The sequence below is a fragment of the Lampris incognitus genome, chromosome 4 (genome assembly GCF_029633865.1).
Source record: "Lampris incognitus isolate fLamInc1 chromosome 4, fLamInc1.hap2, whole genome shotgun sequence".
In the NCBI taxonomy this organism is placed as follows: Eukaryota; Metazoa; Chordata; class Actinopteri; order Lampriformes; family Lampridae; genus Lampris; species Lampris incognitus.
The window spans coordinates 4806741-4871740 of NC_079214.1; the positions used below are offsets into that span (position 1 = coordinate 4806741).

At 47.5% G+C, this 65000-nt stretch overlaps 1 protein-coding gene across 1 annotated transcript; it reads left to right on the forward strand.

Annotated features, from left to right (window-relative positions):
• The first annotated feature begins 20658 nt into the window (after positions 1 to 20658).
• LOC130111552 (histidine-rich protein PFHRP-II-like) lies at positions 20659 to 23651 on the forward strand. The gene is made up of 2 exons (XM_056278779.1): positions 20659 to 20695; positions 21952 to 23651. Exons 1-2 carry the CDS (start codon positions 20659 to 20661, stop codon positions 23649 to 23651), a joined length of 1737 nt encoding a protein of 578 aa, XP_056134754.1.
• The last annotated feature ends 41349 nt before the right edge of the window (positions 23652 to 65000 follow it).

Here is a 65000-nt window from a genome sequence, read left to right on the forward strand (position 1 = left end):
TTACATGTAGGCTCTTTCAGCAGTGCCCCGCCCTTTAAGTCCCTGCTTTGTCACAACAAGCCCCTCCCCCTCCCCCACTGGTTGTAACGTTTCTGTTGTTGTTTTTCAAAAATGTTCAAATGTTTTCTATCCTCCCATTGGTTGCTGTGCACCGTAACTAGGGGCGTGACGCGGGGCAACGTAGTATTTATTGGTTGTGTTTTTTCTTTGTTGTTTAACCACATGGGCAGCTGATGAGTGTGTGACGCACGAAACAAGCTTGTTCTGCTATCTATTAAAGTTTTTTCCTACATCGATCTTTATATATTTACATATATATATATATAATATAGTGTATAACGTATTAGCAGGTGGCAAAATGAGGACACCTTTTTCAATCTACTTCTAACTCTGATTCACATTCAATCTAAATTATTACACTTAACCAGCGGCCTCCCACACTGTTACCCTGACATTAAGCAAACCAAATCCAGAGCTAAACTTTACCGTCTCCCTCTCTCCCTCTCTCTCTCCCTCTCTCTCTCTCTCTCTCTCTCTCTCTCCTGTACTACCTGATTTCATATCAGTCTTGTGTCTAATCAAGCCAAAACTAATGAATGAAAGAAATGCAACACGGTCCTGAAGAAGAGCAGAACAAACGTAGCCTCTTGATGTACTGGTATCTTACATCATAAACAGATACTAACACGTCTTCATGTATTTCAGTACTACTACTAATTGTACTTATTCAGTACTACTACTAATAGTACGTCATTACTTGGCCAGCCTGAGAGGGTTTTCCAGACTGCTGCAGGTTTGATCTTCATCATACTTAAGTGTTTCTACACGTTCACGTTGTGCGACTGTGTCTACTAGTGCTGCAACTAACGACTCTTGATAGTCGACCAGTCATCGATTATTGAAGCGATTACTCGACTAGTCCGATAATGAATCACACAAAACAATAGCTGGTCACTGGCCATCATGTTTAGCACTGACTGCTTGCTGCGGTGTACACGTCTGCTTCTTGTGCATAAAGCCATCCATGGTGCCTCGACTCTTCTTCGGAGTCGGACGGCATAGTAAAGAGAGACTGACATGCCCTTTCAGAACACTTTTTTTAACATTGGGAGTTTGAATCATAACCGAAAATGGTGTGATTTTATGAATTCAAAGCTATTGGCTACTGTCTTCTGTCAGACGTGCTGTTTTGCCACTAAATTTCTCCGTGGTCACATTCCAACTCAGAACATAACCTAACAATAGGAACATAACCTATTAATAGGAACACAGCCTATCAATAGGAATACAGCCTATCAGTAGGAACACAGCCTATCAATAGGAACACAGCCTATCAGTAGGAACACAGCCTATCAATAGGAACACAGCCTGTCAATAGGAACACAGCCTGTCAACAGGAACACAGCCTGTCAACAGGAACACAGCCTATCAATAGGAACACAGCCTATCAATAGGAACACAGCCTGTCAATAGGAACACAGCCTGTCAACAGGAACACAGCCTATCAATAGGAACACAGCCTATCAGTAGGAACACAGCCTATCAATAGGAACACAGCCTATCAGTAGGAACACAGCCTATCAAGAGGAACACAGCCTATCAATAGGAACACAGCCTATCAATAGGAACACAGCCTATCAATAGGAACACAGCCTATCAGTAGGAACACAGCCTATCAGTAGGAACACAGCCTATCAATAGGAACACAGCCTATCAATAGGAACATAGCCTGTCAATAGGAACACAGCCTGTCAATAGGAACATAGCCTATCAATAGGAACATAGCCTATCAATAGGAACATAGCCTATCAATAGGAATATAGCCTATCAATAGAAACACAGCCTATCAAGAGGAACACAGCCTATCAAGAGGAACACAGCCTATCAGTAGGAACACAGCCTATCAATAGGAACACAGCCTATCAATAGGAACATAGCCTGTCAATAGGAACACAGCCTGTCAATAGGAACATAGCCTATCAATAGGAACATAGCCTATCAATAGAAACACAGCCTATCAAGAGGAACACAGCCTATCAAGAGGAACACAGCCTATCAGTAGGAACACAGCCTATCAATAGGAATACAGCCTATCAAGAGGAACCCAGCCTATCAAGAGGAACACAGCCTATCAATAGGAATGTTCAGATTTTGACATCAATGTCACTTTAAAAAAGACATTTGCCAGGCAAAAGGGGAACACTACTCTTTTAAACTCTTACAATCCTGCACGCGGGTATAGACGGAGTTGTATTGGCTTTATGTTAACGTTAAAAACCAAGACAACTTCGTTTATACATAGCTAGCTAGCTTGTTAGCTAACAAGCTAGCTAGCTTGTTAGCTAGCTAGCTTACCGAGGCGCGTCCGCATCGTCCAGATGTCCAACGTGCCTCCTCTTCACATGTTCGTGCATTACTGAGGCGCCCCCATGACAAGCAAGGTGCACCTTACACATCAGGCAGGCCATCCTGTTCTTTGCCAAGCTGAGGGTGAAATCAGCTGTGCTTGTTTTAAATGTGCTATATAAACAAAGTTGCCTTGACTTGAAACGCTCCAGACTTCCCATGTTTTAGGAAGCGATGGTGTTGCATCGGCCACCGCCATTTTGCTGTTTTGTTGACCTGTCGCTTCCGCTTCCGTTCCCGGTCGCTTTTGCACATGTGCAACTCTCAGCAAGTTAGGAAGGAAGCGAGACGCCTCATTCCAGAGCTACTTCCGGCGCCAGCTCCGGTGAAACGATGTGTAGCTCAGGTCCACAGCGTGGAATACACGCGCAGTGACCGAACCGACGAATTGTTGACAATGAAATTCGTTGGCAACTCATTTTGTCTTCGATTTTTGTCGACTACGTCGATTAATCGTGGCACCCCGAGTGTCTACATGCACAGCAACACAAAGTCAGAAATGTGAATCTGTTGTTCTGATTCTGTGCAAGAGAAATAAAGCTGTCAGTAAGCTCTGGCCACCACTGAGACGCACAACAACGACTGTCTTTTTACTGCAACGTAACGCCAGCAGTCGTTTTCCTTTGTGTGCATTTATTAGGATGTAAATAGGGCTGGCTTTGTTCTGCTCTACTGTCCCCTGTCAGGGGCTTGCTCACCAACATCCATCCATCCATCCATGATCCAAACCGCTTATCTTGCTCTCAGGGTCGCGGGGAAGCTGGAGCCTATCCCAGCAGTCACTGGGCGGCAGGTGGGGAGACACCCTGGACAGACCACCAGGCCATCACACAGAGCACACACACACACATTCGTACCTAGGGACAATGTAGTACGGCCGATTCAACTGACCTACATGTCTTTGGACTGTGGGAGGAAACCCACACAGACATGGGGAGAACATGCAAACGCCACACAGAGGACGACCCGGGACGACCCCCCAAGGTTCAACTACCCCGGGGCTTGAACCCAGGACCTTCTTGCTGCGAGACGACCGTGCTAACCACTGCGCCACCGTGCCGCCTACAATTCTCGCCAACAATGAAAATAAATCCTTTCATAAATGATTCGAAGAAATAAAGCCTCGGCTGTCCTGTGGCACAGGTTGTAAAAACGGCCTGTAATTGTTCCCCCATCTGTGAATAACAGAATCATTATCCTTACTACAAAACTGCAACTTTCATCCCAAAAGCCCCACCGGGAACTGTAATTTGGAAAAATCAGAGATCTCATTTAGTGTATAGCAATACTCATTTGCTATTCACACCGCAGTCATAACATAACCATGGCTCAGCTTAACCAAACCGTGTCAGCGCGCCGGCTGACACCTCGCCACATGAAAAGGCCCGTTTAACACTCTGATTTTCCTCCTTCAGAGACAAAAGAGGAGTAAATAGCCGAGAGATAATGAAGAGCGGAGGGGAAAATGAGCGTCACCGCTCTGCTCGCTTCAATCTTGGGGACAATTGCAGCATTTTGGGTAAAATTGCTGGCAGCCCCCCCCCTCCCACTACCACCCCCTTCAGAGACAGACACACAAACACACACACACACACAAACACACACACATAAACACTCAAATTTTTCCCATCCCATAATCCCCCTGGCAAGGACACGGGGCCCTCTGTGTCCATGCGGACCCCCCGCCCAGAGGGACCATGCCAAGGCAAATTAGACCGGGGGGGGGGGGGGCTTGCTTTTGTTTCGCAGCATTCTGTGAACAGAACAAAAAAAAAAGAAATCCAAATTATTTCTCGAGCTGCAGCAATTTGACATGCTGTGATAACTGCTGTGACAGAAACTTCTTTGACGGCTCTGAAAGAAGATTTTTTTTTCTGCCACAAAACCCGGTCTGCCCTTAAAAGCACACCACAAAAGAGCCACAAACTCATTAAGCTGTTTAATTGTGCCATTCTTCCTCCCTCCCTCTGTCTCTCTCTCATAACAGAGGTGAAGAGACTGGCCTCTTTCAAAGTATTTTAGGTCTCCAGTAGTTTGAACTGTCCGTCTCGCTTCCTTCTTCTGCACCTCGCCCCCTTGCCAGGATGTGGGGTTTCATTTTGCCCTGCCTCCGTTTATACCTGCCTTCATTTTGTGTCTCTGCTCCGAGAACAACCCCACACGTTTACCCCCCCCCATCTCTCACTCCAGCTCCTCCCTTCTTCTTCTTCTTTGTTCTTTTCCTCCGGCCCACTAAGTCGTGCAATTTGTTGGTGCTATTGTGGGTCCATTGTGTGGATGGCCTAGTTGTGTTGTCAGAGATGTGTGACTGCACTTCACTTGCCAACTTTTCCTTTCTTCCAGACAGTTTAGCTGAGGAGCCGAAACCGGACGCTGACGAAGAACAATCACACTCGAAGACAGAAAGAAGACGTCCCGTTTACCTCCAAGACACACTGAACACACACACACACACACACACACACACACACACACACACACGCGCTCTTTCTGCAAATTACCACGTACTGTGTTTGTGTGTGTGTGTATGCATGTGTCTACATATATATATATATACACACAGTGCATCCGGAAAGTATTCACACCCCTTCACTTTCCCCACATGTTGTTATGTTACAGCCTTATTCCAAAATGGATTAAATTCCTTTTTTTTGTCATCAATCTACACACAATACCCCATAATGACAAAGTGAAAAAGGTTTTGTAGAAATTTTTGCAAATTTATTAAAAATAAAAAACTGAAATATTGCATGTACATAAGTATTCACACCCTTTGCTATGACACTCAAGATTGAGCTCAGGTTCATCCTGTTTCCACTGATCATCCTTGACATGTTTCTACATCTTGATTGGAGTCCACTCATAGTAAATTCAATGGAGTGGACATGATTTGGAAAGGCACACACCTGTCTATATAAGGTCCCACTGTTGACAGTGCATGTCAGAGCAGAAACCAAGCCATGAAGTCAAAGGAATTGTCTGTGGACCTCCGAGACAGGATTGTATCGAGGCACAGATCTGGGGGAGGGTACAAAAAAATTTCAACAGCTTTGAAGGTCCCGAAGAGCACAGTGGTCTCCATCATTCGTAAATGGAAGAAGTTTGGATCCACCAGGACTCTTCCTAGAGCTGGCCGCCCAGCCAAACTGAGCAATCGGGGGAGAAGGACCTTGGTCAGGGAGGTGACCAAGAACCCGATGGTCACTCTGACAGAGCTCCAGCGTTCCTCTGTGGAGATGGGAGAACCTTCCAGAAGGAAAACCATCTCTGCAGCACTCCACCAATCAGGCCTTTATGGTAGAGTGGCCAGAGAGAAGCCTCTGCTCAGTAAAAGGCACATGACAGCCCGCTTGGAGTTTGCCAGAAAGCACCTAAAGGACTCTCGGACCATGAGAAACAAGATTCTCTGGTCTGATGAAACCAAGATTGAACTCTTTGGCCTGAATGCCAAACGTCACATCTGGAGGAAACCAGGCACCTCTCATCACCTTGCTAATACCATCCCTACAGTGAAGCATGGTGGTGGCAGCATCATGCTGTGGGGATGTTCTTCAGCGGCAGGAACTGGGAGACTAGTCAGGATCGAGGGAAAGATGAATGGAGCAAAGTACAGAGAGATCCTTGATGAAAACCTCCTCCAGAGCGCTCAGGACCTCAGACTGGGGCGAAGGTTTACCTTTCAACACGACAACGACCCTAAGCACACAGCCAAGCAACGAAGGAGTGGCTTCGGGACAAGTCTGTGAATGTCCTTGAGTGGCCCAGCCAGAGCCCAGACTTGAACCCCATTGAACATCTCTGGAAAGACCTGAAAATAGCCATGCAGCGACACTCCCCATCTAACCTTACAGAGCTGGAGAGGATCTGCAGAGAAGAATGGGAGAAATACCCCAAATATAGGTGTGCCAAGCTTGTAGCTTCATACCCAAGAAGACTTAAGGCTGTAATCGCTGCCAAGGGTGCCTCAACCAAGTACTGAGTAAAGGGTGTGAATACTTACGTACATGCAATATTTCAGTTTTTTATTTTTAATAAATTTGCAAAAATTTCTACGAAACGTTTTCGCTTTGTCATTATGGGGTATTGTGTGTAGATTGATGAGGGGGAAAAAAAGGAATTTAATCCATTTTGGAATAAGGCTGTAACATAACAAAATGTGGGGAAAGTGAAGGGGTGTGAATACTTTCCGGATGCACTGTATATATATATATATGTAGACACATGCACACACACATACACACACACACACACACACATATATATATATATATAGACACATGCATGCACACACATACACAAACACACACACATGCTCTCTCTGCAAATAACTACCACGTACTGTGTTTGTGTGTGTGCATGTGTCTATACATACATATATATGTATGTATAGACACATGCACACACACATACACACATATGTATAGACACAGGCAAACACACACACACACACACACACACACACACACATGCTCTCTGCAAATAACTACTACGTACTGTGTGTGTGTGGTCATACAGGGTTCAGTGATGTAAAGCTCATACCCAGCACAGCACGACACCCTGTTGGCGGTGTTGTGTGAAAACGGGTCGTGAAGCTGACAGATCACTTCCTCCAGAGCTTCATGCCAACAACCCGTCTGTTGTGTCTTCTAACCCATCCTGTCTTTCTTTCTCTCAACAACGTCTATCTGTTGTTCTCGCTGACTTGTTCCCCGAGTGTGTTGTCTTCACTCCGTACCTCCTTGTCGTTTAGCCAGCAGAGCCTCTGAACTGCCCGACTTCCCTTCCAAACCCTTTCAGAACGACTCACTCGGCGTCACACCAGTTCAGTTTAGCGGCACTTCTACACGTCCGAGTAAAGGTCTGTTGTGAAAACGCCACAGCTCCAACAGCACGCTGACAACCTGCGGCGGCTCTGCTCAGTCCTCGGCCTTCCCTCACCGGCCTTCCCTCGCCCACCTGATGTGGCGTACAGGAGGACGACGCCACCACTCTCCTAATGGACGCCAAAGCACATGGACGGACAGCACCGCCCTGCTTCTTCTGCATCCTCCCAGCCACGCCATGGTTGTCTGATGCCCCTTTTCCGCCGCATGGTGCCGGCTCGACTCTACTCTACTCTACTCCACTCCACTCTACTCGACTCGACTCGTTTTTATTTGGTTTTCCATTGGGCAAGAGTTAGGGACAGTACCTGGTACCAGGTACTTCTTTTGGTACCACCTCCGTCGAGGTTCCAAGTGAGCTGAGCCGACACTAAAAGGTGACATGAAAATACCACTATATATACATAAATAAAATAATATCTAAATATAATAAACACAAATGTGTATATTTATTTATACATTTAAAAAAATCTTAAAAATAAAAATATTTAAATTTAAATACCAATAAAATATAACTAAAAACAAGTAAAATGTATAAGTAAAATCTTATAAAATAAATAAAAATGTTTAATTTAAATATAAATAAAACAAATAAAATAAATACATAAAATATAAACAAAAATATAAATAAAACCTATTTATATTTATCTAAATATAAATAAAACCTATTTATATTTATTTAAATATAAATAAAATCTGACCACTGACTGGTCAGAGAGAAATTGAACAGCCGTGTTTGTAACCCGGGAACGCCAAAGGCAGTCTTATGAAACTTGTATTATGTTGATCATCTATGTAAAAAAGTACGTGTTGTCAACGAATCTCTTAGTTACACTAATATTGTTCACGTGACGCACACATTTAGAGTTGGTCTTGTTGAGTTCTTTGAAAATAAAACCCTGGTGCGTGGTGTTGGTAGACAAGGGAGGAAACACTAGTCACCACGCCCACAAATGACCCGCGGGGCGTCGCCGTGAGGGGCTACTGTCAAAAGTGCAAAGCCAAATCCCAAAAGGTAAAGTGAGTAGAGTCGAACAGAGTAGAGTTGAGCCAGTGCCATGCAGTGGGGAAGGGGAGTAAGTCTGCCTGCTTCTTTCTGCCCCCTTGTCCACTGTGGAGGGACGTGTGTCTTTTCAGTCGGCCTGCCATTGCTCTGGTGAGATGATGCCCCGCCTGCGGCCAAACGCCTCCATCCTTAAAAAACAAAAGCACAACCCATCCTTCCTCATTCTGTCAGCATAAACCGGCACGGACTTTTACACATCCGGTTCCCGTCCTCGCCTCGCCTCTCGCCGCACGTTTCCCGATTCCTTCGGGCCTGCGCAGCATTTCCAGGAGAGCTGAAAGGCTCCTGCACCCACACACTGACACACAAACACAATAATGAAAACACTATATCCCAGTAATCCCCTGGGCATCAACGCATTTTGCAAAAGACACCCAATAACCGCACCAAGTGGAGTCCCTCAGTCCGTGTTTCTCAGCTTTGAAGATCAATGCACTTTACATCTCCGTCTGCCAATATCAATAATGTAAGGATATCAATAACAACAGCTCCATCTGCGTCTCCGCCGCTTCAGCAGAGGAATCACTCACAGCCCAACGCCTCGGCTCCTTCTCCTTCACCCGCCGGCGGCAGCAGCAGCGCACCTCCTGTTCAGCCGGCCGCACACAGGATATTAGCTCCTCTCCCAGCAAATTTGCTTTTCACATCCACTTCTTTCTTCTTCTAACCAGTGCTTGGATGGCTTGTTATTGAGCTTAGCGTCCACAAATGCCATTGATCCGAGCAGCGACTGGGATCCATACACGGCCACTTTAACACCCTCTCAGCGTGTTACTAATACTAATCCTGCTCCACCAGCAGGCTTATTGATTTTATAGATTTCCCCCAAAGTTGTGATAATGGTATATCATTGTTAAATTTGGTAGAACAAACTGCTTCGCCGATCTATCGACACGGCACAGGTGCCGATCCTGGACTGGCCCGCGAGTCACCCGCCTCATCTTTAACGCCTCGGATCTACCCGTCACCATTCTGATCTACCCCTTTCTGATCTACCCGTCACCTTTCTGATCTACCCATCAACTTTCTGATCTACCCGTCACCTTTCTGATCTACCTGTCACCTTTCTGATCTACCTGTCACCTTTCTGATCTACCTGTCACCTTTCTGATCTACCCGTCACCTTTCTGATCTACCTGTCACCTTTCTGATCTACCCGTCACCATTCTGATCTACCCGTCACCATTCTGATCTACCCCTTTCTGATCTACCCATCACCTTTCTGATCTACCCCTTTCTGATCCACCTGTCACCTTTCTGATCTACCCCTTTCTGATCCACCTGTCACCTTTCTGATCTACCCATTACCTTTCTGATCTACCCCTTTCTGATCTACCTGTCACCTTTCTGATCTACCCCTTTCTGATCTACCTGTCACCTTTCTGATCTACCTGTCACCTTTCTGATCTACCTGTCACCATTCTGATCTACCCATCACCTTTCTGATCTACCTGTCACCATTCTGATCTACCCATCACCTTTCTGATCTACCCCTTTCTGATCTACCTGTCACCTTTCTGATCTACCCCTTTCTGATCTACCCATCACCTTTCTGATCTACCTGTCACCTTTCTGATCTACCCATCACCTTTCTGATCTACCTGTCATCTTTCTGATCTACCTGTCAGCTTTCTGATCTACCTGTCATCTTTCTGATCTACCCTCACCTTTCTGATCTACCTGTCATCTTTCTGATCTACCTGTCACCTTTCTGATCTACCTGTCATCTTTCTGATCTACCCTCACCTTTCTGATCTACCTGTCATCTTTCTGATCTACCCTCACCTTTCTGATCTACCTGTCATCTTTCTGATCTACCCGTCACCTTTCTGATCTACCCTTTTCTGATCTACCTGTCACCTTTCTGATCTACCTGTCATCTTTCTGATCTACCCTCACCTTTCTGATCTACCTGTCACCTTTCTGATCTACCTGTCACCTTTCTGATCTACCCCTTTCTGATCTACCTGTCACCTTTCTGATCTACCCCTTTCTGATCTACCTGTCACCTTTCTGATCTACCCCTTTCTGATCTACCCGTCACCTTTCTGATCTACCTGTCACCTTTCTGATCTACCCCTTTCTGATCCACCCGTCACCTTTCTGATCTACCCCTTTCTGATCTACCCGTCACCTTTCTGATCTAGCTGTCATCTTTCTGATCTACCTGTCATCTTTCTGATCTACCCTCATCTTTCTGATCTACCCATCACCTTTCTAATCCACCCGTCACCATTCTGATCTACCCATCAACATTCTGATCTACCCGTCACCTTTCTGATCCACCCGTCACCTTTCTGATCCACCTGTCACCTTTCTGATCCACCTGTCACCTTTCTGATCCACCTGTCACCTTTCTGATCTACCCCTTTCTGATCTACCCGTCACCTTTCTGATCTACCCCTTTCTGATCTACCCATCACCTTTCTGATCTACCCATCACCTTTCTGATCTACCCATCACCTTTCTGATCCACCTGTCACCTTTCTGATCTACCTGTCACCTTTCTGATCTACCCCTTTCTGATCTACCCATCACCTTTCTGATCTACCCATCACCTTTCTGATCTACCCCTTTCTGATCTACCCATCACCTTTCTGATCTACCCATCACCTTTCTGATCTACCCATCACCTTTCTGATCCACCCGTCACCTTTCTGATCTATCCTTCACCTTTCTGATCTACCTCTTTCTGATCTACCCGTCACCTTTCTGATCTACCTGTCACCTTTCTGATCTACCTCTTTCTGATCTACCCATCACCTTTCTGATCCACCCGTCACCTTTCTGATCTATCCTTCACCTTTCTGATCTACCCATCACCTTTCTGATCTATCCTTCACCTTTCTGATCTACCCATCACCTTTCTGATCCACCCGTCACCTTTCTGATCTATCCTTCACCTTTCTGATCTACCCATCACCTTTCTGATCCACCCGTCACCTTTCTGATCTACCTCTTTCTGATCTACCCATCACCTTTCTGATCTACCTGTCACCTTTCTGATCCACCCGTCACCATTCTGATCTACCCATCAACATTCTGATCTACCCGTCACCTTTCTGATCTACCCGTCACCTTTCTGATCTACCTGTCACCTTTCTGATCTACCCCTTTCTGATCTACCCGTCACCTTTCTGATCTACCCGTCACCTTTCTGATCTACCCCTTTCTGATCTACCTGTCACCTTTCTGATCTACCTGTCACCTTTCTGATCTACCTGTCACCTTTCTGATCTACCCCTTTCTGATCTACCCGTCACCTTTCTGATCTACCCGTCACCTTTCTGATCTACCCCTTTCTGATCTACCTGTCACCTTTCTGATCTACCCGTCACCTTTCTGATCTACCCGTCACCTTTCTGATCTACCCGTCACCTTTCTGATCTACCCGTCACCTTTCTGATCTATCCATCACCTTTCTGATCTACCCATCACCTTTCTGATCTATCCTTCACCTTTCTGATCTATCCTTCACCATTCTGATCTACCCATCACCTTTCTGATCTACCTGTCACCTTTCTGATTTACCCGTCACCTTTCTGATCTACCCCTCACCTTTCTGATCTACCCATCACCTTTGTGATCTACCCATCACCTTTCTGATCTACCCCTCACCTTTCTGATCTACCCATCACCTTTGTGATCTACCCCTCACCTTTCTGATCTACCCATCACCTTTCTGATCTACCCATCACCTTTGTGATCTACCCCTCACCTTTCTGATCTACCCATCACCTTTGTGATCTACCCATCACCTTTCTGATCTACCTGCCACGTTTGTGATCTACCCGTCACCATTCTGATCTACCCATTTACCCGTCATCTTTCTGATCTACCCATCACCATTCGGATCTACCCATCTACCTGTCACCATTCGGATCTACCCATCTACCCGTCACCATTCCGATCTACCTGTCACCTTTCTGAGTGATGGGTGTGACGTGTGCTAATACATACACACACACATACATGCATGCATATATGCATACACAAAACACACACACACGTCAATAAGCATACACACACATACACAAACACATACACCTTGCAGACTGCTACCTAAAACACAGAGTCTCTCTCTCTCTCTCTCTCTCACACACAGACACAAGGACACAGACACAGACACAGACACAGACACACACACACACACACACACACACACAGAGTCTCAAATCAGGGCCACAGGGAGGCCTGCTGTGGCGGGCAGGTAGTGATGGGTGAGACGCGTCCTACACAAACTCCAAAACACACAAATAACCTGGACAGGCCCGGGCCTGTGGAGGACGGAGAGAAGAATGAGATGGAAAATATTTACTGTGAAAGCACGACCACATTAGCTCTGATGAAACACCGAGGAGAGGAGGAGAGAAGCAGCGTAAGGGGGAGAGAGGTGAGAGGAGGCTGCAGCGGGGTGGGGGTGGGGGGTGTTTGGGAGGTGTTGAAGTCAGGGTGGGGAGGATGGTGGAGGGATAAGCAGTGGGAATAGTGAGGCCTGGAGGGAGAACTAATGGGCTACACAGCAACAGTTCAAACAGGAGGCGCAGCGAGGCAGCGGTGGCCTGACACAGCTGAAGGCCTCGGAGGAGCGCCAGCCGTATCAGAGCCAGATAAGGGCCTGTTTGGAGAAAGCATCCTCTCAGTGGTGCGCTAGCTCGGCAGCAGTGCCAGCCAAGGCATCAATTAAAGAGAGAAAATATGACATGGAAGCAGGAGCACATTAAATAAATAAATAAATAAACACAACAACAAACTGGCAGGGCTGCCACCCCCCACCCCCCCGGACAGATCGGGAAACAGAAGTGAGGGAGCACCTGTGTTGAAATATGGTCGATTTAGTCTCCACAGCATGGTGGAGGAGGAGGAGGAGGAGGTGGACGGGAGGGGGTTATGATGAGGTGCAATGTGAAGGGTAGAGAAGAAATGAGTCTAGATGCCTCCTGGACACAGAGTTGTACGCAGGAGGAAGATGAGAGAGACGGGGCTCACCCAAAAAAAAACTCAAAACGCAATCTCAACAAGGGGGCAAAAAAAAGATGGCGTTTCAGTGGACGACGGCTGCGATGGCTAATTTAGCTTTAATTCCTTCCCTGTGAGCCTAAAGCAGGATGGCACGTACCAGGCGGCTGTGGCCTAGATTCCTCTCTGTGCATTCAGAGACCTCTGACAGGCTCTGATCTGTCTTCTGTCTGTCCACGTGTTGGCCACGTCTCTCATGTATCTCGCCAACATCACAGTATTCCCATACTGGCATCAAGAGCAGAGGTGACGAAACGCTGCCTGACAAGTTTGGAAGCCCGTTCTTGACTCCAGAACTACACTACGGCCTAAAATAACTGCTACAAACCACTTGTGTGTGGGCAGCATGCGGTGTGCCCCGGAGCTGCCGCTAAGTGTGGGCAAATTAAGCCAGTCTGTGTCCGCCAACACTGCCGCCAGCGAGCCGAGATGAACATTTAACTCCCCGCCGACGACGGTGGAGAAACTGAAAATGAGCCGGACCGGACTCACCTCGGACCGACTCGCAGCAACCCCATAAACCACCAAAACAAAACACTGAATCAAATGTTCAATAAACAGGTCAATATTCTTCTACAACACCCGTTCAAAGAACATCCGACATGGTGAAGGGGGATATACACAGCTTGAGGGGAAAATAATAATCTACTAGTACTTTGGGCTGCCCCCTTTAGGGGGCGCCACCGCGGATCATCCGTCTCCATCTCTTCCTGTCCTCTGCACCTTCCTCTGTCACACCAGCCACCTGCATGTCCTCCCTCACCACAACCATAAACCTCCTCTTTGGCCTTCCTCTTCTCCTCTTCCCTGGCAGCTCCATATTCAGCGGAGGGGGAAACAATAACAGTAACAATTAATCTAGAAGACAAGGCTTGCGAAGTGAAATTAAAGGCACAGTTCAGGTTTTTGCCAAGTCAATCCCTATTTCGTATTTGCCACCGTGGCACAGCAAAGCAAAGACTAGATGGGAATTAATTCAATGTTTCGTTCATTAGATGAATGAAACACAGGCACACCGTCTCCTCCAGCTTCACCACCGACTACAAACCATGACGCCTGTTCTGTTTTGTTTTTTGTAGCAATCTATATTCTAGCAGAGCGTAATTGTATAAAATTGGATTATGTGACACTGCTAAAATGTTAGCTTCCTGCATGTTGGACTCTGCCTAGCGACCGGCCCGTCAGAGGTCAACACAGCTTTACATTCAAATCCAGGTTAAAACGTTCATGCTCGCCACTGCATCTCACTAAATAGCACTTTAACCTCCGTTTATTACATTCGGTAACACTTTAGTATGGGGAACATATTCTAAGTAACAAAAACTTAATTACTAGTGAATTAGTAATGATCAAGATGTCACTTTAGTATGGGGAACATGTTCTAAGTAACAAAAACTTAATTACTAGTGAATTAGTAATGATCAAGATGTCACTTTAGTATGGGGAACATATTCTAAGTAACAACAACTTAATTACTAGTGAATTAGTAATGATCAAGATGCCACTTTAGTATGGGGAACATATTCTAAGTAACAACAACTTAATTACTAGTGAATTAGTAATGATCAAGAGGCCACTTTAGTATGGGGAACATATTCTAAGTAACAAAAACTTAATGTACAGTAATGTAACACTATGAACACTTGTAGTTTTGTGTGTTGTTATGTAAGAACAGAGCATATTCATTAAGTGTTAGTAAGGGAGAATAACTCTTCTTGTGGTACTACCACCTTATAAAGGCCATACTAAGCAAAGCATATTGAGATGGTACTACTAATAAGCAATACTTCTGAGGTTATAGAGGGAAAACTCATAGTTAATGGCTTACTGGTTGTATAATAAGGCCATGCAGAATAAGGCATTAATGAGTACGTAATAATGACCAATTAAGAGCCAATATGTTGCTAATTTGCATGCTAATAAGCACCTAATTAATGGTGACTATGTTCCCCATACTAAAGTGTTACCTTACATTTTTATTACCTATTATAATTACTCCATTTAATGCTGATCCTTTAATAGCTTTCTTCACATTTTTTATCTTATTCTTTTAATATTTGTCTTTTCGAATCTTTTCATTTTGCTGTGCATCTTTTTTTTTGACACCCCCCCCCCCCCCCCACTTTTTCTCTCCAATTGTATTTGGCCAGTTACCCCACTCTTCTGAGCCGTCCCGGTCTCTGCTCCACCCCCTCTGCCGATCCGGGGAGGGCTGCAGACTACCACATGCTTCCTCCCATACATGTGGAGTCACCAGCCGCTTCTTTTCACCTGACAGTGAGGAGTTTCACCAGGGGGGCGTAGCACATGGGAGGATCACGCTATTTCCCCCAGTTCCTCCTCCCCCCTGAACAGGCACCCCAACCAACCAGAGGAGGCACTAGTGCAGTGACCAGGGACACATACCCACATCCGACTTCCCACCTGCAGACACGGCCAGTTGTGTCTGTAGGGACGCCCGACTAAGCCGGAGGTAACAAGGGGATTCGAACTGGCGATCCCGTGTTGGCAGGCAACGGGCTAGACCGCCACATTGTTTAAAGTCTTCTTATGCTCTATGTATACGAAATATGCAATATGAATCAAGTTGCCATGACTACTTGTCGGCAGACAAGTCAAAAGACGAGAGTGAAAACTGAAAGAAGAGAACAAACCCGCGTCAGTCATGCGCGAAGACATCCCCGTAAGCTAACGCTAGCTAGCGAGCTGAAACACCATGCTAGCGGGCTAACGCCGGTGAGCTAACACGCTAGCGCTAGCTAGCGAGCTAAAATACCATGCTAGCGGGCTAACGCCGGTGAGCTAACGCGCTAACGCTAGCGCCACTGTGCCAACGGCAAACAAACACAGACTTCAGCGTTCTGGAAAACCAACGTTGTTAAAACAATGTCAGGCACACAAAAGCCCAACTTATCCTAGAGGATAACTTACAGCAGCGGCAAACACACCTTCCGGCTTCGGCGTGGCTCGGAGGAGACGAGAGCGACGCCGACTTTCTATTTCCCGTTACATCACAGGTCAAAGTTCAGTGTGGCAAAACGAACGTACTGTAGCGAAGTTGCTACCTCGTTGTCTCCCGCGGTGCGGGCGATACGGGTTCGCGTCCCGGCCGCGGCAGCTCCTGTGGTTGCGTCGTCCCCCTAACTCGCTACACTGGTGTCAGAAGTGGGATGGGGCGACCGTAAGGCCATCGGATGCGCATGCGCCCTGAGGCGTGAAGGAGCTGGTATGCTTAAGCGCGGGGACGCGCTTCCCGAAGGAGGGGGGGTAGTGTCACGTGCATGGATAAGAAGACACGCGGGCCGCTCGCTGGCGGGTCTGACCCTTTAGTCTAGCGGTTAGCGATGACTCCCGCGGTGCGGGCGATGCGGGTTCGCGTCCCGACCGCGGCACTTCCTGTGGTTGCGCTGTCCCCGAATTCGCTACAGTCCTATATGTAAGGTGGCAAGCCTTAACTTCCTTGAACAACATAAGACGGCCCTGAGAACCTGCAGGAGCCGGAACATCAAGCCTTAGCACGGTAGTGAGTTTATAAAAGCACGTAAACCATCCGGCCTCCTACATGAAATCATGTTTGTTCACTGGTTGGAAGAGTTTGGGTCGAGCCGAACTGTCACCTACGGGTCTGTCCACATCTTTAGCCGGCTCGGTCCTCAAACGCCAGCTGTGTCCTGGCCTCTGGACGGAGGTGTGGGTGGCAGATGGCCCTGAGAACCTGCAGGAGCCGGAACATCAAGCCTTAGCATGGTAGTGAGTTTATAAAAGCACGTAAACCATCCGGCCTCCAACATGAAATCCTGTTTGTTCACTGGTTGGAGAGTTTGGGTCGAGCCGAACCGTTACCTACGGGTCTGTCCACATCTTCAGCTACGGCTCGGTCCTCAGACGCCAGCTGTCTCCTGGCCTCTGGACGGCGGTGTGGGTGGCAGACGGCCCTGAGAACCTGCAGGAGCCGGAACATCAAGCCTTAGCACGGTAGTGAGTGTATGAGAGAACGTAAACCATCCGGCCTCCTGCATGAAATCCTGTTTGTTCACTGGTTGGAGAGTTTGGGTCGAGCCGAACCGTCACCTACGGGTCTGTCCACATCTTCAGCTACGGCTCGGTCCTCAGACGCCAGCTGTTTCCTGGCCTCTGGACGGCGGTGTGGGTGGCAGACGGCCTTTATGGCCACGGCGGTAAACAACGATGAGCCAAACCGACACGTACCGCTGATGAGCGGCAAGAGAACAGCTCAGACCCCCTTGTTTTTGTTTGGTGCGAATGTAAGAGCGTGTAGGGTCTGGGCTTCTCGTTCGGGGTGGGTTAATGTGATTTCCGTTCCGCCTGTCGGTTCCAGAGAAGCGGCTTTGTGAGTCGTGGTCAGGTGAAGCCTGTCTCAGCCCCCCTATGGCCATTAGTGTGCACAGAAGACAACCCAATAAAGGGAAAGCGGCTTGACATGTACAGGTCACTGCACAACCAGCAGTCAAAGACCAAAATCTCACCCTGGAGATTGTTAAGGGGAACAACACCGAGCGGGGATCCGAACGCTCTAATTACTGGTCGCACTCGCTCAGGAGACATAACGCAGATTTGGGGTGATGCCACGCGAGCTGACGACGAGGACCCCCAAAAACGGCCTGGTTTGAACGGAGGTTTGCGTGTTATAACATCTCCTGACTACTCTGGGAAGAAAGTTGTGAGCGGATGAGGGGAGGTGGTGGTGGTGGTGGGGGGGCTCTGCTATCATCTTGTCATCTGTTGTTTTGTGTTTATCAACCTCGCCACGTCGCTGCGGCCTTCCTTGGCGTGCGGTCTGGCTTTTAAGGAGGCCCCGCGAGTGGAGCCCGGCGGTGAATCTTTAAGGATTAGACTTGCAAAAAGCACCTCATCTATTGTTGATGAGAAAAAGCAGAGAGAGGTCTCCCTCCCTTCACCTGCCCCATGGCAGGCTAGTTTACTTTATTGACTTATTTTTAGACTGTCCCCGGTCGGGGCGAGGCGTTCCTGTCTGGCGGGGTACATCTGCCCAGACGAAGACACGCTGCGTCCTCGTCCGATCGTCTCCTCGGCAGTCAAAGCGGTTTTTATTCAGGTAGACGGTTCCAGGGCGACGTCTTCAACTGAGTCAAAGCGGCATTTTTTTCCTCCCCCTCGAGAAAGAACGGAAAATGTGGTAAGATGAAAACACAGAATTTGCAAGCGTAACGTTGCAGCATTCACACACACACACACACACACACACAACCCCCCCCCAAAAAAAGGAAAAGACTTTTAAAAAAGGATGTGCCGCCACGTGTCAACACGTTCCACCCCTGCAGAAACGTCCTTTTGTTAAGATCACACGAACGAAGAGACGAGCGCAGCAAAATTACCTCCTCCCATAATTGTCATCCTGATCAAGGACAGCCGCGGCAGCAGAACAATGCGATCTTTAATTTATCAGGATTTATCACGAGCTGCTGCTACACAGCACCCAGATATTAGAACAAATGGTGACAGGGCGCGAGGGGGGCAAACACGCCGCCGCCGCCGCTGCACGGGACGCTGTTTGTTGACTGTTTGACTCGGGAGGGTGACAAAGGAACCAACCCTGTGTGTGTGTGTGTGTGTGTGTGTGTGAGATGGGGTGGGGTGGGGTGGGGTTGGGGGTGGGGTGTATGTAATAAAACACCTGATCATCGTTCATCCTAATCAGAACCCTGACAGGTATACATGACATTCAGCGGCGCCGCATTTGAATATGTATGGATGTGCGCTGCCTTTGTCTGCGGTTGGGAAGGTGGAGCGAAGGGGAGGCAGAGCCAAGTGAGCCATCAGCAGGGTGTAGGCCTGGGGACTCGGTGCTCTCCATACTTAAACACATGGATCCCCGAAGGGACGGGGGCGGGGTGGGGGTAAGGGGCTCCGCTCCTGCGTCCTCAGCAGATAATAGACACCTCCCGGCTGAGTCGTCCGCCTCCCTGTTTGGATGGATGGAGTGGAGCGACGGGAGGAAGCTTCCTCGACTGTATTATTTATTTGACCCGCGGTGGCTCCGTGAGCATCAGCACCACACCTACAGCACCACCGGCCAGAGCAGCACCGCCATCTAGCTAGCTCTCTGTGGGGGGTGGAGTGTACTTCCGTTTCCCCACATTTGTGGGGACAGCAAGTCTCTACCAGTCGTGTCCTTGGTGCTAAATAGGGACACTCTGCAAGAGTCCATTTTAGTATTGGGACTGGGTTTTGGGACTTAACTCCTACCTAAAACCATCGTGGCTGCCGGTTTCAAACTCTATATTGTGTCAAGATAAACACCCAACTGAGATATTAATGCAGTACATATGTTAGTGTGTCTGTTAGGAAACTAGCTGACACCAAAATGAACATGTTAACGACTCTAATACTGTTTTTAATCAATTTAAACTTCAGAGAGGCGTGGTGAAACTTGAATAGCATAATAGAAAAAGTGAAACTATTACCTGAAAAACAACACGGCAAACACACATGTAGCTAATCTAACAAACACAACAAGGCCTGTAACACGTGACATGTAAAAACAGAGCTGAATATAAATATTGAGACAGTCCCGAACAACGACCCAACTTAACGACTACTAGGACGACCGTGGGCGGTCAAAATGACCTCCGCGGGTTTTAAACTCTACACTGTGTCAGGATAAATACCCAGCTGAGATGTTAACGCATTACACATGTTAGTGTGTCTGTTAGGAAACTAACTGGCAACACAATCAACATTTTAACCACTTTAATACTGTTTTCCAAGCAAAGGAAATAACGCGACCAACACGCGTCATAATTACTGACGTGACGATCACGCACAAATTACCAACGGTCATTTTGACCGCTCACGGTCGTTTTAGGGAGATCTTACCATTTTTTTTTGTGCAATGACCTAAAACTGATTTTACTGTAAATAAATGCCGTTTCAGGAGCATTCGGGGAGCGGCAGATCTGTACCCCCCCCCCCCATTTGTTAAACTTTGAAAATCCAAAAGGGTCAAACTGACCGCCTTGGTCGTTGTAGTTTCAGGTTAACGCCAGGATTAAGTTAGGGGTGTGGTCCTGAATCGTCTTGTCTTGTGTGTGAGTTTTCGCATGTTAGACAGACCAGATCTGGTCTTTCCCGGCCCTTCGGGGCCTCGCGGTTCGCTTGGCTGTTTCCTGGCGTTCATTGGAAATGTGTTGGACCTGCCGTAAAACCAAGACATGTGGACGAGCTCGCGATAGGCACTAGAATCAAACGCCAACAGCATCTAACGTTTAATTAGGTTTAATTAAAGGTTTGAATTGGGTCGATATGTTGTTCAACATCACCGTGTCACGTGATACTGCTGGTCAGTCTTTCTACAAATTACCGACGCTGCTTCCGGATTATGCGTTACTGCGCAGCCAAGCAAACCACGCCGGGCTGCACCAAAACCCGAGACCGTCTGGAAACAAACAGAACACCGGGTTAAGGGTAGGGCTGGGGAATGAATGGACTCCATGAGGGTCCTCACAAGTCCACCAAAACGTGCGTGTGTGTTCTCCTGGCTCTCCACCTGGCCGTGGTGAAGAAGACTGTGTGTACTACTGAGCCCAAGAGCTATGCCGACCGGAACTTGGCTCCTGGTAGGGTCACCCAAGATGGACCGGTCAAGGGGGAGGTTCCAGACAAAGGGCGATCCAACAAAGACCTCAATGGCGGAACTGGTGGAAGATGTGTCCAGGTCACAACGGCAATGAAGGCGGCTGAAGGCTGCAACAGAGGGTGGTCCCCAACCGTCTTGGTCCTCCACGCCACTGGACCCTGGCCACCCCCTGCCAGGGACCGTGTGGTGGCTGCAGGCGCATCAGCCTCTCCAAGTAAACAGCTGTCACACGCAGGCGTCCTCCCATTATGCGGCTCCAGGATTGGCCTCTACGCCCACCTGAGGACTCAGAGGGACCCAGAGGGAGGACGGTCATACTCGACCCCGAGGGACCGCCGATGATGATGACGATGATGCGTCCAGCATTGATGATGATGATAATGAGGGTGTGTAGGTGCCCAGATGCAGGTGGTGCTGCTTGTTTTGGTTTGGTCATGTTTAGTTCACGGGTCCCCAAATTTCTTCATGTCGTGACCCGCCTGCTGAGATACCTTTTCATGCCCAGGACCCACCAAATCTTCCATGCAGTAAAATAATCAATAAATTGTCATTACCTGCCATAAACAGACAATCAATAGTCCTCTTCATATCGTTCATCAATGCAGTTTTCCCCTTTTCAGTGTTTAATAACGTCAAGACGAGGCATGTTAACCTCTCAGTTATGCCCGCACAGTTTGCACTGACTCAGATGAACGAAGATTAATGCTTTCTGTTTTCATTTAAATACAAAAAAATGTTTTGACCACAAAGAAGAAAATAAATATGCCTTTTTTTCTCTGCCTCAAAACGAAATGAGTTTTTTTTGTGCCATGCTGTGACCCACCCGGCCCCCTGCCGCGACCCCTTACTGCTCCCGACTGATACTTTGGAAACCGCTGAAGCCTCCGTCCAAACCTGTTTTCTAGGAATGGACGTCACCTGAGGGCCCTGTTCAAAGTCATGCACTCCCTCTCATCCAGCAAGCCTCCTCAGACAAGCTTCCTGCCCCTCCAGCCTCCAATCTGCTGACCTCCACTCTGCTGACCTCCATTCTGCAAACCTCCACACTGCAAACCTCCACTCTGCTGACCTCCATTCTGCTAACCTCCACTCTTCTGACCTCAATTCTGCAAACCTCCACTCTGCTGACCTCCATTCTGCAAACCTCCACACTGCAAACCTCCACTCTGCTGACCTCCATTCTGCTAACCTCCACTCTTCTGACCTCAATTCTGCAAACCTCCACTCTGCTGACCTCCATTCTGCAAACCTCCACTCTGTAATAATTAATTCTGCTAACGTCCACTCTGCTGACCTCCATTCTGCTAACGTCCACTCTGCTGACCTCCATTCTGCTAACCCTCACTCTGCTGACCTCCATTCTGCTAACCTCCACTCTGCTGACCTCCATTCTGCTAACATCCACTCTGCTGACCTCCATTCTGCTAACCTCCACTCTGCTGACCTCCATTCTGCTAACCTCCACTCTGCTGACCTCCATTCTGCAAACCTCCACTCTGCTGACCTCCATTCTGCAAACCTCCACACTGCAAACCTCCACTCTGCTGACCTCCACTCTTCTGACCTCAATTCTGCTAACCTCCACTCTTCTTACCGCCATTCTGCTGACCTAAATTCTGCTAACCTCCACTCTGCTAATCTTAATTCTGCTAACCTCCACTATGCTGACCTCCATTCTGCTGACCACCATTCTGCTAACCTCCACTCTTCTGACCTCATTTCTGCTAACCTTAATTCTGCTAATCTCCACTCTTCTGACCTCCATTCTGCTGACCTTAGTTCTGCTAACCTCCATTCTGCTAACTTCCACTCTTCTTACCACCATTCTGCTAACCTCCACTCTTCTTATCTACATTCTGCTAACCTTAATTCTGTTAACCTCCACTATGCTGACCTCCATTCTGCTGACCACCATTCTGCTAACTTCCACTCTTCTTACCACCATTCTGCTAACCTCAATTCTGCTAACCTCCACTCTTCTTATCTACATTCTGCAAATCTTAATTCTGCTAACCTCCACTCTGCTGACCTCCATTCTGCTAACCTCTACTCTTCTGACCTCCATTCTGCTGACCTTAGTTCTGCTAACCTTAATTCTGCTAACCTCCACTCTTCTGACCTCAATTCTGCTAACCTTAATTCTGCTAATCTCCACTCTGCTGACCTCCATTCTTCTAATTCTGCTAACCTTAATTCTGCTAACATCCACTCTGCTGACCTCCATTCTACTGACCTCAATTCTGCTAACCTCAATTATGCTAACCTCAATTCTGCTAACCTCCACTCTGCTGACCTCCATTCTGCTAAACTCAATTCTGCTAACCTTCACTCTGCTGACCTCCATTTTGCTAACCTCCACTCTGCTGACCTCCATTCTGCTAACCTCCACTCTTCTGACCTCCATTCTGCTAATTCTGCTAACCTTAGTTCTGCTAACCTTAATTCTGATAACCTCCCCTCTGCTGACCTCCATTCTACTGACCTCCATTCTGCTAGCCTCAATTCTGCTAACCTCGATTCTGCTAACCTCCACTCTGCTGACCTCCATTCTGCTAATTCTGCTAACCTTAGTTCTGCTAACCTTAATTCTGCTAACCTCAATTCTGCTAACCTCCACTCTGCTGACCTCCATTCTAATCCAATACTTCATCTAAAATGAATTAGTACTTCTTTTACTTATACATCAGAATACAATTAAATCATTGCACAATTTGCATTGATACAGATGTATGAAAATCAATGTGGCATTAAGGGGCGGCATGGCTCAGGAGGTAGAGCTGGTCGTCTAGTAATCGGAGGGTCGCTGGTTCGATCCCCGGCTCCTGCGGAGAGTGTGTCGAAGTGTCCATGAGCAAGACACTAAACCCTTCACTGCTTCTGATGATCAGGTTGGCCCCTTGCATGGCAGCCTCCACCATCAGTGTGTGAATGTGTGTGTGAGTGGGTGAATGTGAGGCGCACACTGTGAGGAGCTCTGAGTGGACGGTAGACTAGAAGAGTGCTGTATAAATGTATAGATGCACACACAGGGTTGGGCAATCGTGTCCAGAGAGGGCCGGTGTGGGTGCAGGTCTTTGTTCCAACCACACGGTTACACACCTGTGTCCCCTAATCAAGTTCCTCCGCAAAGACTCTGCTGGTTGATTAGTGGGATCAGGTGTGTAACTGCTTGGATACGATTGCGCCCCCCCCCCAATCTCTGAGTATTTACAATCTGAATTCAGAGTAATCCAAATAGTACTGTGACGTGCATGGATAAGTAGACACCTTAGCCCCTGGCTAACGGGTCGGACCCTTTAGTCGACTGTTAATGTTGTCGCCCGCGGTGCGGGAGATATGGGTTCCTACGGCTGCCCCCCGAATTAGCTGCAGTACTGTCATAATCAATGTAACTATTGACCACACACACACACACGCCGTTTCCCAGACATGTAAAGCAGAGAATAGAGAGTGTACTTTTGGTGTCCATCTCTTTTCATCTCTGTGTCAGGTGTGATCAGTGTGACTGGCACATGTCACTGTGTTTGTGTCGCTGTGTGTGTGTGTGTGTGTGTGTGTGTGAAGGCCTGACAGCTCCACCTTTTACTCGTGTACTTTTATAATGAGATGTAACAAATGAAGAATCCTGGATCTTGGCTAAACATCCTGCAGGATCCTCTAACAACCCCCTAATGACGTTGTGTAACGGCACCTTTCAGCAGCAACATGCTCGCCTGGGCGTCTGTGGAGTATCTGTGAAGGTCGGGTAAGGCGTCTGAGCCGCCGTGCACAGTTCGGCGTTCCCCATATTCAACCTCCATTCATGTGGACCATACGCCAAAGAAACACGACAGTGCAGAGGTACTATAGCTCAGTGTTTCTCAAACCAGTCCTCAAGGACCCCCTATCCTGCAGATTTTCATTGTAACCCTGCATGGGTAGCCCTGCTTGTACTTACTCAACCAATCATCTCAAAGCACTTAATTATGCAAGGTGTGCAAACTCTGACATTCATTGCTGATTGGTTGAATAACTATAAACAGGTACCTATTCAGGGTTGCAAAGAAAATCTGCAGGATAGGGGGTCCTTGAGGACTGGGTTGAGAAACACTGCATAGCTCCTTGTAACAGGTCAGATCGCCCCTCACACCCTGCCTTTCTTTATCATCCCGGCTCCTGCAAGGGAGGTGGCGAGGGGCTTCATCGTGTGGCTGATGGTGAAACCCTCATTAGCTCCCGGCGTGTGGAGAGCAGCGGGCCACGTGCTCCTTTAATGGCTGCTGTGATGTATGGTGCTGAGGATGCTGCAGCCGGGGTCACAGACAGGGTCACAGACGGAGGTCAGCCGCGGTCAAGGTCAGAAAAGATCACTCACACACACACAAACACACACACACACACACACACACACACACACACACACACACACACACACACACACACACACACACACACACAGAAATACAAAACATACAACCAATCTCACTCCCAGAATACATTTGTGGAAATAAATCATGATCTTTGCAGATGTATTATTGGAAAGGGTAGAATATTACTTTATAAGTACTCAAACACATTAATCAGGCGAGACTTACAGCTGCTGCGGGGAGTTTTTCACTGCTTATTTATTGGTCTCAGTTTAGGAAAACATCAGTGAGAAGATTAGATGTTTCTATATAATGAGTCCAAATTCTCGTCTCCGGGTCAGATTTGCTGCCAAATCCGACCAAACGATTTACGGCACACAGGCGGGAGACACAGCCAACGCATGACCTCACAGCTGTATATCTTCAAAACAGCTGTTTTTCCAAAACACAACCCCCCCCCCATGAAACAACGCAGCAGATAGATAACAGAGGATGAATGGAGCTATGCGACCAGAGGCACCGACGTGTGAAATGAGCGTCGAGACGTCTTAAAGAATTCAGAACGTCCACAGAAACCCTGGTGAGTGACTAGCGGACCACCACAGACGGCATCCTTATGCTGCGTTCAGAAGGTCCACAGAATCCCTGATGAGTGTCTAACAGACCACCACAGACGGCATCCTTATGCTGCGTTCAGAACGTCACAGAATCCCTGATGAGTGTCTAGCGGACCACCGCAGACGGCATCCTTATGCTGCGTTCAGAACGTCCACAGAATCCCTGGTGAGTGTCTAGCGGACCACCACAGACGGCATCCTTATGCTGCGTTCAGAACGTCCACAGAATCCCTGGTCAGCGTCTAGCGGACCACCGCACACGGCATCCTTATGCTGCGTTCAGAACGTCCACAGAATCCCTGGTCAGCGTCTAGCGGTCCACCGCAGACGGCATCCTTATGCTGCGTTCAGAACGTCCACAGAATCCCTGGTCAGTGTGTAGCGGACCACCGCAGACGGCATCCTTATGCTGCATTCAGAACGTCCACAGAATCCCTGGTCAGCGTCTAGCGGACCACCACAGACGGCATCCTTATGCTGCGGTCAGAACGTCCACAGAATCCCTGGTCAGCGTCTAGCGGACCACCGCAGACGGCATCCTTATGCTGCGTTCAGAACGTCCACAGAATCTCTGGTCAGCGTCTAGCGGACCACCACACACGGCATCCTTATGCTGCGTTCAGAACGTCCACAGAATCCCTGGTCAGTGTCTAGCGGACCACCACAGACGGCATCCTTATGCTGCGTTCAGAATGTCCACAGAATCCCTGGTCAGTGTCTAGCGGACCACCACAGACGGCATCCTTATGCTGCGTTCAGAACGTCCACAGAATCCCTGGTCAGTCTCTAGCGGACCACCACAGACGGCATCCTTATGCTGCGTTCAGAACGTCCACAGAATCCCTCGTCAGCGTCTAGCGGTCCACCGCAGACGGCATCCTTATGCTGCGTTCAGAACGTCCACAGAATCCCTGGTCAGTGTCTAGCGGACCACCACAGACGGCATCCTTATGCTGCGTTCAGAACGTCCACAGAATCCCTGGTCAGTGTCTAGCGGACCACCACAGACGGCATCCTTATGCTGCGTTCAGAACGTCCACAGAATCCCTGGTCAGTGCGTAGCGGACCACCACAGACGGCATCCTTATGCTGCGTTCAGAACGTCCACAGAATCCCTGGTCAGTGTCTAGCGGACCACCACAGACGGCATCCTTATGCTGCGTTCCACCAAACGCGAAGCGAATTCTCGCCTCGCTTTACGTGCGCGAGTTTGATCGCGGGATCGTTTGTTTTTATTCGCGTTACTCGCTCGAGTTTGGCCGGAGGATCGAGTACGCGAACCTGCAACGATCAGCTCGTCCTCCATTTGCTGACTCAACAGGACGCCAGTGACGTCAGGAGAATCTCAACGCTGATAGGCTTTCACGACACAGCGTCACGCGAATTTCTCGCTCAAGTTGAATATTTTCAACTCGCGCAAATGACGCGGAATTCGCGTCATTTCGCGTTGCCCGGCGCGAATCCCATCTTTGCATTGTCTTTAGATGTAATCTCATTTTTAGATGTAATCTCATTTTTAGATGTAATCTCATTTTTAGATGCAATCTCATTTTTAGATGTAATCTCATTTTTAGATGTAATCTCATCTTTATATGTAATCTCATTTTTAGATGTAATCTCATTTTATATGTAATCTCATCTTTATATGTAATCTCATTTTATATGTAATCTCATTTTTATATGTAATCTCATCGTGTGAAAAAATTGCTTCGCGTTTGGTGTGAACACACCATTACTGGAAGCATACTGGTGTGGTCTGGCAGCCTGACTGGACAGGACCACAAACAACTGAGGAAGACAGTAAAACAGCTTCAGACATCACAGGAGCAGCTCTGCCACAGCTTCAGGTCACGTACACCACCCGCTGCAAAAGGAAAGTCCTAAAAGTATGATGGAGGACAGCATCCACCCAGCACATGGTCTGTTCTCCCGCATCCCTCAGGACAACGCTTACAGGGCATCAGAGCTCCGAGTCCGACCAGCCGCCTCACACAGTTTTTACCTCCAGAATAATGAACAGTCGAGACTGTCCTCCACCAAAAACGACCCCATATGTCGTTTGTACAAGCAGCTTATTACGACCTATAGTTACGTTTTAAAGTTAAGCGACCTCCAGCGGTCGTGTAAATAACGCCAATCTGGTGTCTCGGGTGCCTCGTCATCAAAACGCGATGAGCAAAGAGATGGGGGAGTGCAAAAACTATTTATACTCATAAACTGTTGGTTTCTTCACAATTCTTTCCTAATAATATTTGCTTACTTTTACACCTTCACTCTGCACGAACACTAATAAAGTCCCAATGTCCTCATAAGACTACTTCATAATGAGCAGTTTTGTGGGGTAGGAACAAACAACCTATATGGTCGTATGGGTTGGAGGACTTGTTGGAACAGTAGGCTCCTTGCATACCTTCAGTGATTTACTATTTTGTGGGATTTCTGATTTCTAATTTATTGTTTTTGTCCATCCATCCATTATCCAAACCACTTATCCTGCTCTCAGGGTCGTGGGGATGCCGGAGCCTATCCCAGCAGTCATTGGATGGCAGGCGGGGAGACACCCTGGACAGGCCGCCAGGCCATCACAGGGCCAGGATAAAGAAAACTCCCTAAAAGCAAAAAACCAGGTGGTTTAAGCTCCTCCTCTCCCTGCTCTAGCTCCTCCTCCCAGCTCAGAAGGGGCGAAGACCACGAGACACTGGACGGCATGGGTCCCGACCAGCGCAGTGCGTCCAAACGCCCGTTGTTTTTGTTTTGTTTTGTTTGTTTGCATTGTTTTTGCTATTATTTATTTCTTTATATATAGTTATAAGGGCTGAGAGAACCAGGGCACATACATTTCATTTCAATTGATGTCCCATGGTACTTTTTATCAGCAGCGTCATAGTGGGGGGGGGGTGGGACCTACCAGGGCCCGGAAGGAGGGGGGGGGGCCTCGGGAAGATTGGAATTAAAAGTTTGTTTTGGTTTGCAAGTTTTTATTTCTAACTAATTAGTGTCATAACTTCAGTTAAAATTGGCTCAATACATCGGTTGAGGCTGTCTGAGGCCCCCCTCACCCCTCTCTGGGTCCCCTCTCATCCCTTACAAAAGGTGCGGAATGGTTTAGCCCACCCCTCATGAGCATCTCTCAATGCAGCTTATCTAGTCCTGTCGCGAGTGGCTGCTGAAACAAGAACAAGCACAGAGTCATGTCTCTCCCAGAGAAAGCCAAGTCTGGGCCCCAGAAAAGAAAAGAAAAGAAAAGAAAAGAAAAGAAAAATAAAGAAAAGAAAAGAAAAGAAAAGAAAAGAAAAGAAAAGAAAAGAAAAGAAAAGAAAAAAGGAAAGGGAGAGAGGGCAAAATGAGGGGAAACAACTGTTGAGTCATTTCTTCTAAAAGAAAGGTGGCTAGCTAACTCCTACTACCACAGCTAGGTAGCAGCTAGCTAGCTAACTAGGGTCTGTTAGACAATGTTAGGGGTCTGTTAGGGGTCTGTTAGGGGCCCATAGAGACTGCTTATGTACAGGGCCCAGAATGCTGTGCTACACCCCTGCTTTTTATATGTATATGGCAATAAAGTCAAACTTGAACTTGAAGCTGTTCCTCTGAGAAACACTCCCGCCGCCTTTGTCCACAAGGGTGCGAAAACACAACAAAAATCCAAAACCGCTCGTACGTAGCAGCTTTAGGACACCGGCGATCAGTCCACTGAGACCGGGCCAAACGCACACAATTTCTGGGGCCAAACGCACACAATCTGACAATTTCATCTCAGAACCTGTGCTCGCAGCGCCAATGTCACACAAGTACAGCTTATTTAGAGGTGGAGAGGTTACCATCCACACATTGTGGCTGTACGCTGTCATTTACTCCTCCACAATTATGTCTCATGGCCAGCAAGTCCACCCCCCCCCCCCAACACACACACACACACACACACAAATCCCCGGGCAGATTACAAAGACAGAGCACACACTGGTGACTATCACCCGGTGCAGAAGCTCATTATCACCTCCCTCTAGCTGTGAATGGCTTTCCATCCTGGGCACCGGCAAAACAGACTACACAGGCTACTGTGTCTAGTGACGGGGGAGGAGACCCTCCACCACCACCACCACCCCACCCCCCTCCCAGCGCCCCCGCCCCCAAGGAGGAGTACGGAGCAATGGACTGGACACCAGCATGAAGACATGAGCTGGGAAGAGGGCAACTCTACCAGTCATAACTGGCAGGTATAATTGCACTGAAAATCACTTTAAATCTGCTCCGGAAGGATCCCAGGGCATCGGGAATGTCAGCGCCGGTTCCGTGTGGTGAAATATGTTAAGAGTGGAGTGGAGCACTACCTCCCACCCCCCACCCCCCACTCCCCTCCCCCCCACACACACACACACTTTCTCTCTCACCCATGTGCAAATACACACTGTTTATACCGTCTTACATCGGCATATACTTACTTCACACACACACACACACACACACACACACACACACACACACACACACACATGTACCAGAGAGAGGACAGATGAAGCTGTAGGACTGATTCTGCAGGTTTTCCTCTTGGCATCGAGTCCACTCAACTGAGAAGACATGTCCTCATTAGCCAACCTCAGCTTCAGACAGCTGTGGAGCTCAGAGAGTACTCACACTGTATATGAGGAGGGGGTGTACAGTAAGAGACAGAAAGTGTGTGTGTCTGTGTGTGTGTGTGTGTGTGTGTGTGTGTACATACACGGCTGTATGTGAACTGCAGAGTGTGTGTAAGCATATGTAAATGAGTAAAAGGTGAAAAACAGACACGGATCCGTTCTCCACTGTTCAGAAGATCCCTTCAAAACTACAAAATGAAAAGACATCCACAATGCAACTGGGGTTCAGCCAGCAGCCCTGCGAGCCCTGCGAGCCCTGCGAGGTCTGGCAGCTCTAGCTGGACCTCTGACCCGTCCTCCGGATGCTGCTGACCCTGTAAACTGGTGGTGCGGGGCTGCGCGTCCTCTCCACCCCGGTCCGGCCTCCAGACTGATCCCGGGCCAGCCGGAGCCGAGGCCGAGGCCGGGGCTGAACTGGCTCCTGTGGATCTGGCCCCGTCTGCCTGCACAGCTCGAGCACGGAGCCGGCGAGATGAGGAGATATGGGGGAGATAAATCACCAACAGCCTCACCTTGGGTCGCCGATCCCACCAGAGGCCATCGGCAATCTCTATTTTAAACACTGCGTGTGCTGCTCCGGGGCGTTGCTCTCTGGCCCCGCCATAAATCAGCATACAGCCTCTAACCCCAGCTCGTCCTTTAGTCCTGCACCCCCTTTAGTCAGAGTGTAATAGTGCATGTTAATACAACTATAAATAACGGGCTTCGTTTGGAGGCAGCTTCACACATAGTAGCTGGCTGCATTTGTAATTTGATGATGGGGTCCTGTTGGTCTGTGTGTTATTTTCAGCAGTAAAGAACTGACACGTCTGTACGGCTCCTCTGATGTCAGTGATACTAGCCACTTTTTATTCAGTTCACTGCCAAAAAACACTGGGTTACAACAAAATTCAGTGAAAAGTCTCAGCTCAGAAACCTGGTGTCTGAACAGTCTAGTCTGAAAGCATGGCATCGTCACCTTTCCTGCTGGACTCTGGTAAAACAGGACCGACTAGTGAAACCTGCAGGGATGCGGCTTAACTGAAGAGTCTAGTCTGGCATCGTCACCTTTCCTGCTGGACTCTGGTAAAACAGGACCGACTAGTGAAACCTGCAGGGATGCGGCTTAACTGAAGAGTCTAGTCTGGCATCGTCACCTTTCCTGCTGGACTGAGAGAAACAGGAAGGACTAGTGAAACCTGCAGGGATGTGGCTTAACTGAAGAGTCTAGTCTGGCATCGTCACCTTTCCTGCTGGACTGAGAGAAACAGGAAGGACTAGTGAAACCTGCAGGGATGTGGCTTAACTGAAGAGTCTAGTCTGGCATCGTCACCTTTCCTGCTGGACTCTGGTAAAACAGGACCGACTAGTGAAACCTGCAGGGATGCGGCTTAACTGAAGAGTCTAGTCTGGCATCGTCACCTTTCCTGCTGGACTCTGGTAAAACAGGACCGACTAGTGAAACCTGCAGGGATGTGGCTTAACTGAAGTGTCTAGTCTGGCATCATCATCTTTCCTGCTGGACTGAGAGAAACAGGAAGGACTAGTGAAACCTGCAGGGATGTGGCTTAACTGAAGAGTCTAGTCTGGCATCGTCACCTTTCCTGCTGGACTGAGAGAAACAGGAAGGACTAGTGAAACCTGCAGGGATGTGGCTTAACTGAAGAGTCTAGTCTGGCATCGTCACCATTGCTGCTGGACTGAGAGAAACAGGAAGGACTAGTGAAACCTGCAGGGATGTGGCTTAACTGAAGAGTCTAGTCTGGCATCGTCACCTTTCCTGCTGGACTGAGAGAAACAGGAAGGACTAGTGAAACCTGCAGGGATGTGGCTTAACTGAAGAGTCTAGTCTGGCATCATCACCTTTCCTGCTGGACTGAGAGAAACAGGAAGGACTAGTGAAACCTGCAGGGATGTGGCTTAACTGAAGAGTCTAGTCTGGCATCGTCACCATTGCTGCTGGACTGAGAGAAACAGGAAGGACTAGTGAAACCTGCAGGGATGTGGCTTAACTGAAGAGTCTAGTCTGGCATCGTCAGCTTTCCTGCTGGACTCTGGTAAAACAGGACCGACTAGTGAAACCTGCAGGGATGTGGCTTAACTGAAGAGTCTAGTCTGGCATCGTCACCATTGCTGCTGGACTGAGAGAAACAGGAAGGACTAGTGAAACCTGCAGGGATGTGGCTTAACTGAAGAGTCTAGTCTGGCATCGTCACCATTGCTGCTGGACTGAGAGAAACAGGAAGGACTAGTGAAACCTGCAGGGATGTGGCTTAACTGAAGAGTCTAGTCTGGCATCATCACCTTTCCTGCTGGACTGAGAGAAACAGGAAGGACTAGTGAAACCTGCAGGGATGTGGCTTAACTGAAGAGTCTAGTCCGGCATCGTCACCATTGCTGCTGGACTGAGAGAAACAGGAAGGACTAGTGAAACCTGCAGGGATGTGGCTTAACTGAAGAGTTCTATCAGGCGTCCATGTCGACACATGTAAGCTGTGTGTTCACCCTCCACCCATCCTGCAGCAGTCTGAGCTCACCTCCACCTCAATACCCCTCACACCCACAGTCCACACACACACTATATACACACACTCTCTCTCTCTCTCTCTCTCTCTCTCTCTCTCTCTCTCTCTCTCTCTCTCTCTCTCTCTCTCTCTCTCTCTCTCTATATATATATATAATTAATTAATCAAGTCCATTAAAGAATAACTTGACTAACTGGATTATTTTGCTCCTTGTTTGTTGAACATTTTCCCTACTGTTGAGTGTTTCATTTAATGAAGTTATATATGCATATAAAAGTTTATCAAATTATATATATATATAACTTCATTAAATTTTATATATATATATGTATGTGTGTGTGTCCGTCCACAGGATGTTGCAATGAAACCTTAGATGTAGAAAATGAGCTCAATAATTCAGGAGCACAGATATACATATATACATGTATATCTGTATATATATATATACGTGTGTATATATATGTATATATATATATATATATATATAGCTCAAAGTTGTTAAATGGCAGAACAAGCCTGTTTGGTGCTCAGTGTGTCATCAGCAGCCTGCATGGTTGCAGTAACCATCCTTACTTATACCGGCTGCTACGTTCTGTGTGCGGTGTTTCATTTTTTTTGGGGGGGGGGAGGGGAAGGGGCTGATCTACGGTTGGAATATTGGTCCATTTGAACTGTCCAACGGGGATAGAGTTGGGTACATTTAAGCAAATGTACCCTACTCTATCCCCGTTGGACAGTTTAAACAAAACGCCACTTGGCAAATCCAAACAGCAGGAAGGAACTGGCCAGCAGCTGCAGACAAAGAAGGAAGCAGCGTAATTGAACCCAAACTGAACCGCTGATTTTTGGCCTTTTCTTCATGTATGCCCATTTAATTGTGTAAGTAACATTTTGTTCATGTATCCATATTTAGTCTTAATGCCAGTGATTTTCTCTATCCACCATATTTCTTTCACATAGAACGTAGCAACCGGTATAAATAAGGATGTTTACTGCAACCCTGCAGGCAGCTGATGACGCACTGAGCACCTAACAGGCTTGTTCTGCCGTTTAACAGCGATTATATATACACACATATATATACACACATATATATACACACATATATACACACACACACACACACATACATATATATATACACATACATACATACATACATATATACACACACACACACATACATACATACATACATACATACATACATACATACATACATGTATATATATATACACACACATATATATACATACATATATATATACATAAACACACACATACACATACATACATATATACATACATATACATATATACATACATATGTATACATACATACATACACATATACATATACATATATATACACACACACACACACACACACACACACACACACACACACACACACACACACACACACACATAACTGTTGCTTCTCTGACTGCACAGCCAGGAGCCAAGACAAGAGCAATGTCAGCCATTACACTTACACTTCCACTTAAAGTTACACTTACACTTACACTTTCTACCATGCCACAAAAGTACTCTGAAGTTCAAACAGGCCCTAAACGTTGAAACCCGGTGAACCCGGTTTTCCGTCCAAGCGCATGAAGACTTGGTGAATTTGCTCTGAGCAGACTCGGACCGTGTGTCTGGAGAAACTAAATTAAATCAGAAAATTAAAAATGAGAAAAATATTCCATTTACTTTCTTTGTAAATGAAGCGACGTCAAGTATATTTAGATAATGTTTCCACATGCACACAACCACAACATGAACCTGGAAAAAGGAGGAAGAACCGTTCTTTTATGATGGCGTAGATGCTAATCTGCAGCGAACAACGCTGTGCCTCAATGCAGGTGTGGAGACGTCACGAAGCTGAAATCCAACCCCACACGGCGGTGGGTATAAGTTGTGTAGAAGTACCACGCTGGCAGATGAACGGTGGTGGTGGTGGTGGTGTTTTAAGCTTTTCAGGCCTCCACTTTTTCATCACGCCCTCGTCTCACCGGCTGGATTCACTTTTCTCTCGCCGGTCCAGCGAACACACCGGTTTTCATTTCACGCTTCCATCTTGAATGATTATATGAAGATAAGTCCACACACACACACACACACACAGACACACACAGACACACAACCTCGTCAACATGCACAGACATGAAAATACAGGAAAGTAATTTCCACACACACAGAACGTAGGAGAGAGACTGAAGATGCTACAGGCATGAAGTTCAACACACTGGACTGGACTGGACTGGACTGGACTGGACTGGACTGGACAGACAGACAGACACAGACAGACAGACAGTAGATAGATAGATAGATAGATAGATAGATAGATAGATAGATAGATAGATAGATAGATAGATAGATAGATAGATAGATAGATAGATAGATAGATAGATAGATAGATAGATAGATAGATAGACAGAATATTTTTCTATCTACCATGACTTCGGTTGGATGTGAAGATGAACAGCCTTGGGAATAACGATCTATATTCAGAGAGTTAGCAATGCATTCATAAAAACCAGTCAGCTGATTATTGATTATTGTTAGCTGGTGTCTGTATTGTCTTCGTCTGTCTGCATGGATGTCGTTTCAGCGATGCTTTTCTCATCTGAAGCTCTTCACCCCAAATCTACGGATCGAATCCTCCCATCTGTTACTGTGAAGCATACCCAGGATTTGTTCATTCCTTCTCCATGACGCACAGACTGAACTCATAAAAGTGGGATCTCGGGTCAGCGGCTGGCAGGCCGGCTGCCGTGTTAGCATGCTAGTTAATGGACTTCAACTGAATGTGAAAACAGGAATGTGTGATTCATGTGAACATTGACATTTATTGTGTGGAGGCTGACACCAAAGTACTGTCACTATTCCTGCTTCGGCCCTGTGTGTTTCCCTTGTCCATTCTGTCTCTGTCCCTGCCGTCAGACTTTCACCATTTTCTGCTCCAGTTTTTCCCATTTCTCCACCTGTCCCCCTGCTGCCCATTCCCCCATCAGCAGCTACCCAGTACTTATACCAGTCTCAGTCATCCATTCCCTGCCAGTTCATCATGGTTTCTTCCATGGACTCTTTCGTTCTCGCCAACTTGCTGCTGTAGCTGTTCCTGATCCTGTTCCTGATCCTGTTCCTGCTCTCCCCCACGGTGAAGCTGTCGTTCTGATTCCCCTGTGGCCGAGGGCCACCTCTGAGCTTCTGTTCCTGATCCTGTTCCTGATCCTGTTCCTGATCTCCCCCGCGGGGAAACTGTCGTTCTGATTCCCCTGTAGCCGAGGGCCACCTCTGAGCTTCTGTTCCTGATCCTGTTCCTGATCCTGTTCCTGATCTCCCCCGCGGTGAAACTGTCGTTCTGATTCCCCTGTAGCCGAGGGCCACCTCTGAGCTTCTGTTCCTGCCTGATCCTGTGGTTTAGACCTTCAGCCTGTTTTTGACCTGCCTGCCTTTTTCCTTTTGGACTTTGGCTGCCTGTTTCGGACTCATCCCCCGCTGGCTAGCTGAATGCCTGCCGTCGGTGTTTTGGGCATTAAAGCCTCCTCATTCAACCTGTCTGTCTGCAGAGTCCGCTATGGGTCCTCCACCTGTCTGCCCCGTTCTCATTCGTGACAACTCTTTTGTCTGTTTTTTGTTTGACGCTTTATTCCTTGCTCATGAATACTGCAGGATATACAGCAAAATGTTCACAGAAGTCATTTTCTGAAGTGACTTTGAGGACGATAAAGTTTGATGCTGACATTTGAAGTAAAGAGGAGAAAAGCTTATCAAGGTATTTTATTTTGTTTTAAGTCTCATAATGCTTATTTGAAGACTACTGATGGTACATTTTTCTCACCCCGTTGGCAGATGATACTGCTTATTCCAGCTGAGTGTACTTGTTTCATGATTATAAGACATGTAAAGACTTATGTTGTAAAGTAAATGTCTTCAAACAAGTCCTACCATCATGAAATGAGTACACTTTCTAGAAACAAGCAATATTATTTAAGAATATTGTCTTGATAGCGTGGCCATCTATTTCGTTGCCTACCAACATGGAGATTGCCGGTTCAAATCCCCGTGTTACCTCCAGCTTGGCCTACAGACACAATTGGCCGTGTCTGCGGGTGGGAAGCTAGATGTGGGTATGTGTCCTGGTCACTGCACTAGCGCCTCCTCTGGGGGGAAGAGGAACTGGGGGGAATAGTGTGATCCTCCCCCGTGCTATGTCCCCCTGGTGAAACTCCTCACTGTCAGGTGAAAGGAAGCGGCTGGCGACTCCACATGTATCAGAGAAGGCATGTGGTAGTCTGCAGGGGGTGAAGCAACAACCGGGACGGCCCCAAAGAGTGGGGTAATTGGCCAAGTACAACTGGGGAGGAAAAAGGGGGGGGGATCCCCCCCTAAAATAAATGTATTATATATATATAACTGTGTTAAAAGAAACAGTCAACGGTAGGGGAAGTGCTCAACAAATAAGGAGCAAAATAATCCAGTGAGTCAAGTAAATTCTTTATGAGACAGTTGCTTATGGCACAAAAAAGGCTTGTACTGTCTCATAAAGAATTTACTTGACTCACTGGATTATATATACATATATATATACATATATATATATATATATATATATATAATCCAGTGAGTCAAGTAAATTCTTTATGAGACAGTACAGTACAGTACAGTACAGTATATATATATATATATATATATAGTCTACGGTAACAACATTTGACTAGAAATATCTTGAAGTAAACATGATGAGACTTAACAAAAAAATAAGATCTTAATTAGCTCGTCTGTCTTTGCAGTTGCCGTGTCAACAGTAAACCTATTGTGAATCACAGCACAGACCCACATGTTTAATCAAAGAATTAAAAACCTAAATTATGAACTGGAATGACATTGAAAGGACGGAGACAATGAAACCCCCCCCCATTCAATTCAATTCAGCTGAACTCTTGTCATTAAGGTAACACACAGAAGCATAACGAAAAGCTCGTGCGCTGGACTCTTCACCGAGACAACGTAAGCAGCTCGATAAAGAAAGAATAATAATAACATAATAATGAGACAGAATATAAAGTATAAAGGTACAACTGTGCAAATCAAAAATATGCCGCATTATAAATGGAATAAAGCCAACTGGTGAGCAGGACAGACACTGCGTCCTAGCATAACGCCATTGTTGTTACAAAATACCATCCATCCATCCATCATCTAAACCGCTTATCCTGCTCTCAGGGTCATGGGGATGCTGGAGCCTATCCCAGCAGTCACTGGGCGGCCGGTGGGGAGACACCCTGGACAGACCGCCAGCCACCACAGGGCCGACACATTCACACCTGGGGACAATGTAGTACGGCCGATTCACCTGACCTACATGTGTTTGGACTGTGGGAGGAAACCGGAGCCCCCGGAGGAAACCCACACAGAGACGGGGAGAACATGCAAACTCCACACAGAGGACGACCCGGGACCACCCCCAAGGTTGGACTACCCCGGGCTCGAACCCAGGACCTTCTTGTTGTGAGGCCACCATGCTAACCACTGCGCCACCATGAACCAAATTGACTGCTGTGTTTAAATAAACTACTGTCGTTATAATACAACAACGCTCCATTACATATCATCCATACATGGTCCAGTGTCAGACTACTGTCTGCAAACAGGTCACTTCAGTTCAGCGTATTATTCTTGCTGACATGGCAGAAAGAATAAAAAGAAAAAAAGAGGGAAAAAGTGACACATTGCTTCTCTATTTTCAGCTAAAACCAAGTCCTCTCAAGTAAAGCCAAATGCTCTCTCGGTTGTGTGAGATGCACTTAAACCCCTTATTCCCCAAAACGTTGCGGTGGCATAATCCCGGCATCCTCGCAGGCAGACAGCACAAGTTTCTGGAAGCGCTAACCAACATTAAAGTTCAGCATCTGCATCGCCTACATCTGACTACAAGCAGCACTTCCTGCACGGTCAAGAACAAATGTAGGCTGTTCAGGTGAGACCACAGTGAACTGTATGGAGAGACTGCTTCTGCAGGACTGAACTAACACAAGACAACACCACAGCCCGACTTCACCACAACTGAATGTGGCACCGACTCACGGAGCAGATGAAAAGCAGAAAGAAAGAGCGCAAATAACTTGCTGCTTACTGAGGAGAGGTCTGAGAGGGAGAAAAAGCACTAGAACCTCTTTTCCCATAGAAATGAATGGCTCCGAGAATAAAAGCTAGAACAACTGAAAGAACTAAGATTTTTTGGGGGGAGGAATAAAATTTTGTGACACAATTTGGCTTCAAAAGTCCTGCCGAATGAAAAGAATAGCGTTTGGAAAGTGCCAAAGTTGAGAGAGGGCCTGCGTGAGGAGTAATTTAGCTTCTTCTTCTGACCTAATATGATTACAACAGCCTGATGGCCGGCCTTATTTCATGGAATATTAAATTCATCCATCGCTCAGAGGAAGGACAAAGCACACTGGGGGACGAGAGGCCTGAACGGGGCCAGCACCACGACCTGCCTTCACCCCCCCCCCCCACACACACACACACACATGTGTTATCTTTAGAAATGTGAGCTTGTGTCACTTCCGCTCTGGGATGGGTCAGATCTGAACAACAGCTCAGTAAGGTGGAACAGCGCCGTGAAAGCAGCTGCATCTGAAAACTGAAAAACAAACAAGGAATTACAACAAAAGGAAAGAATCTAAGTCAAGATTGAAGAGGCACTCATGGAGATTAGTTTGATCTCAGCTAAAGTAAAAAAAAAAAAAACAACACTCGTTACAATTATAAGTGGCGCTGTTAGTAGTAGTATTGTACAATGGCGTGATGACCATTTTCTCATCGTAAACACTAAAAATACAGAAGAAAGGATTTTTGATCCAGGACATCTGGGGGATCAATCTCCACTACTGATCCATAACGCTTGTATTACCCAGATTCATTCTTACATATACCTGGGTGTACATATTGACCGTCATCTATCTTGGAATGTCCATGTGAATTCTGTATGTACTGGGATCCAACAGAGACTCTACTTTTTGTGCAGACTCGGGGTGTCTGGGGTTGGACAGAGGGTAATGGTGTTATTTTAGCATGCTGTGATAGAGAGTATATTACGTTAGGGAACCTCAGCTTGGTTTGGTAACATATCAGTTCAGTTAAAATCACAAATAAACAAGACTGGTCCACACAGCGATGAAAAGTGATGGGGGTGAGCGAGCATCCCTCCCTCCAAAGGCTCTTTGAGAAGGCAATAGCTAAACAGGCTAGGAACATCATGGCTGACCCCTCTCATGTCCTGTATTCAGAATACAAACTGCTCCCATCAGGTAGACGCTACAGGGTTCCTACTAAATACAGGAAAAGATACCTGTATAAAAACTCTTTCATCCCTCTATCAGTGGCGCTCCTAAACTCAGGACATTGGGGGGGGGGTGAAACGAGGGGCTGTGTTGCACATATCTAAATGTACGTTATGTCTGTTGCTGCACTATAATGTATACGGCAGCCCTTACGTCCAAGACAAATTTCCCTCAGCACAAATAAAGTAGCTTGAACCGTTGAATCTTGATTGTGTCATTAACTTATAGAATGACAGTACAAATGTAATTGATAAGTGATTAATGACTCATGTCAGACATAACACTGCTGTCCAGTGGCACAGACTCGGAACAGCGAACTGATTTCTGGCTGTGTGGTTTTGTGTTTAAGGATGTGTGTTTACAAAGTGCAGTAAAACAAGACCGGGTCAAAACCTAGTACGCATCTGGACTGTGTATGGTCAGTGTTCGCAACTGTGGCCAGTGTGTTACAGGGATAGTCAGTGGGAGTGTCTAGAATGTGAATTCCTGGATATTTAATGTCCATCTGCAATTGTATGAAGTGGCCCCAGTAATATGTGTTGTTAAAGTGTACTGAAGTAGCACATCACAAGACGTGGTTAAGCCACGGTCGAGGGAAAAAAAAGGTTATAAATGCAGTTGCAAGAACAACACGTTCCTCTCATATCTTGGGATGTTTGATTTGAAAGAGAACTTAACTGAATTGTTATTGTAACTATTCTAATTAACTGTTAACTCCCCCTCCTCTTTCATCTGTTTCTGTCTGCAGATGTCTCTCGTTTTCCCGAGACTCACTCCGTACTGACAGGCGAATTCACAAACACTGGATTGTGGCCTCTGACAGCAGCATGAATTGCACATCACTTGCCATCGCTATCTGCCCCGTCTCAAGGTCCGGGTCACAAAAGATATTGCGGTAACGATATTACGGCGCAAACACGTCCATAAAGTTTTGCAGCTGAGTGCAATCTGCCCTTGTTTTGCGTCTGATTGCAATTATCCATGTGGCAAAGTATAAATGATGGCTTTGCTCCAAGAACTCAGTAGGCAGGCTCAATGTCATCCTTGATCTCATCAAGTTGGACCTGGCAACCTCTATCTGCGAATGATTTCGGTCTCAGTTAAATCAAAAAGTGATACTGTCCTTCGAAATACCCGCTCGAAAGCACGCCCGGCATGACGATGCTGTCACCTGGCTACAAGCACTGCTCCCATGATCACTGGGAAGTCTGGGCTTGACATCCCTCACAAGTCAGCTTCTGTTACCACCAACTCTCGGGAAGATGCTCATCATGTTCACTCTAACTGCATGTGGCTATTAGCGCTGGTGTTTGTGAATTGGACTTTTTTTTTGTTGCAATGAAACTCATTTACAGAGAAAGGGGCCAATATTGTGCCAAATATTTACATATTACCTAATTTAAATACTATGTGCAGATAGCACTGGAGCACCAAGACACTATTCGCTTGGCAGCCAGTTAGGGGGTGCACTTCACCCTTTGCGGGTGCTTTGAGAATTACGTGGTATCTTTTTGTCCGGTTTGTGGCGGTTTAGTGGCTGCAAAAGCCACGCAATCCTTTTGTGAATTCGCCACTGAGCGTTTTGTCAGAGTGATTGCTTTTGAGTTTTGATTTTGAGATAATTTATTGATCCCTGTAGAAAATTACGCTGCATTTAACCCATCCAAGCTGTGTAGCTAGGAGCAGTGGGCAGCCCGCCATGGAGCAGCTGGGGACCAACTCCAGCTGGTCTTGCCAGGCCTCGGTCAGGGACACAGACAGGAGTACTAACCCTAACATGCATGTCTTTTTGATGGTGGGGGAAACCGGAGCACCTGGAGAAAACCCACCGCAGACGCGGGGAGAACATGCAAACTCCACACAGAGGACGACCTGGGATGACCCCCCAAGGTTAGACAACCCCAGGGTTCAAACCCAGAACCTTCTTGCTGTGAGGCGACAGCGCTAACCACTGGGCCACCGTGCCGCCCAAATGTTTTTATTTGGGGTCGTAATTTGGGGTACTTCAACTGTGCGCTCTCCCTCATGCCTCTTGGCACTCGGCCAATAAATCATGTAACTTCAGTGATGTTGTTGGTCCCTTGAGCCAGCGGCCAAATTGTGCAAGTACACCCAGCTGCAGCCTACAGTAGGGGGTGCTGAGGTTAAGGTTGCTAGGTTAAGATTAGGGCAGGTAATGGGAGTCCTGCTACAAGTTACGCCCCTACATGTTCCACCCCTGTCTCGCAGTCCACAGACAGACCCTTTTCCATTTGTGGGGCGAGGCCCCGCCCAGGTTAATGTTAGGGGTAGGGGTGTAGCCCCGCCTCATATGTGTAGCCCTGCCTTGTTCTGCAGCTGCAGCTGGGTGCTCCTCGATTCATGTAACTTGATCACTCAGTCACTCCAAACATGACCACTCAGTCACAGACATCTGCATTTGTAGGGTTGGCTTGCAGGTCCGGTCAAGTCAAAAACCCTTCACTGGGAAGGAATGTGGTCAGCAGAGGTTTCATAGCTTGCGCTTTCCCCCCTTGCCACTTCACATTACACAGAGTACACCTTGTTCAGAAGGTTACGTTCATGGAGTGCTTTGGTTTCTTCTCCATTTCTGTGCTGCGCTTGGAGCGCCATGTCATCCCAGACGGCTCGATGACCAGACCAACTAGTCACCTCTGACAGAGGATTTCTATACCAGCTGGACCTTAGAAATGTACTGTCTGTTATCAACAGATTAAGCCATATCAAAGATTTGCCCATATTCTGAGGTAATGATAGTCGCAAGTTTTTTTTTTTTACAATATCATTGTTTGGAACAAAGTGTTTACCGGTGCACAGTGGATTCAAGTCACAGTATTTGAACTTGCAGTTTTAAAACTATCATTTTGAATGAAAATATGTATAACGTGATGCTTCATTGATTCCTGGCAAGAAGTTCTCCTTTCATGCTGAACCCTTCACAGGCAGGTCACCGACCAGAATCCCTTCAGTGGAAAGAGTGAAAAAGATTTTTCCTTTGATAGAGAGACTAGATGCATTGGAGCATCAGTGCAGGAGGAGATGTGGAAGTGTAGAAAGTGATGCATGTGAGTATCAAAGTTGCTGTTATAATAAATCTCACATAAGAATGACTGGAGAAGCTACACCTCCATTGGCTGCATGGGATAGATGCTGAAACACATTGCTCTCACACTCACACACTGTGATCGGTACCGGCTGAAATACAGCTTTACCACGTACAGTACTTATGGAATAGTGCAGCTGCCACTGAAAGACGTTAACTGGAGTTCATAATGAGAAAACATGGCACTAATCATTTAAAGTGAAATTTAAATCAAATGTATTCTGTATCGTTGTCAAAAAAAATGGAGCAAATAAATGCTCAACTTTCACCGTGCATCTGCAGATTCTTTTGCTCTCTGTCTTCCACTTTTACCATTTTTCCGTCATCTCTAACTTCCCTCTCCTTCATTCTGAGTCCACAAATAAAGTGTTAGCTGCAAACCACTACATCCTCGCAATCCAAACACTCCCTTCTTCATTTTGTAAGGCACAGCTAAATTGGAGGGAATTGGGGATGAATATTGGACCGATATGTGTCTGCTGGCAGCGTATGGCACCGGCTTACAAAACAGTCAAGTTCATTTTCAGCCTGAGATTTTTTTTCCTGCAAAGCGCTTTGGAACACAGAAAGCCATACTTCCCTACGCCACTTCTCAGCTTGTATTTCAAAGCAACTTGGGGGAAATGCACAAATAGCTCACGTCACTGAAAAAAAAGTTTAATAATGCGAAACATTAGCACCAAAAAGTCAATAACAGCAGTTTAAAAGGAGACTTTAACTGAAACTGATGCAGCGTATCCACGGCTTGTCGTGAATTTAGTTTCCATGGATTACTCTTTGTGCAGAATAATAGCCTCTTTTCCTAAGTTTAATTTGTCTGAATTCTAAACCTTCCTACATTTTAGTCACAGCCTCCTTTCTGAGAGAGAGAGAGAGAGAGAGAGAGAGAGAGAGAGAGAGAGAGAGAGAGAGAGAGAGAGAGAGAGAGAGAGAGAGAGAGAGAGAGAGGAGAGAGAGAGAGGAGAGAGGAGAGAGTGAGAGAGTGACAGTGTGTGTGTGTGTGTGTGTGTGTGTGTGTGTGTGTGTGTGTGTCACGCTGAGGGCAGGAATGGAGGACCAAAATGCACGACTCAGAGACTGGCTCGAAACAGGACGTGGCACATCCGGCGACCAAGAGCCCATATGTGTGACGATCGGGCAAGAAGCCAGGGTAACCAGGGGGATATATATACGTAGGGGAGCCGATCAGGGAGATCGGGCGCATGTGCGCAGGACAGGGCAGGGAGAGGACAGCCAATCGGAGAAAGGGGAACAGGTGAGTGAAGCAGGGGCAATCAGGTAAATGGGGCAATCAGGGGCAATCAGGGTTACTCAGGCAAATGGGGCGCAGGTGTACCGAAGCACCAATCAGGGGATGGGGAACAGGTGAGCCTTGATGGTCCAGACCACACAACTATGACGGGGGGGGGGGGGGGGGGGCGCACTAACGTTGCAATTTCGAGAACAACCGAGCCTGAATGTCAGAATAACAGCAAGGAATGACGACTCAAACTGTCAGCACGAGTTTAAATACAGGAAGAGGAAGAGCACGAGGCGGGCGAGGTGGCGGGATGCGGTTGCTTTGTCTTGCACCTCAATTTTAAAACTTCATCCCCTCGTCTCCTGGAAGAGGCGGACCTGCGATGCCTTACTGAACAGATGCACCTCAGACATTTTCAGCCATTTTCAAAACAGCCCATCCTGAATGAGAACACTGTTGCTCTGTAGCACTGAGCGGACATGACCTTAGAAGATAAACTTCTCATCATTGGTCTCGGACGAAATCAGATGAGGATGAGCATTCAAATGTCGTTATTCAGACCCAGCATTTTCTTTTAAACAGAGAAACACTACGCCTCCATACAGGACGCATTAATAAGAAACCTCTGGCCTGTGGCGATAAACATCCAGCGCTTATGTGGCGCTGCAGCGGCCCAGAAGAGAACCGGCCTCAGCCGCTTCAGGACAACATCTTCAGAAGCGAAAAGCAAAGAACCGTCAGTGATCTGGCTGGATCATCATAAACAACACGTTTTCAAACTCACAGAACGTCTCGATGCAAAGACAGCAAGGGCCTTTTCTAAAGACACGCTACACCCATCTGGAAGCCCGAGGGCCCTGCTGAAGTTTCTCTGAGCAAAATACTGTCATTAATTCCTCCACTTCTGCTGGACTCGGCGTCGAGTGGTGGGCACAACAGCTTGGTTACATACCACAAATCCCAGAATTCCATCGGAAACAAGCGAGATCCTGAACGCAAAGAGAGCATTCACGGGCACGTCACAGTTTCCCATGACCGCAGCTTTTTGTGTAGGAGGATGTCTTTATGCATGCTCAATGATCCAAGTAAGGAAAGATGACTGTCATCTGACTCCTCCTGCGGCCTTCTTTCTGCTCTCCAGATGACCCTTTGTCCTCCACATAAAGGACAAACTAAAAGAACAACTTCCCTGCTTCACAACAATACTGCAACGACCACGGATGACAAGACTGGCTAGCCCTTAGGTAGCGGATTGGACCCATGAGTCGACGGGTTAGCGGCAGTTCCCGGCTGCCCCCTGAATTCGCTGCATTGGTGTCAGAAGCGGGATGGTGAGACCGCGTGGCCATCGGAAACCTGTGCACCCAGAGACGTGAGGGGGCAGGTATGCTGAAGCGCGGCTCCCGAAGGAGTGGGGCAGTGTAACGACCACGGATGACTGGACTCGTTTGCCCTTGGCTAACGGGTCGGACCCATTGGTCGACTGGTTAGCGCAGTTGCCCGTGGTGCAGGCGACCCGGGTTCACGTCCCAGCTGCGGCAGTTCCCAGCTGCCCCCCGAATTCACTACAAAATATTAGGAATTGGATGTCGGCTGGGAGACTGTGAAAATGTCAACCTTCATCTGTTCTTTTCTGAACAGGAAACCAAAAAGTCTTTATACTGCAGTTTAAACATTTCACCCACCACATTTAATGTACAAAACAAGTGGAAACCACTGGGGATGGAAGCTGAAGCCAGCGGGGAAATGCCTTAAGCTGTAGTTCTACCATGACCACTAGGGGACTGGCTCTCAAAAACTTCTGGTCCAGTGTAAGTCAATGGGAGAATTTTACCTTCAAATACAAAGTCCAAAAATAATTCATACAAGAAGATTGAGTCTCAATTGCTAATTTTGAGTCTGGCACACAGTGTTAGTGTGGTTATTTAGACTTTGGCTCTAATTAGTGTTTTTAGATTTATTGAACTAACAGCACCTCATGTACACACACACACACACACACACACACACACACTGACTCTCACAAACACACCCAATAAAATCTATTCCAAGGCAAATTATATCAGTGGTCCAGGTGATGTAATGTAAAAACCACTCCCCAGTCTAAAATAAGTTATATTTTGCCACGGCCGTGGGCTATGTGTCACAAATTGTGGTAACTCACTCATGGACAAGCTGAGAGGGATGCTTAGTAGGGACACAGTGTCTGTCACAGTAGCATAAATCTTAGTCTGTGATTCATTAACTATGTACAGTAACCTTGTTTTTCTGGACTGCATCTGCCATTAGTCTGCTGTTGTCCTCCGATCTTCTCGACAACCATTCCTGCACGCACGATAGCCACCAAGACCGCTGGATCCCAGGGTATGCTTAAGAAGCTGACGCTTCAAATGTACCCCTGTTAGAAGCTGTTACTGCTGAGGTATGTCTTCAGGTGAATCACATGACAATAACTTGAATGCGTTTTTAAAGGTGACAATGATTTATGTTTCTTTTTCTGTAACATTCGATGCCTGCAATCTTTTTTCATGCTGATCCTGATATGAAGAACGACTATCGGCCTGTCCAAGGCGTCTCCCCGCCTGCCGCCCAATGACTGCTGGGATAGTGACCCTGAGAGCAGGATAAGCGGTTAAGATAATGGATGGATGGATATTATTATCTACTGAAGTACAGACATTTAAATGCTGTACTCTCTCTAATGCTGCTCACTCAAAGGAGTCTCGAAGTTATACTGAGGGCCAGTGCAGAGTACAACCCCTTTTATACTGTGACGGCACAGCAGTTAAAGAGACAGTACACCTATCTTTTGCATCAGGTGTGCCGTGGGTCTTGACAGTTTCGTGCTTGTTTTCTTCACCACCATCAGGCGACCCCGTGAAATTATTTCACGACCCCCTTTGGGATCCCGACCCCCTGGTTGAGAACAATCCAGCCATCCATTATCTGAACTGCTTATCCTGCTCTCAGGGTCACGGGGATGCTGGAGCCTATCCCGGCAGTCATTGGGCGGAAGGCGGGGAGACACTCTGGACAGACCGCCAGGCCATCACAGGGTCCACACACACACACACACACACACACACACACACACACACACACACACACACACACACATTCATACCTCAGGACAAGTTAGTACGGCCGAGCCACCTGACCTACATGTCTTTGGACTGCGGGAGGAAACCGGAGCCCCCGGAGGAAACCCACACAGACACGTGGAGAACATGCAAACACCACACAGAGGACGACCCGGGACGACCCACCAAGGTTGGACTACCCCGGGGCTCGAACCCAAGACCTTCTTGCTGTGAGGTGACTGCACTAACCACTGCGCCACCGTGCCACCGGTTAAGAACTAATGATTTAAAAATGTATTGTTCCGTTGAGCATATTAAGGATAAAAAAAAGTGGCATCTGAGGCATGTCCCCCTTGATTGACAGGTCTCTCCACCTGTCTGCCACTGAAGTCTCACCATAGCTCCACCCAGGTACCCAAATTGTGGTTTTCTGGCTCCAGCACCTCAAAAGATGGTGACGGGCATAAAGCCAAACTTTATGTTTTAAAATGCCCTTTCAAAACCCAACCAGTCTTTCTATCCTCTACGTACACGAGCCCAACATGAACACCACGTACAGTCCGGATTGTCACTCCCACCGGGGCTTCGACATGTGATTTCTGTATTGGCCTGCTTTTGGACTAATGTAAGTATATATACGATGTTAAAGGGAGGGAGGAGAGCAACACCACATCCAGGGTGTTTACGGAGCGCTCTGTCCTTCCCACATGTGATTACAGTCTGATGGTAAACACAGTAATGAGGGTTTTTATGGGTCTTTGGGGCCATTATTTCACCAGGAGAACGGGCACACCCCTCTGTTTGTGGGTTCAGCGTCAAACATGCACATCTCGCCTTTAACACATCTGCAGCCTCACATGCATGCCATGTAATGCAATGTTACGGGTTCAAATTGGGCCTTGTACCCTTGATGCATGTGGTGTCGCATCAGTCCAACCAAGTCTCACGGACAAAACCTTAGCATACAACTCATAAAAAGTATTCGCAGTTCCCAAAATATGTTGATTGCCAACACCCATGTCAAGTGAATACGATGCATGTCAACGTATCAATGAATGAGAATGCAACTCGGGACCTCCACTCGGATCATCATGTGAGACGTCTCCGGAGGATCCTCGCATTACTTGGGAGGACAGAGTGCCACACACAGAGGTGTTGGAATGGGCAGGCGGTTGCAGCGTGGAGTCTACCCTAGACCACCTCAACTCAGGTGGCTTGGGCATGTTATTCGCATGCTCAGCCAATAAATCCCACATAAAGTCCTCTACGGCAAACTACACCTTGGTCAACGCACTGCTGGTGGGCAGAAGAAGCGGTTCAAAGACCAAATGAAGACCACACTGAAAAGATGCCAGACCAACCCCTCTTCTTTGGAGGAGCTTGCCTCCTGCACCATCTGGCGCTCTCGCGTCTCACACGAAGTGAAGTATATGGAAAACCAGCGTACACTACACAATGTCTCAGACAGCATCAGGATGTCAGGCAATGATGCAGCACTGCTGGCCTTCTTCTGGCCCTGTCAAAATGGATGTGAGCCTGAAGTGGCCCACATGTATAATAGCAAACATGGCCCAAATATGCAAATCACATGTGGGCCTTTTTTGGCAAAGATGCGGTGCTCTCGGCAACATGTAGTCTGGATGTGACCCTGAAGTGGCCCGTGTGGTAAATGGTGAATATGGCCCAAATATCACAAAACCAATATGGGCCACCTTTGGCAAATATGTGGCACATGCAGCATTGCTATGGCTTGGTTCTGGCCCAGATCTGGCAAACAGGAGCAGACCGCCCAAGTGCCGTCATTCCACACAGTATATGGGCCAGATGAAAGCGTCAGGTGTGGGACGGGTCCGGGCCACAGCAGTTTTGCTATCTGGGTTACACGTGCTAAATGTACACGCACAAATTCTGAGGCAAAACGTGACCACGAGCCTTGTGTTTGTAAACATTACTACGTTCACTTCGAAGAGATCCTCACGGAGGAAACGCCTCACAATTGTTGTGCTGTCGGTTGTGCAAATCGTAAAGATGGTAAAAACAAGCGTCTGCATTTTGATCGTATGCCAGAAGGGAAAACCCAAATCGAAAAACAAAGAAGACAGGCGTGGATTCATGCGATCCGCCGGGAGGACTGGGAGACGTGGTCAGAAGAGCAAATATCAAACGCGAAGGTTTGCGGAGAACATTTCATATCTGGCATTTATCCGTTCCTTACACAAATAAGTATTGTGACTGAACATCTGTAAGTACAAGCTCTAAATGTGATACTGTCCTAGCAGAGCAACTGCCAAACCAAACTTTGAGCTGTTCATGCCGAGCCTTCCTCAAATTTGACAAGCTTTCGTGTATCATGTTTGGTTCTTTACAAAGAGTTCCTTATTAAAGACCATGATTGTCCCAGTACAGATTATGTTGTTTGGCCTAAGATATTTGTTGTGTTCTATGAATACGCCAGTAAGTGGCACCAATGTTATGAACGCCCTGTTGCGTGTAACGTAAGTCAGAAGAGAAGAAGCGAATAAGAAAGGTTGATGCTAGATCCAACGGGGTGTAGGTACGGAAGTGGCCGTGATTGGCTGTTGCATCGGCCAATGGACAGTGCGGAACCTCGAAGTGCACTGACTTGAAACAAACGACGAGCACTGAAACATTTAGCTAGCTAGCTTACAACTGGCCTTAACATGGCCAGCTCGTACTGTAACCCTAACCCTACCCCTAACCCTACCGCTATTGCTATCGCTAGCTAACTAACGTTAACTTAATTCGCCCCAACTATTGCACTGTCTGTTGGTCTGGCAATCAGTGTGCTTCGAGGTTCTGCGCTGTCTATTGGCCAACGCAACAACCAATCACGTCTACTTCCGTGCCTACACCCCATTGGATCCAGCATCAACCAATAAGAAACGATTGATCATTAGTACAGTGCTCCGTGCTTTACTTACTTGTACTTGCTTACTTATACATATACGCTGCTTACACAACACACATCCAAATATAACAATATTCTAAGCGGGGCAGGCTAAGCTAACAGTAGCCCTTGCAGACCGGTGGTCCCGACAGTCATCCTGGCCGGGGTTCGCTCTCCTGGACAGTGATTTTTTTTGTTTAGTTTGGATATATGTGTTAGTTTATCAGCATCAGGATCAGAATCAGATGAGATATATGTCTTAGCATATTTGGGATTTTTTTTTATTTGATATTTTGATATGTGCTCTTGAAGTTCTTGGAGGTTTTGGATGTGTTTTTGTCTTGGTGTTGCGCTGCCGTGGGCTGGGGAAACGATGTTTTTGTATTTGTTTTTGTTTGGTGTTGGCTTTAACGTTAAGACTGCAGTCTTGTTTGTTGTTGCTTACATTTTGGACATTAATTCATTTGTCATTTATTGCCTATTCATTTTCAAATTTGAGGGGGAACGTTTGATTCTACTGGTATTTACCAGGCTGCTGCTGTGTAACCTGATTTGTTTCATTTATTCAGGCTATAATATAAAGCTAGGGTTCAGATGAAAACACACCGCACTATCTCTGCATTGCTTCCAACATCTTCCTCTTCAAAAAGGCCAAACAAGTTTCTGTGGGACGCAGTCATGTGTTTTAAATACCACCATAGGTGTGATCCCATCAGACAAGATGTATGGTTTGAAGATGGCGTGCTGTGGAATATTCCTCCTGACATTTATAAACCACAGCGTTTATATGAGCTCAGCCCAAACCGGGGCTTAAAGGACCAGATTTGTCTCTTTTTTCTGGACTGTGATAAAGTGGGAGGGCAGGGTGTCCGCACTGGCTGCAGAGGGCAGGTGAAGATGCTCTGTTGTGTAGTGCAGTCTCTCTCTGTCTCTCTCTGTGTCTGTCTCTCTCTCTCTCTCTCTGTCTGACTGTCTGTCTGTCTGTCTCTCTCTCTCTCTCTCTCTGTCTGACTGTCTGTCTCTCTCTCTCTCTGTCTCTCTTTCTCTATCGCTCCACTTCTGTCTCTCTCTCTCTCGCTGTCTCTCTCTCTCTGTGTCTGTCTCTCTCTCTCTCTGTTTCTCTTTCTCTATCGCTCCACTTCTCTCTCTCTCTCCATCTGTCTCTCTCTGCCTGACTGTCTCTCTGTTTCAGTCTCTGTCTGTCTGTCTGTCTGTCTGTCTCTCAATTCAATTCAATTCAAAGGGCTTTATTGGCATGAAAGTTTTACAACAATGTTGCCAAAGCATCAAAAATACAGTTTGAATGGTACACAGTAACACTAATAATGAACATTATCTCTCTCTCTCTCTCTCTCTCTCTCTCTCTCTCTCTCTCTCTCTCTCTCTCTCTCTCTCTCTCTCTCTCTCTCCAGCTATCTCTCTTTGTCTGTCTCTCTGTTTCAGTCTCTGTCTGTCTGTCTGTCTCTCTGTCTGTCTGTCTGTCTGTCTGTCTGTCTGTCTGTCTGTCTGTCTCTCTGTTTCTGTCTCTCTCTCTGCTCGGGGGGTGAGAGCAAAGTTGTATTCCCATCCCCCCTCTCTGCACTGTGGTTTGTTATGTTGGAAGATACATGTGTGTGTGTGTGCGTGTGTGCGTGTGTGTGTATGCATGAGTGTGCATGCAGATTACATCTTTAAAGTGGTCAGCAGCCATTGGTTTACAGAGGATACAGAACTTGTGGACAACCTTTAAAAAGACCGGGATTTCACTCCTACCTAAAACGACCGTGGGCGGTCAAAATGACCGCCGCGGGTTTTAACTCTATATTGTGTCAAGATAAACACCCAGTTGAGATATTAATGCATTACACATGTGAGTGTGTCTGTTATGAAACTAACTGACACCACAATTAACATTTTAACAACTTTAATACTATTTTTAAACAATTTAAACTTCAGAGACATGGTGGAACTTGAATAGCAAAATAGAAAAGTGAAAATATTACCTGAAAAAACAACACGGGAAACACATATTGCTAATCTAACAAACCTAACAAGGCCTATAACATGTTACATGTAAAAAATAAATAAATATTAAAACAGTCCCAAGCAACGACCGGAACTTAAAAACCACTGGCACAACCGCGGTTTTAAACTCCTTATAATATTATTGTATCAAGATAAACACCCAGTTGAGATATTAATGCATTAAATATGTTAGTGTGTCTGTTAGGAAACTAACTGACACCAAAATTAACATTTTAACAACTTTAATACTGTAGCGAATCCGGGGGGCAGTCTGGGAGACCGTCGCCACAGCCGGGATGCCAACCCGTGTTTCCCACTCCGCAAGCGACAACGTTAACCAGTCGACTAAAGGCCCCCGACCCGTTAGCCAAGGACCAACAGGTCTACTTATCCATGCATGGTACAGCACTGTTATTTTTAAACAATTTAAAATGGCGGCTGTCCAACGCCTGCAAATACTGCAAGGCCTCGGTGGTGGTCATGGTGCGTCTGTAACGGCAGCTGTAACCAGACATGTTGGACATCATCACACATCAGGTTTAGACTGTTTCTCTCCACTGGAGGACGCTAGTGTGTTTCTAGGACAGAGCAACGAACTTCACGACGGAAATGACGCAACAACACACATCATAAATACTGACATGACGCACACCATCACGCACACATTACGAGCGGTCATTTTGACCGCTCATGGTCGTTTTAGGTAGATCTTATCAAAACTTTGTGTGTGTGTGTGTGTGTGTGTGTGTGTGTGTGTGTGTGTGTGTGTGTGTGTGTGTGTGTGTGTGTGTGCACGTGCTTGTGTGCAATTGATCTAAAACCAATTTTAGATGCAAATATATGCAATTTTAGGAGAAGTCAGGGAGCGGCAGGTCTGTATCTTTTTTTCCCCACCAAGTTATTAAACTTTGAAAATCCAAAACCATCAAAATGACCGCCTTGGTCGTTCTAGTCTCCTCGTTGAACACAATTAATTCCAATGCTAAAGGTCCATCCATTACTCCCCAGCACCTTCCATGGCAGGTATGACCTGCGTGGACACATCGCTCTCCTCATCCATCCCAGATGATTCCGGCTCACATACAGCTGCCACATGTCCTCACATGTCCTCATATGGACTTCTGCTGTCTTCTGCTTCCCAAAGTGCAAGAAGCCCACATCTCGTGTAGCGGTCTATCCCGTTGCCTACCAACATGGGGATCGCCGGTTCGAATCCCCATGTTACCTCCAGCTTGGTCGGGCGTCCCTGCAGACACAGTTGGCCGTGTGTGCGGGTGGGAAGCCGGATGTGGGGTATGTGTCCTGGTCGCTGCACTAGCGCCTCCTCTGGTCGGTCAGAGCGCCTGTTCAGGGGGGAGGGGGAACTGGGGGAGAATAGCGTGATCCTCCCACGTGCTACATCCCCCTGGTGAAACTCCTCACTGTCAGGTGAAAAGAAGCGGCTGCTGACTCCACATGTATGGGAGGAGGCATGTGGTAGTCTGCAGCCCTCCCCGGGTCAGCAGAGGGGGTGGAGCAGAGACCGGGAACGGCTCGGAAGAGTGGTGTAATTGGCCAAGTACAAGTGGGAGAAAAAGGGGTTTAAAAAAAAGAAGACAGCCCCAAATGATAGTCAACACATTTCTCCTCCTCTGCTCCCCCTCACTCGGCTGTGCTGGAGAACGGGGGGATGTCAGGGTTCCACGCGAGCCCACCGCTCAGAGAGCAGAGGCGTTGACATCGGGGGAGGACCAACACGCCACGCCAAGGTCACCTTCGTGCAACATGGTCATTAGCAGCTCCATTAGAGAGCGCTCTGCCGGCTCCATCACTACCCACACCTCTCTCCCAGCATGCATCCCTTCCTGTCCTTTATTTGGAAGAGATTTGTTTTCCTTGAAAACAATCAGCCATCATCATCGCTCCCACCCGCCGCATTAAGCCGATCTGCTGTGTTTTGGGGGTGGGCGGCGGGGGTCAGCGACGAGGAGGCAGGTCAGACTCACACACATATCCTCATAAAGGGGAGCACATCCATGATTCAGAACAATACGCCCGTTATAAGATATGGAGCAGATCCTACGAAGACAATATCCTGTTCAGCAGATACGGGACCGCTGTGCTGGGTTGCTGTGGAACAGGAAAATGAACACAGTCGCTCCAGGTCCCCAACCAAACCATCGTACATCCATGGATGAGGGACAGACAGAGACATCTTTCAGCTGCTCCCGTTAGGGGGCGCCACAGCGGATCATCCGTTTCCATCTCTTCCTGTCCTCTGCATCCTCCTCTGTCACACCAGCCACCTGCATGTCCTCCCTCACCACATCCATAAACCTCCTCTTTGGCCTTCCTCTCCTCCTCTTCCCTGGCAGCTCCATATTCAGCATCCTTCTCCCAGTATACCCAGCATCTCTCCTCCTCCACACATGTCCAAACCATCTCCATCTTGTCTCTCTTGCTTTGTCTCCAAACCGTCCAACCTGAGCGGTCCCTCTAATATACTCCTTCCTAATCCTGTCCTCCTTCATCACTCCCAATGAAAATCTCAGCACGGCCAAAAAGAAGCAAAACAGCTTGAAAGTGGAAGGTGAAGACCATACACGTAGTCTCATGTCAGTTTATTTGACTCCTATCGTCTTCATCAAGACGTCGCACAATGAATTTAAACAGTCTGATATAGGTATACATCATCACAGAGTCACCTGTTAGAAATCAATCAATCAATCATATTCAATGGCTACAAAACACTTCTCGTTAGAATCAATCAACAACATCAACAGAGAGAACAGAGCCATGAGACTGATGATTGGTTTGAACGTTGACCTTTCTTACACGTGTCTACTTTCTGTTTTCTCTATCAGTATTGATGATTGATAATCACATGAAGTGTTTTGTATCCACGGAATATTGATGGGATGGTTACTCACAGCCCAGATAGCAAAACTGCTGTGGCCCGTACCCGTCCCACACCGACACTTCATCTGGCCCACATACCGCGTGGAATGACGGCACTTGGGCGGTCCGCTCCAGTTTGCCAGATCTGGGCCAGATGTTTGCCAAAGCTGGCCCATATTTGTTTTGTGATATTTGGGCCATATTCACCATTTACCACACGGGCCACTTCAGGGTCACATCCAGATCCCATGTTGCCCAGAGCAGAAGAGACCCACATTTGATTTGGCATATTTGCTATTATACATGTGGGCCACTTCAGGCTCACATCCATTTTGTCAGGCCAGAAGAAGACCATCAGTGCCGCATCACTGCCTGAAGTGGCCCACATCCGGATGCTCTCTGGGAGGCGTCTCTGTGATTTGTATATCAATGGCTGCTGGAAGTGTATGCAGACAGCAACAGTAGTCAAGTTAACTTGTCTTCTTCCAGTTTCAGATCAAATCATTATCTGGAAATTTGTCAATAAAAACAAAAAACAAAACAAAACGACATGTAATCTGAGAAATGAGCAGTTGAGCAGAACAGCCGGGGTGGTTTCAGCGGCTAATGAGAATCTACATTAACACGTGGCTTACGTTAGCCCTTTCTATATGTGTGCGTTAGCTTGAGTGCTTTTATGTTCAACCAAAGGGGACGAGCGAGCAGCACAGGAGCCATTTCAGCAGCACACCCTGCCTCAGCATCGCCCGCCTCCGTCACAGCCTCCACTTGTTACCGCTGCTCACATTTTAACCATTTTAACCATCCACCCACCTTTTCACGCTCATTACAGTCAAGGCAACCTGCTCTGTGAAAACTGTTTAAATTGGATACCCGTTCTTTTTTTACTCACTTTCTAATCAAGTGAAGCTGAAATGATACAGTTGTTTCATAATTCATACGGCAAAATCACAAAGACAGAGCCATTAACACCTCAGCCAGGTGTAATGGGGAAAGGTGATTTGGTAGAGATCTTAAAACAGGTCCTTTCTTCCTTCCTGTGACTGTATCTTTGAAACACATTGTTAACCAGGTACGGCTTCAAACACGTCTTCTCCACAGTGCTAACAAGGCCTGCTGCAAGTTCAGCAAGGCTGAAGCCTTCATTACACGGGTGCATATAATAAGACATATCATATGTTAGGACATGCTATATATATTAGGACACATATATTAGGAGATATCATATATTAAGACATGTCACATATTAGGACATAGCCTATATTAGGACATATATATTAGGAGATATCATATATTAGGACATGTCATATATTAGTACATATATTAGGACTTGCTATATATTAGAACTTGCTATATATTAGGACACATATATCAGGATATGTCAAACATTAGGACATATAATATATTAGGACATGCTATATTAGGATATGTCATATATTAGGACATATATATGTGTATGTGTGTGTGTGTGTGTGTGTGTGTGTGTGTGTGTGTGTGTATACTAGGACATGACATATAATATATTAAGACATGCCATACATTAGGACACATATTAGGACATATCATATATTAGGACATATATATTAGGACTTGCTATATATCAGGACATATATATTAGGACATGTCATATATTAGGACACATATTAGGACATATATATTAGGACACGTCATATATATTAGGACACATATATTAGGACACATCATATATTAGGACATATCATATATTAGGACACATCATATATTAGGACACATCATATATTAGGACACATATTAGGACATATATATTAGGATATGTCATATATATTAGGACACATATATTAGGACATATATTAGGACACATCATATATTAGGACATATCATATATTAGGACACATCATATATTAGGACACATCATATATTAGGACATATATATTAGGACATGTATTAGGACACATCATATATTAGGACATATATAATAGGACATATCATATATTAGGACACATCATATATTAGGACATACATATTAGGACACATTATATATTAGGACATATATATTAGGACATGTCATATATTAGGATTCTGGGTGCTCCGTTTTGGCCAATACTTGGTATGTTGTAGGGGTGCAGTAGTAAACCAGTGAGTTTGGTATTTTTTGGGGTACGTCTAAACCTAATTCTTCGTCAGACTATTTGCAGCATCTGCTGAATGAATTAAAAACACAAGACATGTCAGATATTGGGACATGTCAACTCCTGCTGCTCCGACATTAATTATACTGTCTCCCGCCCATTTGGTCAACCCTTAAGCTCGCTGCAAAATTCCTTTTTCTTTAATTGTCGAGTGTCCATTGCATATTAATATTTCTTCCAATTAGAGAGCACACGCCGGTGGGAGCAGGGCGGCTGTAATTAAACACACAGTTTCCAATGACTGTGTGTCTGCTCCGCATGAAACATTACGGGCCAAACCAGACTGGCCAGATCACTGCTACCATCGTCTCCGGGGAAACATGACTTTTGGTTCAGATAAGGGGAACATGGAAATATTGGACATGTCAGCATGTCTGTAGTTTCCTGTCCCTCTACCCTGAGTGAAATCTGTCCATCTCATTTGTGTGAATGTCTCTATTGCATTTCTGTTCTATTTAGGGTGTTAGAAATCCTCACTACCTGGTAGTCTGCCACTATTTATTTTACCATGTTTAAAAAACAATTCTGTACCTGTGCTGCGTCTCTGTGAATATGGTGGAGTGTGTATGGTGGGGTGTGCATGGTGGAGTGTGTATGGTGGAGTGTGTATGGTGGGGTGTGTATGGTGGAGTGTGTATGGTGGAGTGTGTATGGTGGGGTGTGTATGGTGGGGTGTGTATGGTGGGGTGTGTATGGTGGGGTGTGGATGGTGGAGTGTGAATGGTGGGGTGTGTATGGTGGGGTGTGCATGGTGGAGTGTGAATGGTGGAGTGTGTATGGAGGAGTGTGTATGGTGGGGTGTGCATGGTGGGGTGTGTATGGTGGAGTGTGCATGGTGGAGTGTGCATGGTGGGGTGTGTATGGTGGAGTGTGTATGGTGGGGTGTGCATGGTGGGGTGTGAATGGTGGGGTGTGTATGGTGGGGTGTGTATGGTGGGGTGTGCATGGTGGGGTGTGAATGGTGGGGTGTGTATGGTGGGGTGTGTATGGTGGAGTGTGAGTGGTGGGGTGTGTATGGTGGGGTGTGTATGGTGGAGTGTGTATGGTGGGGTGTGTATGGTGGAGTGTGAGTGGTGGGGTGTGTATGGTGGGGTGTGTATGGTGGGGTGTGCATGGTGGAGTGTGTATGGTGGGGTGTGCATGGTGGGGTGTGTATGGTGGGGTGTGCATGGTGGAGTGTGTATGGTGGGGTGTGCATGGTGGAGTGTGTATGGTGGGGTGTGTATGGTGGAGTGTGTATGGTGGAGTGTGCATGGTGGGGTGTGTATGGTGGGGTGTGTATGGTGGGGTGTGTATGGTGGGGTGTGCATGGTGGAGTGTGTATGGTGGGGTGTGAATGGTGGGGTGTGTATGGTGGAGTGTGTATGGTGGAGTGTGTATGGTGGAGTGTGCATGGTGGGGTGTGTATGGTGGGGTGTGTATGGTGGGGTGTGTATGGTGGAGTGTGTATGGTGGGGTGTGTATGGTGGGGTGTGTATGGTGGGGTGTGTATGGTGGGGTGTGTATGGTGGAGTGTGTATGGTGGGGTGTGTATGGTGGAGTGTGTATGGTGGGGTGTGTATGGTGGAGTGTGTATGGTGGGGTGTGTATGGTGGAGTGTGTATGGTGGGGTGTGTATGGTGGGGTGTGTATGGTGGAGTGTGTATGGTGGAGTGTGCATGGTGGAGTGTGTATGGTGGAGTGTGTATGGTGGGGTGTGTATGGTGGGGTGTGCATGGTGGAGTGTGAATGGTGGAGTGTGTATGGAGGAGTGTGTATGGTGGGGTGTGCATGGTGGGGTGTGTATGGTGGAGTGTGCATGGTGGAGTGTGCATGGTGGGGTGTGTATGGTGGAGTGTGTATGGTGGGGTGTGCATGGTGGGGTGTGAATGGTGGGGTGTGTATGGTGGGGTGTGTATGGTGGAGTGTGCATGGTGGGGTGTGTATGGTGGGGTGTGTATGGTGGGGTGTGCATGGTGGGGTGTGAATGGTGGGGTGTGTATGGTGGAGTGTGTATGGTGGAGTGTGTCTGGAGGAGTGTGTATGGTGGGGTGTGCATGGTGGGGTGTGTATGGTGGAGTGTGTATGGTGGGGTGTGCATGGTGGGGTGTGAATGGTGGGGTGTGAATGGTGGGGTGTGTATGGTGGAGTGTGTATGGAGGAGTGTGTATGGTGGGGTGTGTATGGTGGGGTGTGTATGGTGGAGTGTGTATGGTGGGGTGTGCATGGTGGGGTGTGAATGGTGGGGTGTGTATGGTGGAGTGTGTATGGTGGAGTGTGTATGGAGGAGTGTGTATGGTGGGGTGTGCATGGTGGGGTGTGTATGGTGGAGTGTGTATGGTGGAGTGTGCATGGTGGGGTGTGAATGGTGGGGTGTGAATGGTGGGGTGTGTATGGTGGGGTGTGCATGGTGGGGTGTGAATGGTGGGGTGTGAATGGTGGGGTGTGTATGGTGGGGTGTGTATGGTGGAGTGTGAGTGGTGGGGTGTGTATGGTGGAGTGTGTATGGTGGAGTGTGCATGGTGGAGTGTGTATGGTGGAGTGTGTATGGTGGGGTGTGAATGGTGGAGTGTGTATGGTGGGGTGTGCATGGTGGAGTGTGTATGGTGGAGTGTGTATGGTGGGGTGTGTATGGTGGGGTGTGTATGGTGGAGTGTGTATGGTGGAGTGTGTATGGTGGAGTGTGCATGGTGGAGTGTGTATGGTGGAGTGTGTAACACTGATATACACCACAGCAGCAAAGCCATGCAGCAAACAAACACTTGGTACGAGCTGGAAGGTGACGGCCGTCTGCCTGTCAGCCTCTCTAAACGTCTCATCAGGCCACAGGCGTCAGTGTCTCAGTGCCGTCCGTCCTCGACCCCGGGACACGTTGGGATGCTCGACCGTTTGTAAACGGGCAGACACACCACGAGGCGAAGAGGACACCGGTCTGCAGTACAGTGGCAGAGAAAGAGACTGCACGTGTAAGCAGGGGTGTAGCACAAAATTCTGGGCCCAATACATAGGCAGTCTCTGTGGGCCCCTAACAGACTCTAACAGACCCTAGTTAGCTAGCTAGCTGCTACCTAGCTGTGGTAGTAGGAGTTAGCTAGCCACCTTTCTTTTAGAAGAAATTACTCAACAGTTGTTTTCCCCCATTTTGCCCTCTCTCCCTTTCCTTTTTTCTTTTCTTTTCTTTTCTTTTCTTTTCTTTTCTTTTCTGGGGCCCAGGTTTTGCTTTCTCTGGGAGAGACGTGACTCTGTGCTCGTATCAGCAGCCACTCACGACAGGACTAGATGAGCTGCACCGAGAGATGCTCGTGAGGGGCGGGCTAAACCATTCCGCACCTTTTGTAAGGGGTGAGAGGGGCCTCAGAGAGGGGTGAGAGGGGCCCCAGAGAGGGGTGAGAGGGCCTCAGGAGGAGTGAGAGGGGCCCCAGAGAGGGGTGAGAGGGCCCCAGAGAGGGGTGAGAGGGGCCTCAGAGAGGGGTGAGAGGGGCCCCAGAGAGGGGTGAGAGGGCCTCAGCGAGGGGTGAGAGGGGCCTCAGAGAGGGGTGAGAGGGCCTCAGAGAGGGGTGAGAGGGCCCCAGAGAGGGGTGAGAGGGGCCCCAGAGAGGGGCCTCAGAGAGGGGTGAGAGGGGCCCCAGAGAGGGGTGAGAGGGGCCTCAGAGAGGGGTGAGAGGGCCCCAGAGAGGGGTGAGAGGGGCCTCAGAGAGGAGTGAGAGGGGCCTCAGAGAGGGGTGAGAGGGCCTCAGAGAGGGGTGAGAGGGCCTCAGAGAGGGGTGGGAGGGCCTCAGAGAGGAGTGAGAGGGGCCTCAGAGAGGGGTGAGAGGGCCTCAGAGAGGGGTGAGAGGGCCCCAGAGAGGGGTGGGAGGGCCTCAGAGAGGGCTGAGAGGGGCCCCAGAGAGGGGTGGGAGGGCCTCAGAGAGGGCTGAGAGGGCCTCAGAGAGGGGTGAGAGGGCCCCAGAGAGGGGTGAGAGGGCCTCAGAGAGGGGTGGGAGGGCCTCAGAGAGGAGTGAGAGGGGCCTCAGAGAGGGGTGAGAGGGCCTCAGAGAGGGGTGGGAGGGCCTCAGAGAGGAGTGAGAGGGGCCCCAGAGAGGGGTGGGAGGGCCTCAGAGAGGGCTGAGAGGGGCCTCAGAGAGGGGTGAGAGGGCCTCAGAGAGGGGTGAGAGGGCCTCAGAGAGGGGTGAGAGGGCCCCAGAGAGGGGTGAGAGGGCCTCAGAGAGGGGTGAGAGGGCCTCAGAGAGGGGTGAGAGGGCCTCAGAGAGGGGTGAGAGGGCCTCAGAGAGGGGTGAGAGGGCCTCAGAGAGGGGTGAGAGGGCCTCAGAGAGCCTCCACTAGTTTCTTTAAGTCCCTCAACCGATGTATTGAGCTAATTTTAACTGAAGCTACGACGCTAATTAGAAATAAAAATTTGCAAACCGAAACAAACGTTTGATTCCAGGCTTCCTGAGGTCCCCCCTCCCTTCTGGGCCCCGGTAGGGACTCCCCCCCACCCCCATGACGCCGCCGCTGCATGTAAACACAAAAAAGGACACCCACACACACACACACTCACACTCACACCTCCGTATCTTGTGCAAAACGGGCAAAGTCAATTTCAGCTCAGGTCGTGCATGGTGATGCTCTCTCTGATACTGCAGTGGTCGCAGTCTGTGTGTGTGTGTGTTCGTGTGTGTGTGTGGATGTGAGTGGATCCAGCCGGGGGAGTGGGTGGAGGTGGAGGTGGTGGTGTGTGTGTGTGTGTGCGTGTGGGGGGGGGGTGCTGTTAGATGGGGCGAGGGTTTCTTTGAAGTCTGGATTCCAATTAAACCCCTGACTGAGTTCTGAGCGCACAAGAAAAATGAGTGAGGTACATGACATGGCCAGGTCCCCTCGTCCAGCCAGCCAGGCCTTTCCATTTTAGACCCTTTGTCTCCCTGCAGCTCCTAATATTTATGATCACCCCTCCTGACTTAACCCCCAGCAACACACACACACACACACACACACACACACACACACACTAGAAAAAAAAGAAGTGACGACTTTAAAGCCAGGCTGGAAGAGTGGAGAGACCCTCAAGCAGGATGTTGGAGGAGGAAGATGACGAGGAAGAAGAAGAAAAAACAAGACAACAAACAAGGAATAGTTCATAAATTACAACATTAGTCACAAAAATGCAAACGTATAAATATAAATGTTCACCCGTTTCTACAACGTACATCCCCCCCCCCAGTACTTGTGTAATATTTACAGCTGTAGTACTTCCCATATTCCCGAATGTCCTTCCTGTATTCCCATTCTGGAAGAAATTCCTGACTTCCTGTATTTGCTGAGCGTTGAATAAAAAAAGGGACGTTAGGAAGGAGGCTTGAAACGCTGCACTTCCTGTGTGAAGGGGGCTGTGTGTAGGACGCATCATAATCTGATGACTTACGTGCTGGACTTGTGCGTCCAGAAGTGCAAGCGGGAACTCGCCTCCTCACCCACATTTTGAGGTGTGGTGTAAACAAGTATTTACTGTCATAAAGCACCTGCGTATTCCCCCCCGCCCGCCCGGCCAACACCGGGAATCCCTTCTGCTGCTGGCAAAACCAACGAGTCCTCCAACCCATGCGACCACATACTAACACGACCCACGGGAGCCGTTCCTAAAGTAGCGCCCCCTACCGGCGGCAGGAGATATGCCGCAGATACTTTTCGCCTCTGTGCATTGTGGGTTTTTAAAACAACGTGGGAACAACAGAATGTGTCGCCAGGGCGTTTTTGTGTTGTTTCACCGTCTAGTATAGCAAGTAGGAGGCTATTGGCAGTACGATTCCCCATGAATGACGTCATAAGAGCTAACGTGACGTTAGCCACAAGTTGGAAAGTCAGCTAGCGTGCACATTATCACCGCTATGCGACATTAAACGTTGCTTTTATTAATATTCCTCCTCTTATTGTTACAGGGAAAGTAGCCTATTATAATGACGGGGCGTTAAAACGCCACTATGGGTGGTAATAAGCTGCTGGTGCAAACCACCTTTGGGGTGGTTTTTTGGCGGAGGGCAGTCTCGGAAACACATTTCCAGGCGGTACGATAACTACTCACTTTGATGAAAAGTTTTTCATCTCTGTAAAGTGATAACGAGGAGGTACTTTGCAGTGATTCGGAGCTCGGCGGCCTTCTCTTGCATGGAGAAGGAAGGGGGTGGGTGGGTGGGTGGGATGGGACTTCCGATTGACCTTCCAAAGCACACAGAGCACCTTTACAAACCCTGGTGTGGCTGTCCCTCTTGCACATAGACTAAACACACAAACACACACAGTGGAATCAAATACTGAACGCGTCATAGACACCTGGTCAAACGCTCATGTCGCTCCCACAGGAAGCCTCTAGAACAATTCCCGAGGGAGAGGAACAATGGAGCCAGAAGGTTCTGAGGGACAAGAAAAAAAGGGGTTTTATGATGTCGCATCCCACCAGAGGTGGAGCTAGCGATGGGCAAGGTGCAGGAAGAGCTTAAGGCGGCGAACCAGCAACCTTTTGTCAAAGCGGAGAGGAAGCCGAGGGGTGGAGAACGGTAAACATTTCAGTATGACAGGTGACATAAAGGTTTATTCTCATTCCCACTTTTTAACTTACAGATTTGTGCAATCCATCCCCTCTGCACGCCCTGACATACTAAAAGCCCCGAGGAGCGGGCTCCCGAGGCCGGGTAAAGCAATCCAACCACCAATGACATCCTCATACATCCTCAACACGCCAATGGAAAACATCACTATGTGATGGACAAGGTGACCTTCAGGGTCTGTATGAGCCCTGCTGGGCTAACTGCTACCCAACCTTAACCCTTAACTAATCAGCTAGCATTAACCTAAACCTAACCACTAGCTAACATTAAGTTAAACCCAACCACTAGATAACATTAAGTTAAACCTAACCACTAGCTAACATTAAGTTAAACCTAACCACTTGCTAACATTAACCTAAACCTAACCACTAGCTAACATTAAGTTAAACCTAACCACTAGCTAACATTAACCTAAACCTAACCACTAGCTAACATTAACCTAAACCTAACCACTAGCTAACATTAACCTAAACCTAACCACTAGCTAACATTAAGTTAAACCTAACCACTAGCTAACATTAAGCTAAACCTAACCACTAGCTAACACTAACATAAACCTAACCACTAGCTAACATTAAGCTAACCCTAACCACTAGCTAACATTAAGTTAAACCT

Coding starts and splice junctions, on each gene's coding strand:
- LOC130111552 (XM_056278779.1), top strand. CDS start 20,659: ATGTTGTTCAACATCACCGTGTCACGTGATACTGCTG. Junction 20,696..21,951: donor CGTGTCACGTGATACTGCTG/GTCAGTCTTTCT, acceptor CCTCTCATCCAG/CAAGCCTCCTCAGACAAGCT.